This window comes from Xyrauchen texanus, chromosome 25, assembly GCF_025860055.1.
Source record: "Xyrauchen texanus isolate HMW12.3.18 chromosome 25, RBS_HiC_50CHRs, whole genome shotgun sequence".
Lineage (NCBI taxonomy): Eukaryota > Metazoa > Chordata > Actinopteri > Cypriniformes > Catostomidae > Xyrauchen > Xyrauchen texanus.
This window is the reverse complement of record NC_068300.1, coordinates 8,361,803-8,422,750: the sequence shown is the minus strand read 5'-3', so window position 1 is coordinate 8,422,750 and position 60,948 is coordinate 8,361,803. Positions and strand designations below refer to the sequence as shown.

General features: G+C 37.9%; 2 protein-coding genes and 1 pseudogene across 4 annotated transcripts; all 3 read right to left on the bottom strand.

Annotated features, from left to right (window-relative positions):
- Window positions 1–3,913: 3,913 nt before the first annotated feature.
- Window positions 3,914–24,077, bottom strand: LOC127619209 (cytochrome P450 2J4-like). Of its 3 annotated transcripts, none has more exons than XM_052092015.1 (11): window positions 23,962–24,077; window positions 19,527–19,714; window positions 11,624–11,850; window positions 11,368–11,530; window positions 8,515–8,664; window positions 8,093–8,253; window positions 6,093–6,269; window positions 5,662–5,800; window positions 5,366–5,553; window positions 4,498–4,639; window positions 3,914–4,381 (listed from the first exon to the last, which is right to left on the bottom strand). In XM_052092015.1, exons 2-11 carry the CDS (start codon window positions 19,540–19,542, stop codon window positions 4,206–4,208), a joined length of 1,539 nt encoding a protein of 512 aa, XP_051947975.1. In that variant the 5' UTR covers window positions 19,543–19,714; window positions 23,962–24,077; the 3' UTR covers window positions 3,914–4,205. The 3 variants fall into 3 exon arrangements, with proteins under 3 accessions (XP_051947975.1, XP_051947977.1, XP_051947978.1); XM_052092017.1 differs by having other exon boundaries at window positions 11,624–11,838; XM_052092018.1 differs by lacking the exons at window positions 19,527–19,714; window positions 23,962–24,077 and adding an exon at window positions 12,479–12,505 and having other exon boundaries at window positions 11,624–11,838.
- Window positions 24,078–26,103: 2,026 nt separating this feature from the next.
- On the bottom strand, window positions 26,104–32,317 carry LOC127618971 (cytochrome P450 2K4-like; annotated as a pseudogene).
- Window positions 32,318–40,434: 8,117 nt separating this feature from the next.
- LOC127619216 (uncharacterized) lies at window positions 40,435–53,998 on the bottom strand. The gene is made up of 2 exons (XM_052092024.1): window positions 52,499–53,998; window positions 40,435–41,622 (listed from the first exon to the last, which is right to left on the bottom strand). Exons 1-2 carry the CDS (start codon window positions 52,944–52,946, stop codon window positions 41,408–41,410), a joined length of 663 nt encoding a protein of 220 aa, XP_051947984.1. The 5' UTR covers window positions 52,947–53,998; the 3' UTR covers window positions 40,435–41,407.
- Between the last annotated feature and the right edge of the window lie 6,950 nt (window positions 53,999–60,948).

Genomic DNA, 60,948 nt, shown 5'->3' with positions numbered 1-60,948 from the left:
CAGAGCGAAAGAAGACTTCCTCTGAGGACAAGAACAGAGACGAATCATTATTTAAAACCACTTAGGACAAAGGACTGAAAATGTGTAAGTAATATACTTACTTTCACTTCTTATCTTGCTTTATTTGACAATTATCATTGCTTTCAGAAAACATGTCTTTATCCTTTTTGCTTCGAAAATATATGCATTGGGAAAAGTGCTATACAGATAAATGTACGCTTTTGGCAGACATTTTTATCCAAAGTGATTTACATTCAGTTCCTCCAGTTTGTGTGTTCCCTGGGAATCAAACCCATGATCTTGGCATTACAAGCATCATGCGGACCCACTTTATATTAAGTGTCTTTAACTACTATGTAAACATTTGATATGGATATATGTGCTGTTGCATTTTACTTACATTTAAAGTACCTGCATTTAATTACATCTGTAGATGCACTGTTAACCATACCCTAACCCTAAACCTAACTCTTACCCAACTATAACATTAACTCTATAATGCCTAACCCTGACCCTAATCCAAAACCTACCCATACTTCAACCTGAGTAGCAGCAAATGTGAATCTTGTGAGAATTTTGCAGAACAACTTGTAGTTACACAATAAATAAATGGTATTGCATTTTTAATCTTAGTACTTAAATAAAGAGCCAAAACACCAAAAAAAGAGGGACCTGCCATGCTCTACCAGTTGAGCTACAAGAACCCCAAATAAATAAACTATTCTCACTATCTCTCTCTTACGCCTTCTTTCTTTTTGCCAGCTCACAATATGCGTTGTGTAAAGTCAGCAATCGACAACAGTTGCAACGTTGGCCATTTCCCAGCCAATAAACTGCCGTTGAGCGATGGCGGGAAAGTGGCAGGTTGCAATCCTGTTTGCAATAATCCTTGCATTTACTATTGCAACTGTGTCGCAGCATGCTGTGATTGTGGATGCAAGGCTGTTAGTCATCCAGAATGACTTCAAATGCAGAGGAGCATGTGGACACCTGGTGTATGGATGCTTCAAGAAGTCATGCCATGAGTCGGTTTGTCGACACGGCGCTTGCAACTACCTGACTTCATTCCATTAACATGGCGTTAAGGCTGTTAAGAAAGAATGCCAATGCAGACGGCCATGTGGAAACGAAGTGCATGACTGCTTCTCAGTCATTAACCTGGAAGCATCCAATAAGTGGAAAGGGGTGCGCTGCGAGCCAACTTCGAACCACTGCCCTTGCCAGTAACTGACATCATGCCATGATTATGTTTTAATGTGATGCTGAAGTCAACAATGAATCAGAAAGTTAACACTGAGCTTAATTATTTAGTGAAGCTCAAAAAATCAAGATAAACTTACAAATGTCAAATAAAGATTTTACAAAAGTTATACAGGAGTGAATGGATTATTTCTGTAGTAGTAACAGACACTAAAGTGTTACTGAACATTATAGACATCTGTACAAGAACATATCTTGCATAGAGTAATGGTAAATGGTCTGCACTTATACAGGTGAAACTCGAAAAATTAGAATATCATGCAAAAGTTCATTAATTTCAGTAATTCAACTTAAAAGGTGAAACTAATATATTATATAGACTCATTAAAAGCAAAGTAAGATATTTCAAGCCTTTATTTGATATCATTTTGATGATTATGGCTTACAGCTTATGAAAACCCCAAATTCAGAATCTCAGAAAATTAGAATATTGTGAAAAGGTTCAGTATTGTAGGCTCAAAGTGTCACACTCTAATCAGCTAAACACCTGCAAAGGGTTCCTGAGCCTTTAAATGATCTCTCAGTCTGGATCAGTTGAATTCACAATCATGGGGAAGACTGCTGACCTGACAGTTGTGCAGAAAACCATCATTGACACCCTCCACAAGGAGGGAAAGCCTCAAAAGGTAATTGCAAAAGAAGTTGGATGTTCTCAAAGTGCTGTATCAAAGCACATTAATAGAAAGTTAAGTGGAAGGGAAAAGTGTGGAAGAAAAAGGTGCACAAGCAGCAGGGATGACCGTAGCCTGGAGAGGATTGTCAGGAAAAGGCCATTCAAATGTGTGGGGAGCTTCACAAGGAGTGGACTGAGGCTGGAGTTACTGCATCAAGAGCCACCACACACAGACGGGTCCTGGACATGGGCTTCAAATGTCAAACGTCTTACCTGGGCTAAAGAAAAAAGAACTGGTCTGTTGCTCAGTGGTCCAAAGTCCTCTTTTCTGATGAGAGCAAATTTTGCATCTCATTTGGAAACCAAGGTCCCAGAGTCTGGAGGAAGAATGGAGAGGCACACAATCCAAGATGCTTGAAGTCCAGTGTGAAGTTTCCACAGTCTGTGTTGGTTTGGGGAGCCATGTCATCGGGCTGGTGTTGGTCCACTGTGCTTTATTAAGTCCAGAGTCAACGCAGCCGCCTACCGGACATTTTAGAGCACTTCATGCTTCCTTCAGCAGACCAGCTTTATGGAGATGCTGACTTCATTTTCCAGCAGGACTTGGCACCTGCCCACACTGCCAAAAGTACCAAAACCTGGTTCAATGACCATGGTATTACTGTGCTTGATTGGCCAGCAAACTCGCCTGACCTGAACCCCATAGAGAATCTATGGGGCATTGCCAATAGAAAGATGAGAGACATGAGACCAAACAATGCAGAAGAGCTGAAGGCCACTATTGAAGCATCTTGGTCTTCCATAACACCTCAGCAGTGCCACAAGCTGATAGCATCCATGCCACGCCACATTGAGGCAGTAATTAATGCAAAAGGGGCCCAAACTAAGTACTGAGTACATATGCATGATTATACTTTTCAGAGGGCCGGCATTTCTGTATTTAAAATCCTTTTTTTTTATTGATTTCATGTAATATTCTAATTTTCTGAGATTCTGAATTTGGGGTTTTCATAAGCTGTAAGCCATAATCATCAAAATGATATCAAATAAAGGCTTGAAATATCTTACTTTGCTTGTAATGAGTCTATATAATATATTAGTTTCACCTTTTAAGTTGAATTACTGAAATTAATGAACTTTTGCACGATATTCTAATTTTGCGAGTTTCACCTGTATAGCACCTTTTTAACCATATCAGTATTCAAAGCGCTTTACACTGCATCTCAATCGCACATTCATACACCAATGACGGCAGAGCTGCCATGCAATGCACTAGCCTGCCATTAGGAGCAACTTGTGATTCAGTGTCTTGCCCAAGGACACTTCGGCATGTGGAGTCGAACCGCCAACCCTGTGATTAGTGGATAACCCGCTCTACCACCAAAGTGTGTGTGACAATTTGGAATGCCCAATTCCCACTACTTAGAAGGGCCTCATGGTGGCGCGGTTATTCACCTCAATCCAGGTGGTGGAGAACAAGTCTCAGTTGCCTCTGCTTCTGAGACCGTCAATCCATGCATCTTATCACGTGGCCGGTTTAGCATGACACCACGGAGACTCGCAGCATGTGGAGGCTGATGCTACTCTCCCTGATCCATGCGCAACTTACGACGTGCCCCATTGAGAGCGAGAACCACTAATCGAGACCATAAGGAGATTACCCCATGTGACTCTACCCTCCCTAGCAACCGGGCCAATTTGGTTGCTTAGGAGACCTGACTGGAGTCACTCAGCACACCCTGGATTCAATCTCACGACTCAAGGGGTGAGAGTCAGCGTCAATACTCGCTGAGCTACCCAGGCCTGACAATAGAATAGTTCACCCAAAAATTATAATTCTGTCATTATTTTATCACCATCATCAAGCTACTCATGACTTCTCATAAACTCAATCGACAGCATTTGTGGCATGTGGTGTGAAAAATTGTGCCATAACATATTTTTGTTACATACTGAAAAAAATACAATAGAAATAAAAGGTCTTTAAATAGTTTTTTTCATACATTTTATTTACTTAAAGTGTGATGTAAAACATTCCTATTTTCTAAAATTTGTATTACAACAAATTTACTTTAAATAGTACATTTCCTTTCTACTTATTTTCAAAAATGTATGTTCCATACTTTGAGCTGCACTTCCACATTTAATTGATATTTGCATCCTTAACAAGGAAATGCAGATAACTACTTAGTGTGATTTGAAACCTAATATCATTTTCATAGATAGTTTCATAACGTGACTGCTTTATATTATTAAAACAAATGACACACTATGTGTTAATAATCTTATTTGTGCTTCAGCAGTTTGCTGTGATGATCTGATTGATGTCGCTCTATCGAGGCACAGCACGTATCTGGAAAGGTTCGGGAGCAGACGCGATGGCAACTGTTCTTTTCAGACTCAGTGTTTGTCCCTCAGGTGGCAGGAAGGTAAAATGCTGCATCATAGAGATGAAGAGGAGGAAGAGCTCCATACGAGCGAGCTGCTCACCTGGACACATCCTCTTACCTGCAAATCACAGGCTCTGGATCAGTACTGATAACAAAGTAAGCTTTAATAATAGAGATGAATGGATACACTACAGTTAATATATTCTTACAGTGACATTCCTCACCATGACCTACCTAGTGAAAAAGGGATAAAATGTTCTCTCTTCAAAAATTTGCCATTTTCATCCAGAAAGTGTGCAGGATTGAATTCATATGGAGTGCTGTACTCTTTCTTGTCTTCTAAGATTGGCTTGAGCATTGGTAGCACCATAACACCCTGTCAACAAAACAACACATTGGCACATTTTTTTAATGTTACACAATTTAGCTATAAGAATACTACACATTTACATTCTTCATTCATACAAATAATGCTAATGCACTCTCAGTTTTTAAGGAAAATATATATAAATAAATAATAATTCATTATTTGCAATGCAAATCTGGCTCAGATTTTACAATATTAAATGTCTGCATCTCACAAAAACATGTCCAGGCCACATTTCAAAAGGAAAAGGGAAAAAAACAAGACATTGTGTTACGCATTAAAATAATAATAATAATAATAATAATAATAATAATAATAATAATAATAATAATAAAGCCTGTTTCAGGACCATTAAATTTGTATTGTGATATTTACCCCCCGATTCTCATATAAATAATAAAATAAAAATCTAATTATTACTGTCATTTTTAAACAAGAAAGAAATATTGTATTATTTAAATTGTAAAGGATTTATACATAATTCTAGAATTGGTTGTACCTAATTTGCATTTGTGCTTAATAAAATCATTGTCTTTATTTAGTAAAATAAATATTACAATAATGAGAATATTCATTGAGACTAATGGGGCAAAAGGTGTGTGTAAAATTGTCATGAAAATAATGTCACAATGAAAAATACACCTTTTTAAAATGATTAATATCTGAAATCAGACCTGGACAAGTTTTCATGGGATTCCCCCGTATGCTTGTTAACTTGAGAACCACATCTCTCACCTTTGGAATGGGACATCCTGCCACTGTGGTGTCTTTGCTGGCTATTCTGGGTGGAATAAAGGCAAGAACATTCGCAAACCTCTGAATCTCGTGGATCACAGCATAGGTGTACGACAGGTTCGTTCGGTCTTCCATCAAGGGCTGCCGTGTCTGTCCTATCACCTGATCAATTTCAGATTGGACGTTCTCTGTGGTAACAAAGCAAACATGATGATTATGGACACAAACACAGATTTACCTTGCAAGTAGACACATAAACAGAAGATATGCAGCATCTGATTTAAGAACCACTCCACTTTGCACTTCTGGATATTTGGCCATGTAGAGTATCGCCCAGCTGAGAGTTTTAGCAGTGCTTTCTGTGCCTGCTCCGAACAGATCCAATACACAGTGAATGAGGTTTTCCTCTGTGAACTCGGCTGCACTATCCTTACTCTGGGAATAAAGAAAAGATTCATATTTACTCACCCCCATGTCATTACAAAGTCATATGCAATTCTTCTGTCTTTGGAGCACAAAAAGAAAATTTTTGAACAATCGTTATCGTAATCGTTTTTGAACAGCGTAGGGGGAGATTATAATTTTATCAGTCTACAATGGCTTAAATTTCAGTCTGTTCCTCACACAAAGCTAGCATATAGTTTAAGACGACTTGGAATACAGCATAAAATTGTAACGGACTACTCTTATGGTGCTTTGTTGCCTTGGGCATGCCAGAAAAGTTCACCTTCTCGATTTCCTCCAGATAGCAGTCAATGTAGTCTCTGGGATTGGACGGGTTTCTGTCCTCCTTGTGTTTCCTGATTTCCTCCTGAAAAAAGAGCTTCAGCTTAGAGAGGTTGGCAAATGCAGTCTGGTGTTTTCCTGGCAGCAAGGACATCAGAGTGGGAAACTCGTTATACAGCTGTTGAGAGAAAAAATGGTTATCACGATGTTACATTTTTACAAATCTTTGTAGTACGATTTCTAGAGCAAAGTTTGCCCAATTAAATTGCAATGTTAGTACATTTAAGATACACTGAAAAAAAAAAAAATTACTAGTGAGTTTTTGCACACATTTTTCCTAAGTAAACCCTAATGGTATAAAATTAAGTAAAATGTATTTAACTTCATGACATATTGATTATAGTGAGTCAATTTAACTTAAACATGCTTGTAAATACTGTAACTTTTACTTACAAATCTGATGTACATGGTACTTAAAATTATTAACATTTAAATTAACTGTGGCAGGGCGGAGATTCTACACACCGGTCCATTATCAGGCTAATCAAGCCTCCGAGAGGGATAAAGGCTGACTGCGGAGGATGGCGCGGGAGAGAGTGATTGTTTATGGACATGTCCGTCATGTGTGTGTGTTTGTCTTTTGTTTAAGTTTATCATTAAAATATTATTTATATTGTCAAGCTGGTTCTCGCCTCCTCCTTTCCATTGAACTCCTTTACACTGGTGCCAAAATCCCTTTTCACTGGTGCCGAAATCCGGGAAGGAGGAGGGATACACCGTAGTAGAGTTCTCGCCACTAACGTCCACCCCAACGGAGCAGCCGCAGCCATCTGCCGGGGGACGAGGAGCCTGCCGACTGCAAGAGGTGACGGGGCTCCTAACCAACCACCTGGAGCGGTCAGGGCCGCTGCCAGGTGCGGAGGAGTCCCCTATCAGCCGAGCGGGGAGGGGCTCGCTGCCGACCGCCTAGAGCGGGAGAACCGCTGCCAGTGGCGGGGGAGACCCCTACTGTTCCCCGAGAACGCAGCTGGGCGTTCCGTCCGCCAGGGGCTGGAGGACTGCCTCCGATCCACCTGGAGACGCGCGGCTGTCTTCCGTTAGATGGTGGAGGAGTGGCCAAGGAACAAGTTACGGCGTATCGGAGAACTGGCGAGTAAGTGTTTTTTTTTGTCTCTCCTCTCTCTCTCCCACTGCCGCTCCGCGTTGGACTTTTCCCTCTCGTTGAAATTTTACAGTGTTTTTTTTTACTACACTGTTACAGGAAGTACCCCCCATTTTTATTATTTCTGTTTCCCTCCCCTTGTCCCCTCCCTCATCCAGGTAGACGGGGATGACCTGCCAGCAGACGGGGCAAAAGGCACACTCCTCCCCAGGGAAAGAGGGGGGGGGGTGTACGTCATGCCGGGGGCTCCCCAGCCTGAGAGAACGAGGGGGGAATGTGGCAGAGTGGAGGGCGGGTCAAGGTCGTGATTCTACACACCCGGTCCCTTATCAGGCTAATCAAGCCTCCGAGAGGGATAAAGGCTGAATGCGGAGGATGGTGCGGGAGAGAGAGATCGTTTACGGAAATGTCCATCATGTGTGTGTGTGTTTGTCTTTTGTTTAAGTTTCTCATTAAACTATTATTGTCAAGCCGGTTCTCGCCTCCTCCTTGCCCGTCTAAATCCCTTTACATCAACATATTACATTTTGAACTTTTCTTAAAAATACAGGTTTAATCATGCACCACATTACATATGGAAGCCTCACACATGAACAAGTAGTCTACGAGACAACATCACCTTGCATTACTGAGGAATGAAACAAAGTAAAGAGCACGCAGACCTTGACACTTCATGCACAAAACGGTGACAAAATGAACAATAAATACATCGCAAACAGTGAAACAATGCAATCTCTTTAGTTATTCAGCGAGTGCAAAAAACTGGCGCTTTAAGTGGCTCCAATTCATTCTTAGTGAATCTCCCCCTTAGTATTTATTATAGTGAGTTGGTATCATACCCGACCCCAATTATTGACAGGGAGCTTGAAGATGTCATCTGAATACTGCAGCAGCTGATGAAAATGATGGTTGTTGTAATCAAACTTGTAGCCAAAAACCAGACTGCATATTACATTACCCACTGCATAGGCCAGTATATGATGAGGGTTGAAAGGCAAACCTTGGAAAAGAAGGAAAAAAGTCAATAAGTACTGTTGCATACTGTACTTGCTACTCTTTGTAGAGGGCAGTATGTACTTGACATGCGTATGCTACATGGCTGGACGTTTGTGAACACCTGAACACTATGGCATTAATATGAAGTTAGACCTCCCTTACTACTATAAAAGCGACTTTTCTGGGAAAGCTTGGCCAAGAAAGCATGTAACATTTGGCCATGTAGAGTACCTGTAGCTCCTTTAGATGTGATTAGGAAACAGACCTTGTTTAGTCTGCAGAGAATCACAGACAATGTTACATTCTTGCAGGATGGAGTTTTCTAGAGTTTTCTTGCCCACACCAAAATACTTCAGTGTTGACAGAGCAAAACGCCTCTGTTGACGCCACATGTGCCCACCGGAGAAGATCAAACCTACAAAAAAAGGTTAAAAAGAGTGCAATCCATGATTACAAAGATAATGATAATATAACAGATTATTGCCATTTTTTATTTTATTTCAATGAACATTTAATTTCTGACAGAGAGCCTTTGTCATAGTGTATTTCCATCATTAAGCTACCAAAATATAAATTTTTTTTGTGCCATAATAGTTACAACTCAATCTTTCTTGACCATTTTCCACCCTTTATCTCTTTCGTCAGATTCACATATCCACAGTGAGCGAGGCGAGAGCGGCGCTTTTTCGTTTCAGTGCCCATATTACGTAACAGATTACACCATTCCCACTGCAAGCGTAAGTAGTGAGGTGACGTGTCAAGTCTCAAGTCTCATTTATTTATATAGCCCCTTCAACTACAACGTAGACCAAAGGGCTGTACATCCAAAAACAAGAAAAAACATACATACAATATGCAATGACAAAGTCAAGAATTAAAACAAACAGAATACAAATACGTTTTCACACGAATTTTAAAAACATCAACTGACGGTGCAGTTCTAATATCAGGGGGAAGAGCATTCCACAGTCTAGGGCCAGCAACTGAAAAAGCTCGATCTCCTTTAGTTTTAAGTCGAGTTCTTGGAACAAAGAGCAGTAGACAATTAAAAGACCTTTGAGATCTACTAGAGTTCATTAGCACCAAATCATTGATATATTCCGGGGCCAATTCGTGAACAGCTTTATAAACATATAACAAAATCTTATACTGTATCCGATATTTCACAGGGAGCCAATGAAGCCTTTTCAAAACAGGAGTATTATGCTCCCTCTTCTTAATACCAGCAATCAGCCTCGCTGCAGCGTTTTGAACCAACTGCAATCTTGAGATAAGAGATTGACTAATTCCTACATATAAAGAATTGCAGTAGTCCAAACGTGTGGAGATAAATGCGTGAATCACTGTCTCCAAATCAGGAACAGACAAAAAAGATTTCATTTTAGCAATAGTCCTTAACTGATAAAAACAATTTTTTACCACATTTTTAACCTGATAGTCAAACATAAGAGCAGAGTCAAAAATTACACCTAGATTTCTTATTTTAGGCTGCACATATGTTTCCCATATACCTAAAAAATCGGTTAAACCGCTGTCAGCCTTCTTCGTCCCAAACAACATGACTTCAGACTTGCTGGCATTTAACTGTAAGCAGTTTTGCTGTAACCAATTAGTCACCTCCTGTAAACAAGCAACCAAGGATAAATTAGGGCTTGATCCTCCAGCTCCAATCGGTAAATAAATCTGAATATCATCGGCATATAGGTGATAAAATAGGTACAAAAACAGGTACTTGAGGTACTCCACAATCCAGAGAAACTGACCCGGAGGAAAAATCCCCAACCCTAACAGAAATTGAACGCCCCCTTAAATATGAGGAAAACCAATTTAAAACCGTCCCTCTCAGCCCTACAACGTGTTCCAAACGATTAATAAGAATATCATGATCAATTAAATCAAAAGCTGCACTAAGATCCAACATGATTAGCGCCCCAGTATTGCCCGAATCTGCAATAAGTAATAGATCATTAGAAACTCGCAGTAAAGCTGATTCAGTACTGTGTCCTGCCCGAAAACCAGACTGAAAGACATCTAACACCTCGTTTCTAGCCAAAAAAGAACTTAACTGAGATAAAACTACCTTTTCTAAAATTTTAGAAATACAAGGCAGCTTTGAAATGGGCCGATAATTATTAAAATCCAACGGGTCAAGAGTATGCTTTTTAAGAAGGGGCTGAATAACCGCCTGCTTTTCAAGTGTCCCAGAAGTGTCCCAGATGCTGCAGTGTTGTTTCGGCGTTGAGCCTATTTTTTGACACGCGACTCATGCTGAGCCCAGCAGCTCTGGGTGCAGTACAACACTAACATAATCAGGAGGTTATAGAAAAGACACCACGGAAACCACACCCCGCCCAGAGAAAGAGGGGGGTATTTTGAGTAGAAATACGTCACATGGTCTTGCCGAGCCTTGTCGGAAGTATGACATGTGGAGAAGTCCCATGGTAGGTCCTACCCAACGGGGGAGGAGTTTCTACAAACTTGGTGACTGGGGCAGAAGGGCCTCTGCCCAAGTTTACCAACAGGGAAAAAATTTTGTGGAAAATATACATCACATGGGGTCAACTATGGGTAACCAACACATGCAGAGCACCTCAGTACAGAGTACAGAGTAGCCTAGTAAAGGGATTAGTTAGCACATGTAATGAGCCGGGGACGAGTTTCTCCGCAAACTCGTCTGCCACAGGGCTAGGAAGAAGTCATCCAGGGAACACATTTTGTCAACACTACTGGGAGTCAACAGCACACATCTTCAGCTCAGGGTAGGTGAAAGGCGATATGCGCAAGCAATACACCTGGCCAACTGTCCCGGACTAACCTGTTCGTGACTGCCAAGACACGGGACGAAACCGGCTCAACCCGGAGATTGTAGAACCTTGCAAAGGTGTATTATTTCAAATTTCACAGTTTAGTCCTGCTAACCACATATGTGGACATCCATTTTTAAGGAAACTGTTTGCTCTAGAGTTTTTCTTTTTTTTGCATGTTTATGAGGTGCTACTAGTTACAAATCAAAAAGGGAAATGGAAAATGCACACAGCAGTCACGCTCGGGTCTCAGGTTAAAAAGTCAAAGTGGGCAGTGCTGAATGTGTATACTGTGTTCCTGTAACTGAGTGTACCTTTCCCTTTACAGATCCTGTCATTTACATGGAAGTACGGTCTGTCTGTAAAGATGTCCGCCTGTTCCACAAATGCCTCTTTGAAAGTCTCATATCCAGTGAGCAGTATACAGGGTTTTTCTCCTAGGAACAGCGTGCACACATCTCCATACTGCTCAGCAATCTGACAAACAGGATATAAATAAAAATAAAATGTACACAACTGTAGTAGCAAAACATTAGACACGTGTCCAAGAAAAACATACTATACACATACCTTTGGAAATAACTCCATTGGATCATTAAAGCCAATTTTCATAACATTTCCAATTAAAGGTAGAGGGAAAGGGCCAGGGGGCATGCTTCTTGAACAAACATCCCTAAGGTGTTTCACCAAGAGCAGCACGCATAGAAATACCAGGATTCCTTGTACATCCATCCACTGGTCCATCAGATGTGATAACGCTTGCAATGCTGATGCCATTCTTGCTGCTACAAAAGAGACTACACCATTGTTAGTGCATTTGATAACATAATATAATAAAAGTTATCCGTAAAACTCCAGTGGTTTAATCCATGTCTTCAGAAGCGATAGGATAAGTGTGGGTGAGAAACAGATCAATATTTAAGTCCTTTTTTCACTATAAATCTGCACTTCTTCTTCTTTTGTTTTTGGCAATTCCCATTCTTTGTACATATCACCACTAATGGGCAGGGAGGATAATTTATAGTAAAAAAGATCTTCAGTATTGATCTGTTTCTCACACACACCTATCATATCACTTCAGAAGATAAAGCTAACCACTGGAATCTTATGGATTACATTTATGCTGCCTTTATGTGCTTTTTGCTTCAAAACTTAGGTATCCATTCACTTACAGAGCCAAAATATTCTTCTAAAAACTTTTCTATGTGCTCAGCAGTAGAAAGAAAGTCATACACATCTGTGATGGCATGAGGGTGAGTAAATGATGAGAGTTATAATTTTTGGGTGAACACACAAACCTCAACCAAGACACCTCATTAAAATAAAAGATGAGCTCTTAACATTACCACACAACAATATACTAACAGTCATAATAACCCCACAAAAACAAACAACAGAGAGTCAAGTAAAGATCTTTAATCCTACCTTGTGCGTTTTGAGCAGTGACGGCTGGCCAATAATGTTGCATGTGAGAATAAGATCAGTGTGTTTTTCTATGTGGTTGGTGCCAAGATATTTTGTGACGTCAACAAAAAGATTATGTCTTATGACGAGTTGAAAACTGATTTTAGTGAACACTAACACTGGTGGTGATAGCAGAACAATTTAAATTCCAGATTGTAAGATTTGGGTCATAGGCCACAACATTCCCAAACTGTACAGAAATGGTTCAAATTAAAATCACATGTTGTAAATCGGGCCACTTTTTTGGACAAATAATTTAGAGCAGCATTGATATGTCTATGCACATAATGCTCAGTTTACAAAGGTGCATCTTTGGTGTTGAGTCTCGTTTGTGTGAGTGTGTATGTGTGAGTGTGTGTGTATGTGTGTGTGTGTGTTTATATATATGTGTGTGTGTGTGTGTGTGTGTGTGTATATATTTATGTATGTGTGTGTGTATATATATATATGTGTGTGTGTGTGTGTGTGTGAGTGTATGTGTGAGTGTGTGTGTGTTTGTATGTTTATGTGTGAGAGTGTATGTGTGTGTGTGTGTGTGTGTGTATGAGTGTGTGTATATGTGTATCCGAGGCGGACCGCCTGTTGCGAGGTCACCCGTACAACCCGGGGCGCCCGCCCAGGGTCTTCCTTTCCAACCCCTGTGGTGGAGCGTTAGTGTAGCGGTTAGCGCGCTACGAACCTGGCGACCCGAGTTCGATTCCCTTTCATGGTCAACACCAGTGACGATTATCTGAACCGGTCCCGGGCCTCCCCTAGGTCAACTCAGCCTAAAATTAGTACCTGGTGTGGTGTGTAAAAACATCATCACTGGGGAGACAAAGGCGGTCTGGTGTGGTGCTGGCCTTCATAGGTGCTCGCTAACAGCACTTGCTGTTAAGGCTAAATGGGGTATCTTTGTCTTTCTTTGTGTGTGAGCGAGAGAAAGATGTCTAGGCATTCTTAGTCTAGGACACTCTAGGCATTCCCTCGACCAACTTTCCTTAACAAATGTATTAATTACTCAGTACTGGCAATGCCAAGGTCATGGGTTCAGTTCCCAGGGAAAACACATTCTGATAAAATGTACATAAATGCACTCTTTGTTGCTTTGTATAAAAAACAAATATCGTCTTAATGCATAAATACTAATGTTGATATATGAAGAAATTCATATGTAGGAACAATTTTTATTGTTCTTTACCAAGCATTTATTTACAGCACAAACCTTCGGATCAAAAACTTCACTTCCACGCTTTTGGTAGTGTAAATATTCTTAGTCATTTAATCAATTAGGTTATTTTGCAAATGTTTTTGGAGATCATAATATTATTCATGATATGTTACTTCACAGATGTTCTTTTGAGTCTGCTCTGCAGTGATTGGCTGGCACTAGCAACTGAAGCTAGAGGCTGTAGCATCTTGCCTCCTCCTTAGCACACCTGCCTCCCATGCCAGAGTCCCCGGTTCGAATCCCACTTGAGGAGGTCGAGCAGGACCGCTTACATTGAGATAACAAGACGTCTTGGTTTGTCTTCTGAATCCACAGGGGTTTATAAGAGTGCTGTTATGTAACATATTTATACATTGGGGTTATCAAATGCTGGCATAAAATTGCTCTAATGAGTTTATTTGATAACAGCTATAATCGAATGTTAAATAGTGAGTCTATATAGTCTATTATATATAAAAGATATTGCATAAGTGAAGTAGTTCAGAGATCAAGATATTTCAGAAATATTACAATATCCTGCATTCCATTGTACACATCATCACAATAATCTGATGATACATACATTTTATATTCTTGAAATTAGGAATTTATGTATTTATTTATTTATCTGTTTGCCTGCTTGCTTTAAGATAACTTAAAAACATAATAATAACAGAAATAAACTTTTGTAACAGCTTTTCTATAGCCGTTACATGATTGCATTGAAATTTGCACGCCAACTATCTTTTACACTTTGGAAAGAAAGTAGAAAATGAAAGAAACTTGGAAACAGGGGTCGAACGGCATGTAATATTGTCATCGCCACATCCATCTGTCAAGGCCAGAGACAGTGTGAATGTACAGAGAACATTCATTACATTGTGTTACACCTTTTTTTTCTTTTAAAGAGGATGAAGCGACTCAGACCACACAGTCCAGTTTTCCATTCACACAGTTAAAGCCCACTTTAAAGGAATATTCTGGGTTCATTACAAGGTAATCTAAATCAACAGCATTTGTAGCATAATGTTGAATACCACAAAGAAAATGTTTGTCTCATCCATTATTTTCTTTAAAAAAAAAAGAAAAGAAGAAGCTAAAAATAATTGTTACTGAGAGGCATTTACAATGTAATGAATGGGGATCATTTTCAGAGGGCTTAAAGGCAGACATGTGAAGTCTTGTGGCTATACTTTTGAAACAGTGAGTATTTGAATGTTTTTGGATTGTACCCATTCAGTTCCATAGTTAGCGCCTCATTGTAGAATTGGTCCCACTTTATACTAGGTGTTTTTAACTACTATGTACTAACATTAAAAAACATGCAATAGAATGTATTTATTGTGTATCTACATGTCTACATTCTGCAAAATGCTCACACGATTCACATTTGCTGCTAATGAGTTTGAGGTACGGGTAGGGATAGGGTTAAGGTAAGGGTAAGGGGTTAGAGTTAGGGTTTAGGGTTAGTGCTGGGTTAGTTTAAGGTTAGAGGTAAGGTTAACAGTGTAACTACAGATGTAATTAAATGCAGGTACTTTAAATGTAAGTACAAACTGGTGGTGGTGTAGTGGTCTAATGCACATAACTGGTAAACTGTTACTCAGAAGGTCACTGGTTCGATCCCCACAGCCACCACCATTGTGTCCTTGAGCAAGACACTTAACTCCAGGTTGCTCCGGGGGGGATTGTCCCTGTAATAAGTGCACTGTAAGTCGCTTTGGATAAAAGCATCTGCCAAATGCGTAAATGTAAATGTAAATATATAATTCAGTTTATCGGCTGCTTTCCCCGGGTGGTAATACCACAATGTTACATGTTAAAAGCAAAGAGTTGTGTGACTGAAACACAATCTGTAATTAACCTAATTTACATAAAAAGTGGAATAAGCAATCAAAATGACTTCGTTTAAATATTTATTTAAATGAAGGTGCTAAGTGCATCTTCTAAAGCTATATTGTAGATACAGCTTTTTTACAATGAAGCAGTACATGCAAACGTAGCGTGTCGTATTTGTAGTAGTAAAGTATATATCATTAGCTCAGTATTAAACAATAGAAGTCAATGGAAAGCCACCATCATGACAAAAAAATATGTGTTTGTGTGTGTGTGTGTGTGTGTGTGTGTGTGTGATGACCTTCTTTTTGTGGTCCTGCTGTAAACACGATCACTCTCCACACAATATTAAAAATGAAAAAAAACAGGACATGTGATATTCTATTGCACGCATGGCAATAAACACAAAGTTCTCTCATTCTTAACCCTAACACACATAAACTTGCCATGTGTGCCTGCTCATTTTATATGATATGGTTGCTGCTGAACTTTGTAGATATCATATTTTCCCCCCTCATCATAGGACCACTAAAGGAGGACATGTTACTCCCAATGTTCACTTTAGTGGTCAACAAATATGGGTTTTTCAAAGGTAAATTCTTAAGCTGCTTTTTCACTGCATCCGACAAACGACAGACAATAGACCAGAAGTCAGTAATTTCCAATACATTATTGTTCTCATACTGTACATTGCTGTAGAACTGTTTTCACTCTCTGTCTGGAACGCTCTGTTTTAGCTCCTGTCTCTTTAAAGCCCCCTTTTCCGAAAAGCCCATTCTGCTGTGATTGGTCAACCGCTTAGAGCGTATTGTAACAGCACTTACCATAGCCGAGTTTCACCTCATGAGGCTTCCTCAGCAGCACATTCCTGAGGCGGGCATTGAACCGTAAACGGTTCAAGCTGGAGGTGTTATATCATGGGAAATATTTTGTTGTCACACATTTGCTTTCTTAATATAAACTGAACAATGTCACAGCCTTGTTGCTGACCACGTGCATCACTTTATGGCTACAGTTCATCTTCTAATGGCTTCACTCACCAGGATAATGCACCATGTTTCAAAGCAAATGTCATCTTAAGCTGGTTTCACACACAGGACAATGAGTTCTGTGTACTCCAGTGTCTTCCAAATCACAAGATCACAGTCCAGTAAATAACCTTTGGGATGCTGTAGAACTTCATACAGTATTTGCAACGTAAATGTGCTGCCGAACAAATGTAGAGCAACTGTGTGACACTATTATGTCAATGTGGACAAGAATTTCAAGGGAATAATTCTAGCACCTTTATGAATACAGGCCACAAAAACTCTTGAGGGTCATGCCGCCCTGGGCCCAACAGCCCATGTAATCCATGACTAAATCCGCCACTGGCCCTCGTAATGCATTTTTCATGCCCACACAATAATTTTGTGTACCCTCACAATAAATTTAACATGGTTTTACTATAGTTACCATATTTTTACCATTATATTCGAAGTGAAAACATAGTGATAATACAGAAAAGTAAATCTATGGTAACAAAAAATAAATGGCAACTTCAACATATACTAAAACATTTTTTTAAATCCAAAGTTGTATACGTTAACATTAGTTAATGCACTATGAACTAACATAAACTAACGATGGAAATGGCATTTTTATGAACTAACATAAAGAAAAAAAAAATTTTCATCGTTGGTTAATGAAACCTAATACATACATTTATATTAACAAAAGTAACCTTATAATACAGTGCTATCAATATTGTAGACTGAAGTTACTACATTTTTTTGTAGAAAACATGTTTTTTGTATAGTAATATTGTAGTAACTATGAAAAGTTAAGTAGGCTAAGCATGTTTTTTCTTTTTGGCCAGAAACAATGGTTTTAATACAGTATTGTGTTTCCATATAGTAACCATGGTTCTACTATATATTAAACATGATTAATCTAGTGGTTACTATAGTCTCACTACAAACACCAAAGTATTTGTAGTAAAATCTAAATAATTACAAAAATAAGATTTTTATTACCATAGTTTTTGTTTTCCTGTATTATTAAGAAGGCTTTGCTCTGAATATCAAGGCTAAAATATGGTTATTTTAGTAAAACAAAGGTACATTTATTGCAAGGGCACGCAAAACGTATTGCAGGGTAATGCAAAACTTATTGCGAGGGAACACAAAACTTATTGTGAGGGAACACAAAACTTATTGTGAGGGAACACAAAAATATTGCGAGGGCACGCAAAACGTATTGTGAGGGAACACAACCATATTGCGAGGGCACGCAAAACTTATTGTGAGGGATCGCAACACTATTGCGAGGGAATGCAACAATATTGCAGGGGAACGCAAAACTTATTGTGAGGGATCGCAACACTATTGCGAGGGAAATCCACTATATTGCGAGTGCACGAAAAACGTATTGCTGGGGAACGTAAAACTTATTGCGAGGGAACGCAAAACTTATTGTGAGGAATCGCAACACTATTGCAAGGGCACGCAACAATATTGAGAGGGCACGCAAAACTTACTGCAGGGGAACGCAACAATATTGCAGGGGACCACAAAACTTATTGCAGGGGAATGCAACAATATTGTGAGGGCAAGCAAAACTTATTGCAGGGGAACGCAACAATATTGCAGGGGACCGCAAAACTTATTGCAGGGGAATGCAAAACTTATTACGAGGGAACACAAACAATTGCCAGGGAAGGCAAAACTATTTCAGAAAAATAAATCCTTCCCTGTCCTCTTAGGGGCCCCGCAGCTATCTGATATACATTGTTCTGTCTTCCCTCTTGTTGTACTTACATTTTTTACATGACTTTCTTACAACAGATTTGCAAGTGCGAGGGGGAAGGTGGGTCTACCTGCTCCTTGTAACAAATCAAAGTTCCAAAATCTTCCAGTAAATAAACACATATGGCAATGTGAAAATTAATAACCCATTTATAATGATTATAATGGTTGTTTTAAGCTATTTCTCCACCGACACGCATAAATGCATCTCTTGCGTAGCGGGCTCATGGATGCATGCACAAAAGAACCACAGCTGCAAAAAAAATATTTGTGGAAACATTGAGATGTGTTGCATTTTAATGATAAAATGGATAAGGGCAGCTTTAAACAGGGCACTTTAAAAAAGTACTTAAAAATATGCAAACGTAGAAACAGTCGAAATTGAGCTGTAGCGCACACGTGCACGCACAATCCTTCATCTACGAGTTTGGAAGTCGTAATTATGCTGTCGTGAGTATTCAAGTGATTGTGGTCAGATAAAATAAGTACATTTGGGTAATTTCATTTATCTTTTTCTCTTTCTCATTTCCAGACAATGACAAAAAAATATATAAAAAAATTAAGAAAAAATAGCAGCAAAAGGATGCACTGTAGCCTGCTAACAGAAGTGTGTTTGATTAAGGAAACTAAGAAAAATAGATGTTTAATTTACTTCTTTCAACCACTCCAACAGACACTATTTTCATTCTTTCCACTGACCACCAAACCACACAGTATTAGGGGTACCATAGGCCAGACTGATTGCATGATAAAATCGCTGACAGGAGTTTACAAGTTGTCTGCTAAAATCTACAGCTGTGTGCATGTGCAACAGTTCTTTGAATTGAAGTGTTGTGAAAGGCACAGTGTGTCCGAATTTAGGCAACATTTCAGTAGAAATTGTGTATAGTCGTAACCCAAACCCTAAGTCTAACCAAAACAGTGCTAAGCCCAAAAGAAGTGGTACAGTTTTGGGGGTATGTCTGGATTTCGTAACATTTGGTAGAACTTTAAGTGGAAAAATATTCAGAACTAACACACTGATTTCCCGTGTGATCATGTTGCATTGGCAAAGATGGGTACATCTGCTGCCTTCAAAAACTGACCATATTTGGACGTGCCTTAATGCTTCCCTGTGTCTGCATGCTGAATACAATTAAACACAAACTAATTAGTTGACCATGCTTAGTAATACAAATGTAAGTAAAATATAAATTACCTTTGCAATGGGACATCCTGCCACTGTGGTGTCCATGTTGGCCACTCTTCGAGGCATAAAGGGAACAATGTTTGCAAACCTCTGAATCTCATGGATCACAGCGTAGGTGTACAGCATGTGCATCCTGTCCTCCAAGGATGGTTGTGGTGTTTGTCCAATCACCTAATCAATCTCAGACTGGACTCTCCCTGTGGTAAATGGGAAAAGGAACATTCTGTCATAATTTATTCACCCTCATGTTGTTTCTAAGCCAAGACTTAATTTCTTTAGTAAATACTGCATCTTTTTTCCCATACAATCAAAATATAATGGTTACTTGATGGAACATTCTGCCTAACACCTCATTTTGTGGAACAACATGAAGGAGAGTAAATAATGGCAGAATATTCATTTTAGAGTGAACTATTTCTTTGAACAAGACATCACAATCAATCTAGAGATACAGTGCCGACTGATATATCGGTTATGCCAGTAATCGGTGCAGATAGATTTGATTATTATTCCTCTGCTCCTCTGTGGCCAGCGCTGGGGGGATTCTGCAGTTATAATGGCTTGGTGTAACAGTGGCCTCAAGAGGTGAAATAAAAACAATCATGTGGGGATTTGCTGTATCTGAATCTTTCATCATTGACCATGTACAGTATTCATCCAAATTTGTATCTGCAATTCATTGCAGGTTTTGTTGTTTTGATTTGATAATCAAGTGTTCTAAATTTAAGTTAGAGGGTATACAAAGAAAAATATGACTATATGGAAATGTGCCCCATCAGACATACATCATATACAGTAGGGTATAAAATATATAGGCTATATAATGCTTTATTTGGTAAATAGTTAATTATAAAGCTTTATAATGGAGCAAAGTTTCTGTGATTTCAAAATAAGAGTCCTTGTGTGTATCTGGTTTGTTTGTAGTTAAAAGTTCTACGTTATGGACCAGAGTTTCATTTTTTTTTCTGGTTCTTATTGGGATATTTGTTCGAACAATAAACTGCATCTGGGAATTTATTCATTTTTGACTCTTGTAGCATCTTTGTTTGTGCTTGTCCTAGTAAGGAAAGACGAAGGCAATTTTTTTTTTACATTCTATGAGTCAATTTTAAAAACTATTTTCCAAATAATCAGCTATACATTACCTATCGGCTCTATCGTCAACTTATAAATCAAACCTTCTTTTACCAAGGACAAATAATGGGAAATGAGCCCTGACATCACAACTTGTAGTTCTGAATACATGGCCATGTAGAGTAATGCCCATATGAGTGTATTAGAGGTGGTTTCTGTGCCTGCTGCAAACAGATATATCAGCACAGTATATCAGGTTTTCCTCTGTGAACTCAGCTGAACTGTCCTAACACTAGGAATGGAAAAAATAAGAAGAGAATTCAAATGCATGTAGAGACAGTGATTGTAACTCTTGGACACATTAATAGGATAGGACAGGATAGGATAGGACAGGACAGGACATGACAGGATAGGACAGGACAGGACAGGACACGACAGGACAGGACAGGATAGGATAGGACAGGACAGGTCAGGACAGGACAGGACAGGACAGGACAGGACAGGACAGGACAGGACAGGACAGGATAGGATAGGACTTTCCTTGGGGGAAATTGAGGCATTACATTAGTATATATAAACAAGACTGATCTTCAAAAAGACACCTGCACTTACAGATTGTGGCCTAAAGAGGGCAGCATGTACTTGCAGCTCTTCAAGACATGACTGATTGTTTTTAAGTATTTATGTATACACTCTATTTTTAAGATTTATGCATTTCAATTTAACTTAAAATAATTCGTTTTTTTATTTAGTTAATTTTATTTTACTCAAAACTCAAGTAAATTTGATAAAATTGTGTTATAAAAATTGAAATGCTTAAATCGTAATGGTTTATTTTGTGTACGGTATTTGTAGCGTTTATTGTATTATATGAAATATTGACCAAAATTCAGCTTGTTAAGAAGTTGAGTCTTCTACACTACAATTGTGGTCACTGACTGAATTCAGTCTGAACAGAATCACAGAGAAAGCGAGTTTTCTTCCCCAAACCGATGTACTTGAGTGTATGTGCCCATTGGACATAAATAAACCTATACAGATAAGTCGTAGAGAGCAAATCATGTTTAATTTTATCATTCTGCAATCTAAACACAAAAACCCTTTTCTATTTTACCAAAGCTGCCTCATTGGAACCATAAAACTTAAAATCGAGATTTGACTACAAAAACAAAGCCCTTCAAAAGCAACTAGGGGTTAAGTTATGAAACTACAAAACTTTGATAAACGTAATTTTTTTTATTTGTAAGTAACATCTTGAAGATTATCCCCAATGTTGTAGCATGTATGGACTATATAAATAAGCGATTCAAAATATTATTACTAATCGTAGTGGTGGTGGGGTAGTGGACTACCCACGTAACTTGTAATCAGAAGGTTGCTGGTTCGATCCCCACAGCCACCACCATTGTGTCCTTGAGCAAAACACTTAATCCAAGTTGCTCCGGGGGGATTGTCCCTGTAATAAGGGCACTGTAAGTCGCTTTGGATAAAAGCGTCTGCCAAATGCATAAATGTAAATCTTAAAAGACAACCAAGTAATCTTAAATTTCCAAACTCAAGACTGTTTGTGTTTGCTAGACAACATAGGACATATCAATGCAGAATGTGCCATGCGAGGTCTTCGTAAAAGGATTGTTTGTTTGTAAAAAATTTACAGCTCTAATATATTACCTAAGAATAATTAATGTAACTGTTTTTATAAAATTATAAGCTTCAAATTTTCCCCTCAAATTTTGATCCTCCAAAAATTGTCCCCATTCACTTCCATGACTATTGGAGCGCAAATAGACACTTAGATATCCAATCTCTTAATCCACTAAACGTCAAACTTGTTAACAAGTTTTATGTATCTGCCCCATCGCGAAAAAATCAAATATGCCCGTCTTCATTTGAACAGCAGTTGACCCCAATGTCATGGCTTCCCTGAGTTTGGTCTGAGCAGTGGTGGGCAGAGTTAGTGTAAATAGCCTCTCTGTTCAATAATATAATCCGATTGTTATATATCAAAAATATATACTTCTGTAGATAGCTTTAATGTAGTTAGCAACTTTTTGTTAGTAACTTGTAATTTAGCTATCTATTTTTTTGAAAGAGTAACTTTTGACAGTACTTTACCAACTAACCGTTTCAAAGTAGCCTCCCAAATACTGGTCAGCTTACTAAGCATAATCGGTCTAAGATCGTTCATGTAAAAGGGCTCAATGTCTAGGATTCAAATTATTAGCATGGTGGGAAAAGTCCAGTTTTGAAAAACATTTGAAAGACAACAGATAAAAGTGTATTGGAAGTTCTGGATGGTTGTGTTATAATGTGTTTGTACCATTCCCTATATAGATCCTGCCATTTACAGGGAAATACGGTCGGTCAGTGAAGCCTGCTCCATAAATACCTCTTAGAAACTCTTGTATCCAGAGAGCAGTATACAGGGTTTGCTTCCAAGGTAAATTGTGCATACATCTCCATTCTTCTCAGCAATGTTAAGAATTCAAAAATATTAATTTTACAAATTTGTATTAAGGCAACGGGTGTCCAAATGCAAAAACATACATTTTGAAAGGAGCCCATTAGATCTCTAAAGCCTAAATGTATAAAATTGCCAATGACAGGCAGAGGGAAAGGGCCAGGTGGCAATTTTGGCATCTTTGAACAAACATCACACAGGTGTTTCACCAACAGCAGCACAAACAAAAATATCACAATTACTTGTACATCCACCTACTGGCCCATCAGGTGTGATAGCAACTGCAACATTGAAGCCATTCTTGCTGATACAAAAGAAGCCATAACAAAAATGAAAGAGAATGGTGACTGAGGCTGTCATTCCCTAACATTTAACATCTACCTTTGTTTTCCACTGAATAAAGAAACTCATATGGGTTTAGAACAACAATAGGGCAAGTAAATGATGACCAAATCTTCGTTTCTGGGTAAACGATCCCTTTAAGTTTCTGATACTTTATGTAAAACTAGGACATGGAAGATACAGCTAATTGATATTCAGGTCTCACTCTCGAGTCAATATCTGAAAAAGCCATTAGCATCAAGAAATGAAATTACACCCTTGACCTTGTATGCAGTCTTGCTTCCGGTTATGAATTTTCATTGCCGAGTTTATGTTCATCACATTCGAGATATGCAGAGGTAATGGCCTAAATATCTGCCAATGTTTACATTATTTTAAGTGTTTATTGTTTTTGCAATAAGGCAGGGATGGATTACCGACCGGGCCAATGGGGCCAGTTCCCAGGGGCCCTTGACTGCCCGGGGGGGGTCCCTGGGCTTCAATGTTGTGTGATCCAGTTTGGCTATCCCCCAGCTCAAAAACCCATCAACAATGAAAACGAGGAAATGAAATAGAGAGAATACTTACTCTGTTACAGCTGAGATCCAGACATCTGATTTGGCTTCTCAATGCACTGAGCTTGAAAACTCTTTTCTTTTTTCTAATAATAAGGGTAGTGAACCCGCTCCTTGTGAGCCAATGAATGAGCTCCATTGGAATGCTGTTATGTAATGTGTTTACACAATAAGTGTTTGCTGAAGGAGTGGCACTAAATTGCTCCAGTCAGTTTTTGGTTGGTAACAGCTCTTCTTTAAGGCCCTCCAATCAAATTCTGAAAGGTCTTGAGATACTAGTTCAGAGATCATAAACTTGTTATGGTTTTATGCAGCTTTCTGTTACAAATGTTAAATGCATTTCACTTCATCCAATACATTAATATTTCTTTCCTTACAACTTGTAATAGGGCTGCAGGGAATGCTCATTCCATTTTCATTAATATTGTATTACAGATGTCCTTTTTCATTAATTACAAGTTGTGAGGAACTTGTCGTTTACTAAGGTGGCCTTTTGTGGAGTTTGTGTAAGATTAAGGACATCTCAGAACATGTCTTATTCTACAACATTTATAAAAATGTATTGTTATTGTAACATGATGGTGCATGACCAACACATTTCTCTCAGCAGAGCTACTGCATAACTACTACACTTTGGAAGTATAGAAAGCAAGATAAGAAAATAGGAAAATACCAATAACACACGCGCAAGAGTGCGATATGGCCCTTCATCAGCACTGCTGTGATTCGGCCGCAGGTTGAGTGTTGTAGGTAATCACAGCAGTGCTGATTTAGGGATATATAGCACGACTGCGAGTGTGATATTGCTTATACATAACAGTTCAATGAACAAGTATATTTAAAAAAATTAGTAAAAACTGAGTACAGTCATAAAAACGCATTTGTGCATGGAACTACTTTATTATGCGACCGATCAGAATCTGCCGTTGCTGGTTCAAATCGTCCAAGCCACCATTAGTAATTCAAAAATATCACTTCAGAAATAGTATGACTGCTTGTGCTGTTTCTACCAAGTCATTGGATAAACAAGGATGGATGTGAGTGTGGTTGTGTGTGTGTGTGAGTGAGAGTGAGAGAGAGTGAGAGAGAGAGTCATCCAAGCATTCCTATTTCACGGTAGCCGGAGTCTTTCACTATAGAAAACACAATCTCCTCCACCATTTTAAAAAGTGTGTCCACTCCAATGTGGAAAATCCCGTAAGAGGTAAGCGCCTTGAGTTGTGTAATTAATCAGTCTGTTGTGTCTCTCAGCTGTGATGAGTCGTAATGCTGAAGTTGTTCATTCAAAGCCGTTTAAAGCGGTTTCCTAGCTTTAGTAGTGTAGTAGTAATACGAGCGATCACAAAGAGCTGTTGTATGTAAACAGTGGCTGACGGATTCACTTCACGTCAACTAACTGATTCATATTACACAAAAATGATCTTTTGCCGCCACCAAATGTAATGTCAAATAATTAAATAAAAAATACATGTTAGAGACACTTATACAGTAACTCTTAACACATATGCACTGCTCTTACACTTTAGTTTAGAACGGCACGAACACAAGCGGAGTGATACACACACAGTAAATTGTCCGAGTGCTGATGCTGTCAGACATCAGTGCTCATGGAACGTATCTCGTCCAATCAGATTCGAAGACCAGAACTAACTGTTGTATATGTGTATATATATATATATATACAGTACACTACCATTCAAAAGTTTAGTGTCACTTACTCATTCTTTATATATTTATTTATTCACATATTAAAATAATAGTAAAATCATCACAACTGTGAAATAATATAAATGGAATGGGAATTATGTTGTGACTAACAAAATCCAAAATCTATCAAAACTATGTTATATTTTAGCATCTTCAAAGTGGCCACATTTTGCCTAGAATTTGCAGACATGTACTCTTGATATTTTATCACCCTAGGTATCACCATGGGATGATTTTTAAACAGTATTGAAGGAGTTCCCATCAATACTGGGCACTTATTAGCTGCTTTTCTTAATTATTCGGTCCAAATTATCAATTTAAAAAACTTTTTTCAGAAACATTTCAGACAAGTGACCCCAAACTTTTGAATAGTAGTATACACACACACACACACACACACACACACACACACACACACACACACACACACACACACACACACACACACTTATAACCACCTGGCTAATATGCTGTTGGTCCTCCACCAAGCTGAGCTCAATGGCACATGCCCAGTGCCTTTCTCTTGTGTACCTGAAGAGAAAACCACAGATTAATTTAAAAGCACACAAACATCACAGACAGGCAAAGAATAAACTTCAAAGTGGCCTGAGGCAAGAAATTGTAATGTTAGTTAAAAATTAAAAAGAAAGTCTGTCTGAAATTGAATGTTTTGGAGCGATTGATTGAAATGCAGTCGGCTGGTGCTTTACAGCTTGATGTTCCTGTTGGTATTAGATCGTACCAACCTGGTCTCATGGAAGCATGTTACTATACCTAAATGGTTGCCAAATTATTTTTACATGGTTTGTTGTAGTATCAGTTTCATGGTGAAATGAACACTAGAGGTGCTACAACAACAATGACTTTAATTCCCTTTCAAACAAATCACTTACTTTTCAACCTGTTCCTCACACAACATTATCTCATGACATCTAAACACTCATATAGTGCATGACTTGTAAGGCGATACATTCTAATTATATATTTATAATTATAATTATAAGATCTTTGTCCAAAGTGGCTCCCCATATTAACTCCTCTAAGGTATTTGATGGTGATGAGCAGTTATAATCTAAACATTTTTGCTGCCTATTAATAATAAAATAGATGAAGTCATCTTAAAATATGGTGCATATTTTTGTCTCGCTGTTGAAATGAAAAGGATAGATGACTACAAGTGCAAACGTAAAATATCTTGTATTTATTGGATATAAATTGAGTATACATTTATATTTCATTTACTGTTACATAAGGTAAATTGTCTTCAAGTCTAAATTTGAAATGGAAAATGTGTGAACCATAAGTAGAATCACAGCAAGTTTCTTTTCTTCACATTTTCAACAGTGATTTTATGTAGCAATCCCTGGAACTGTGCAGAATGGAAATATATATTGTAAAATGTGTTAAGCAGAGCTAAAAGAACACTCTTACTTGCAACAGAGCATTATAAAATGAACCAAAACATATTTCACTTTCATCTTTGAGTAGGAAAAAAAAATCACACAGTGTTGCACTTTTTTTAATTTTTGAGTAACAGCAACAGAAATGGATGAAATCTGGCACATGTCTTCAAATTGTCCTGATGCCCATGTGTACCAAGTTTTGTGAACTTGTGATATTGCATTTACAAGATACAGGCAAATTAGTCACTGTAGGCAAAGACCGAAAAAGGTTATATAACAGTTCTATAAATTATTTGACAACTTTTTGGTAGAAGTGTCTCTAGATGATTTTCATAATTTCCTGTGAATCAGACAAACTACCAAATATGACTAAAAAAGTAGGTCAAAGAACTTCTAAATTTGTTCTACAGCCCATTCGGTAATGGAGTTATGGAGCCTGAATCATCTGTGGGATCCTATCTAGTTTGGGGTTTCTGTGCTTTACAGTCTTGAACTGCCGGTTTTAGGGCAGAAATATTATACTGTATTCGAAAATCTGAACACAATAGTGTTTCAGTATCTTAAAGGGGTCATGTGATGTGGTATCAAATGTTCCTTGATATTTTGACATATAAGAGATCATTCTACTATAAAAACATACAGTAAATTTCAGAACTTAAAACTTAATCCCCAATGCAATAAAAGCATTTATTGAAACCAAACTGCAAAAATGCCCCCTTCTCTACTATGCTACTTCCCTAGGGGGCCCATTAATTCATGACCACTTCTACAGCTAAAAAGAAAAAAGAAAATCAATGCCTACTTAAGTCCTTGGCCTGCCCACTGGTGCTTCAGTTAACTGAGAGAGAGAGAGCAGGACAAACAGGTCTAATGTGGCCTCACTATTCCTACACCAAAGATATAATACACCAAAGAGGACCCATCAGGGCTATTTAATTATTTTTGTATATAAACATGGACTAGATAGACATCTTTGACCATTGTCATGTATCTCGCACCACTTTTAAAAAAACGCGGTGTCAAGTTACAACTTAAAAAGGAGAGTTAAGCATACGCTGGGTCTGAGTCTTGCTGTTTTGAGCACAAATGCGTCCTAGACACTTTCTCGAGCTCATCTGCACTACTTTAAATAGTTGGTGTATGTAAACACGCACTAGATGGACATCTTTGACCATTTTGATGCATTTCCAGTGATGTGAACTGTATGTGTGTGTGTCTATTCACCATGCTTTGGACTATGTATGTGCCATTTTTTCGGCTCATATCAGTGTGGGTTGCTTGAGAACCAGCCACAATACGATTTAAGCTTTGCAATGGAACTATTGTTGAAGGATGGGGCAAATAACAACACTTGGACCCAATCACAAAACCGTAAGTAAACAGTTTAATTCATTAATATTTCAAATGTCATGACTGTTTGATAGTTTATGGTGCTGAGTGTTAACAGTTGTTCTTGAGATGAACAGCTCAATATATCTTAATGCAATATGCAGGATATGCATTATGTGAAACCCTGAAATGTGTTTTTATACTGTTGTGGAGCTGGTTAATTCTCTTCCAAATTGGTTTTGAATATGGCTGTATTTGACAGGCAGCATGATGTTAGCCAATCAGACAATTTCAGACAAATTCCCAGAGATAGGGTGGAAAATAATAAATATGACAGTTTGGTTTGGTTTAGCATTATCAGTGGACCTCAAGGAAGATAATTATATATATATATATATATATAAAGAGTACGCCATAACCCCTTTAATTGCTTGCAGATTAGATTAATTACTTATCAAAAACACATTCAGTAAAGAGTCTGTAATTAACATGTGAGATGTAGCTCAGGGTACATTTGGGAAATTAATAAACAGATTATACACACTGGCACTGAAACAGGATTCAAGAGAGTTGCAATCACAAGAGTTCCTGCTTAATTGGTGAAGTGTAGTGCACATAACACCAAGGTTGTTTGTTCAATTCCCAGGAACAGTGTTGGGAAGTAATGTAATACATGTAATCAGGATTAAGTAATATGATTACAAAAATCAGTACTTGTAATTCAATTGTGTCATCAGATTACAGTTACTTTATGGAATGCATATGGATTACATTACAGTATCTGTCAGTCTTGATTTTAAAAGAGGCACACAATTGGCTAATGTTCATTGAAAAGAGGGTGAATTGATAGTTAATACACTTAAAATTAGATATTAATCAAAACATGCAATAAGTCATCAAACAGTAAACAGATTAGATTTATTACAAATAGTAGAAGTGTAATTTGTAATCAGTGCCAGATTACATTTTTTAAGGTAATCTAACCAACACTTATTATGTATATACCATGAATGCACTGGATGTTGTTTTGGATAAATGTGTCTACCAAATACATAAATGTTAATATGCATAGAAGCTGACTTTGCTGATTAAAATTGTACTCTATTGAGGTATAGCACATATCTGAAAAGGGTTTAGGTCCAGAAGTGACACTAATGGTTCCTTTTATACTTAGCGTATGTCCATCAAATGGCAGGAAGTTAAAATTCTGCATGAGAGAGTTGAAGAAGAGGAAGAGGTCCATACGAGTGGATACATCCTCTTACCTGCAAATCAGGGGCTAGATCAGTATACTCTATATACGCTTATAATAATAGATACAATAGATCTGCAAGGGTCTACTGTACATAGTACTCATCATGACTTACCTACTGAAAATGGTATCAAATTTCTCTCTACAAACATTTGCCATTTTCATCCAGAAAGTGAGCAGGGTTAAATTCATATGGAGTCCTGTATTCATTCTTGTCCTGCTTGGATTGACTTTAACATTGGTGTCACAATCACTCCCTGTCCAAGGATAAAGAAGGAAGTTTTGTTAATAAACACTGAGTAAGTTGTAGTCCCATTCATTTGTAAGGTTAAGCTGTTTTGTTTAAAACTTTCTGTACATAATGCATGCATGCAGCAATGTACTGACATTTGGAATGGGACATCCTGTCACTGTGGTGCCCTTTTTGGCCATACTTGGAGGCGTAAAGTTAGCAATGTTTGCAAACCTCTGAATCTCATGGATCACAGGGTAGGTGAACAGCAGGTTTGTTCAGTCATCCATCAAGGGTTGACATGTCTGTCCAATCACCTGATCAATCTCAGACAGGACTTTCTCTAAATGTAAGAAAATAATATAGAAAGAAGAACATGCATTGCCATCAGGTTAAAGCAGTTTGTCTGTATATTTTGCATTAAAGCAATGAATCATAAAAAAAAAAAATAATAATAATATAAAAACTTGATATATGCTGTAGGGCATGTAATATTTGTGTATATAGGGAATATTCAGTTAAGAACTTGTATGTCCATGCTTGTCTACACCAGGAGGTGGGGCTAATTGCTCAATGGATTCTATTGAGAAGTCCACGCAAAGGACCTTCATGAATTGCAATTGTTTTCAAGTTGTTTGCGTTTGGGTCTCACATGTGCAAACATGATTACATTTATAAAGGAAAAGTCGTGTCCCGACTGCCAATTGAACCCTCAAAAAGTCCCTTTAAAGAAATAAAAAATGCATGAGAATTTTCTAAGACTACCTTCTCAAATTCATCCAGGTAGCAGTCAATGTAGTCCCTGGGATTGGATGGGTCCCTCTCCTATTTGTGTTTGTTGATTTCCTCATGCATGAAGGGATGAAGTTTAGAGATGCTGGCAAATGCAGTCTGGTGTTGTCCTGGGAGCAAGGACGGAGGTGGTGGGGGGTGCTGGATGGTAGAGGCAGGCTAAATACATAAACATTTTGCTGTTGTGATTTAATGTGCGTTGTAACGTCAATTTTCCCAGCGTGTCCGATATTATAATCATTGCGACACACTTTGCAAAAGGCGTTTGCATTGTCGATATTAAATTACATTCTTCCGTCCAGCTGTTGTTAAATTTACACACACACATATATATGATTAAAATAAATATATATATATATATATTATTATTATTATTATTTTATTTTAAAAAAAAATCCCCGCGGAGCACTACCTAAGTCTTCTTCTCCCCATCTACCAGTGCTTGATTCAACTTCCCGTGTCTACTGCCTGCGCAGATATCAACAGCGCAACTGGGCTGTAGGTTGCCAGGTTGAGGTCACAAATGGGTTGAAATTTGGATGATGTGTTGATTGTGTGAGTAGGATTCATTTCATAAAAGATCTGGCAACTGGAGACAACCTTGGAATAACATACTGTTGTGTTATTCATATAACGAGGTTTGGGCCATACAAATTAGTGGGAGAGTTTCCCGGGAGAAATAGCAAAACGGGAGGGGGGGCGGGAGATGGGTGTGAAATACGGGAGAATCCCGGGAAAAACGGGAGTGTTGACAGGTAGGCCTATGCCGATACCGATTTTTAAGTTTTAAGTGTCTGATAACCGATGTGCAGATTTATTTATTATTATTATTATTTCATATCAGCTTTTTCACATATTAAAAACAAAAGAACCAATCAGTATAAAAGTGAGATTATCTGTCATTGTTAATCCGCAGAGTTTGGGTCAATTCCAGTTCAGTTAGACTAATTTACATTAATTCAGCAACTGTATATTCATTTTAATTTATTTGATTTTTCATAGTGTTTTCATTTTTTGTTTACTGTTTTTTTTTTTTTTACTGGTTTTGTGTGTGATGTTCCAATGCAATTTTTGGCCTGTAGAGGACAGCATGTATTGCAAACAAGTCTGATAAAATGATGCATTTCAAACAATTTGCAGATTTATAGTCAAATGTTGCAAATCCTACTTGTAAAGAGAAATGTAGTGTTCGTCGATAACATTGCTCTCACTAACCTCGTTCAGACTGTACAGAGTCGCAGGGAAAGTTTTTTTTTCTCCACACACCAAAATACTTCAGTGTCAACAGAGCAAACTGCCTCTGTTGATGCCTCATGTGCCCATTAGACATAATCAGACCCTTCACATGTTATAAGTTCTCACAGAATAATTTTACAAATTTTTATATGGGTATCTCACAAGCTAGATAAAAAAATACCTCAGAGAAATAATATAGATGGTATAATGTCTTAAATGTACTAAATGGCTAAAGGTATGTGTATCGAGTCCAAACATAAACACTTACCCTATGAAAGAAGCCCAGTGGATCTTTAAAGCCTATAGTAATAACGTGTCCAATGACAGGCAGAGGGAAAGGTCCAGGCGGCATGTTTGGCATCTTTGAACAAACATCACACAGGTGTTTCACCAACAGCAGCGCGCACAGAAATATCATGATTCCTTGTACATCCATCCGCTGGCCCATCATGGGTGATAACGATTGCAATACTGATGTCATTCTTGCAGATACAAAAGAAACCATTAAATACATTACAACCTTTGTAGCATTACTCCTTAAAATCTAATGTTGTGGTGAGAAGGTCAGACGATCAATAAAGACATATTTCCCACAAAATGCTTTTTCAAAGTCTTCAATGTCAGCCTCAGTTTGATGAAATAAGAATATTTTGCATTTGAGGGAAATTGTCTAAAAATCCTATAAAAAATTGGACAATAAATTTGGACAAATCATTGTTGGGATGCAGAAAAATAAAATGGATTCCCTATATATATACCACAGTTAGTTCCGGTCCTCAAATCTGATTGGACGAGAGACGTTCCATGAGCACTGATGGTCTGACACCATCAGCACTCGGACGCTTCACTGTGTGTGTATCACTCCGCGTTCATGCTGTTCTAAACTAAAGTGTATCTGTTGGGAGTTACTGGCTTTATTTTTGAAATTACATATGTTAGCCAGCAGGTGGTGGCAAAAGATCATTTTTGTTTGTAATATGAGCCAGTTGGTGACGTGAAGCGAATCCGTTGGTCATTGTTTACATAGAACTGCGCTCCTTGATCGCTCGTATTACTAATACATTACCAAGGCTAGGAAATAGATTTAAACGGCTTTAAACGGATAACTTCAGGATTAAGGCTCATGCTGAGAGACACAACAGACTGATTTATTACAGAACTCAAGTGCTTACCTTTTATCGGAGATTCCACAATGGATATATACTGTTTAAAATGGTGGAGGACATCGCTGTTTGTAGTGAATGACTCTTGTGCACCGTCTACCATGAAATAGAGAGGAATACCCCTGCTTGGACATCTATTTTCCACTGAGAAAGCTGACCTTCAGAAAGCTGACAGCATCTCAGCTTGGGTGTGGCAACAGGTGATCGCACACGCTCAATCTCTCTCTCTCTCTCTCTCTCTCTCTCTCACACACACACACACACACACACACACACACACACACACACACACAATAACTTGTTAGAAACAGCACAAGCCATGATACTATTCCTGAAGTTAACTTTTTTAATTGCTAACGGAGGTTTGGACGCATCATTTGTTTTGAACCAGCAACGGCAGATTCTGATCTGGAGCGTAATAAAGTAGTTCCATGCGCAAATGCGTTTTCATGACCGTACTCAGTTTTACCCTATTTTCTTTTTATTTACTTGTTCATTGAACTGTTGTATATAAGTAACATATATGGCTCTACATCAGCACTGCTGTAATTACCTACGGCACTCGAATCACAGCAGTGTTGATGTAGAGCCATATCGCACTCTTGCTCGTGTGATATTGCTTAAATATTTATATATATTAAAAAAATTAAACCATTCAAAAGATCCTGCGTGACCTTGTTGACCTCATAGGAGGTGCAATAAGGAAAGAGGAGTTCTAGGACAAATAATGATTTTGATATTGCATGATGTTTCAAATGTATTCAAACATTTCTGACAAAAAGTAGTCCCTATACCCTAAAGATGTTTTTGGGTATAGTTCAACCAAAAAAGAAAATTCTTTAATTTTCTCACACTCGTGCCATCCCAAACTCGTTTTACTTTTTTTTCCCCAAGATAATTTTAAGAATATATGAGGCGATTTTGTCCATACAATTTAAGTCTATGGGGTCTTAAACTTTCAAGCTCCAAAAAATACATAAAGGCACCCTAAAAGTAATTCATACGACTCGAGTGGTTTAATCCATGTCTTCGGAAATGGTACAATCCCTTTGGGTAAAACAGAGAGCAAAATTGAAGTCCTAATTTACAAAAAATATTGATGGCTTGAGTGTTTGGGATACTTTAGGAATGTACCACAGCTGCCCTAAAGGTTGGTGATAAACACTAGAAAATGAAAATTTGACGTCCTATTGATGTATGATGATACCAGGATTGAGTACCTGGCAGCGTTTAAGAATCACTGTCTCGAATTCTGCACTGCATCCAATCGGGCTGGTTCAGTAGTTCGTATGTTAATGTAATCATGTATTGACGCAGTAAACATATTTGGCTTGCTGTCCGTATACTGGAGATCGAGACTGGAGTCCTGATTAGCCCACAGGACTTTATTTAGATATGTGGAGATGGGGTGGAGGTGGGATGTCAGGAGAGTTGTCACAAGAAGCAGGTAAGCAGCGGCATATATACTCCTGCTTGTGGGCTGTGATTTGTTCAATTAAAATGAACATGTTCCTCCCGAACCTCTGTTAATTAACTCCATATGTCAAGATTTATAGTGAACAAGGACTTAAATGTTGGTTTGTTTCTCACATGAAATTGATTGTATTGCTTCAGAAGACATGGATTAAACCATGAGTTGAGTCATATCGATTCTTTTTTGGAGCTTGAAAATTCTGGACCCCATTGACTTGCATTGTATGGACAAAAACAAATTCATACATCCTTACAAATATCTTTGTTTGCATTCCATGGAAGAGAGAAAGTTATACGAGTTTGAGATGGCGTAAATGATGGGAGAATTATAATTATTGGGTGAATTATTCTTTTAAAAGTAACCTCTTTTACATAGCAGTAATACAGTATTTCTATTAAAGAAACATATTTATATTTCTGTTTATCTTCAGTTTAATATACAGTACATTTACATTGATATGCAGCACTGAATTGTGGTCATAATATATATTTAAAAAAGAGACAAAATGGCTAGTATGCTAAGAAATTTCTAGTGAGCATCTCTGATTAATTCCAATATGGAAATGTTGCTATTTTCAAAACTAATAGCAGGTAAAATTCATCCCATATCTCAAGAATGAGGAAGTGAATAACAGACTAGTCATGCATAATAGTCCTGCATTTTCAAACACTGCATTTAAAACTAGGACATGGGGTATGGTACTGGTCAGAGGAAAAATATTTTAAATTATCATACAGTTCTCACAGAGGAACCCAAACCTGAAAAATCAATTTGTTCGAGAAATTATATTACACCCTTGACCTTAAATGCATAATGTTGCCTGTAATGACACAGCATCTATTGCACCTGATATGGATGAGGTGGCAGTGGCCTAGATTCGTAGATTCAATGATTACATTATTGTCAGCAGGCAACTGTTGTTGTCAGTTGTTTTTAAAGTGGTTTTACAAAATTGTAGACGTTTCTAAAGGGATAGTTAACCCATAAATGAAACTTCTGCCATCATATTGTTCCAAACCCAATTTCTTCCATTCAGTGGAACACAAAAGGAGAGGTGGGGCAGAATGAGCCTCAGTCACCATTTGCTTTCATTAAATGGAAGATACAGTACACGTGAATGGTGTCTGAGACTAACATACTGCCTCGCATCTCCTTTAGATTATACTGTTTGTTCAACAGTAAAAATAACATTCTGCAGGTTTGGAACAACATGAGAGTGAGTAGCCTAAATGATGACAGAATTTTCATTTCTGGGTGAACTTTCCCTTTAAGTGTCCTTCACTTAAGCTCTACGTGTGAAACAAATCTGGCACTACTTTCTAGTGTAACTAAACATAATTATCAAGCACAAGCAGAATTGTTATTAGGTCCGAAAAACGCCCATTTTAACTGTTAATCTGGGCTAATTACAATCTCTCTAACTTTGCCATCATGCTTGATCACATTCAAGGCTTACAGAACAGTGTACATCTCCTTTAACAAAAACACACTTCATTCATTTTAATAAGTGAGGGGAGGTAATTGGCTGCTCTCACTGTCACAACAAACTGCAGCAGATCGGATTGGACTCTAAACACAACATTCACACATGCATTAAATAACATACTAACTTAATATTCTGCTCCTTGCTTGGAGTGCACAACTGCATACAATCATGCCATCCCAACCCTAAACTAATACTTAATAATGCAGTATACTTCATTTATTTACACAGTGCAACAGATAGCTTCAAATTCAGCAATGATTGTCAAACTAAACTGAAAGTGAATTTCACAAAATTTAGGGAGAATTCATGTAATTTGGGCTACTTGTCCACAGTCATCTCAATGTCAAAAACTGGCCCAATTTACTTGAATTCACCCAACTTACGTAATGGTTTATGTATTCAAAAACAAACAAAAAGGTTTATCCTTTGGTAGGTGAACAAAACTTTTGCCAACTAATTGTTAGTTTGATATGTACAGTCTAGCTGGCTAGTTTAGTCAGAGTATTTCTTTATGGGCTCTAAAAGTAACCTTATACATCGCTCCCATTATAATCAATGGAACCGCACATGAGCTTGCAGTTTTATCAGATTTATGATTTATCATGGGAACAACCTTTCCAACCTTTCTGTTAAGGAAATAAATGTAAACATCTAAACTACAATACGCTTTCATCGCCTTTTTCGTTATTCTATATAAGTTATAATGTCCTTTGAGAAAAGTTGTTGCCTCAAAGTCATATTTAAAGATCCTGTAATGACACCTCATTGTTTATTTTCAGTTTTTGCATATATCTTATTTGTTCTGTTTTAGCTAGACTTGAAAAGTACTGGCTAGATATTTTGCTTTGACAGTTCTGGGTTATAAAAATGCTGCTACAGGAGTCATGCTGAAATCTGACCCCCCGCCAAATACCTACGCTGTGCTTCCTGATTAGTCCCTATCCCTAAACCCCACCTCTACACCCAACCCTAACCATCCCTAAAGCCCATCCATATCAAAAGATCAATACATTGTACAGTGAGGAAAATAAGTATTTGAACACCCTGCTATTTTGCAAGTTCTCCCACTTAGAAATCATGGAGGGGTCTGAAATTGTCATCGTAGGTGCATGTCCACTGTGAGAGACATAATCTAAAAAAAAAAAATCCAGAAATCACAATGTATGATTTTTTAACTATTTATTTGTATGATACAGCTGCAAATAAGTATTTGAACACCTGTCTATCAGCTAGAATTCTGACCCTCAAAGACCTGTTAGTCTGCCTTTAAAATGTCCACCTCTACTCCATTTATTATCCTAAATTAGATGCACCCGTTTGAGTTCGTTAGCTGCATAAAGACACCTGTCCACCCCATACAATCAGTAAGAATCCAACTACTAACATGGCCAAGACCAAAGAGCTGTCCAAAGACACTAGAGACAAAATTGCACACCTCCACAAGGCTGGAAAGGGCTACGGGAAATTGCCAAGCAGCTTGGTGAAAAAAGGTCCACTGTTGGAGCAATCATTAGAAAATGGAAGAAGCTAAACATGACTGTCAATCTCCCTCGGACTGGGGCTCCATGCAAGATCTCACCTCGTGGGGTCTCAATGATCCTAAGAAAGGTGAGAAATCAGCCCAGAACTACACGGGAGGAGCTGGTCAATGACCTGAAAAGAGCTGGGACCACCGTTTCCAAGGTTACTGTTGGTAATACACTAAGACGTCATGGTTTGAAATCATGCATGGCACGGAAGGTTCCCCTGCTTAAACCAGCACATGTCAAGGCCCGTCTTAAGTTTGCCAATGACCATTTGGATGATCCAGAGGAGTCATGGGAGAAAGTCATGTGGTCAGATGAGACCAAAATAGAACTTTTTGGGCATAATTCCACTAACTGTGTTTGGAGGTAGAAGAATGATGAGTACCATCCCAAGAACACCATCCCTACTGTGAAGCATGGGGGTGGTAGCATCATGGTTTGGGGGTGTTTTTCTGCTCATGGGACAGGGCGACTGCACTGTATTAAGTAGAGGATGACCGGGGCCATGTATTGCGAGATTTTGGGGAACAACCTCCTTCCCTCAGTTAGAGCATTGAAGATGGGTCAAGGCTGGGTCTTCCATCATGACAATGACCCGAAGCACACAGCCAGGATAACCAAGGAGTGGCTCTGTAAGAAGCATATCAAGGTTCTGGTGTGGCCTAGCCAGTCTCCAGACCTAAACCCAATAGAGAATCTTTGGAGGGAGCTCAAACTCCGTGTTTCTCAGCGACAGCCCGGAAACCTGACTGATCTAGAGAAGATCTGTGTGGAGGAGTGGGCCAAAATCCCTCCTGCAGTGTGTGCAAACCTGGTGAAAAACTACAGGAAACGTTTGACCTCTGTAATTGCAAACAAAGGCTACTGTACCAAATATTAACATTGATTTTCTCAGGTGTTCAAATACTTATTTGCAGCTGTATCATACAAATAAATAGTTAAAAAATCATACATTGTGATTTCTGGATTTTGTTTTTTAGATTATGTCTCTCACAGTGGACATGCACCTACGATGACAATTTCAGACCCCTCCATGATTTCTAAGTGGGAGAACTTGCAAAATAGCAGGGTGTTCAAATACTTATTTTCCTCACTGTATATGTTTTGGGGGAAAGGGTAAGGATATTTGTACTAACGTAGAATGCTATTATTGTATCAAAGAAGTAAAATGTACAAATAGGTAAAAGAAAAACTGGACCACTAAAAATGGCAAGCATTTCTCTCTTAATGGAACAGAGGAATGTTTTGGTCATAATGTCACACCCAGCCCAACTTTGTCCCTGCCCACCAAGAAGGTCCATCAAATCAGATGTTGTTTTGTATTAAAACCTAGTTGGCTGCCTATGTAGACAGTATTTTTGGGCAAAACATTTTAACGTTCCAAATGTGCCCAAAAGTGTTATCTAGGTAGGTATCTCACTTGGCTTTGAAACAGACTGTGAACTAGTAAATGTTAGCATGAGTGAAGTAGTTCAGAGACCATCAAGATAGTATGTATGTATTGTAAAAAAAAAAATTTTTTTTAAAAAACACTTTTTTGAAGCTTTTAAATTTGATTACAAAAAAAAAGTAGACATTTATAACAAAGATATTTTATAAACTATTTCTAAAAAAATCTCTTTGCATTTTCCTCTGATTTACAATAGAATGCAATCAAGTATTTTATATATATATATATATATGGAAGAGCAGTGTAGTTCTAGCGTGAAGACTAGCAGCTGTACATCATCGCACCATTAGCTGGGTAATTCCCAGCCAATCACATGTAAGCCGTTGCTTTATAAGTCTGCTCACAATCTATCACATTGCTGTTTCAATGAGCTAACATGGCAACCTCCACCACCCCACCACCACCTGTTGAGTCCCGTCCTGTATGGGGGTAGGCTCCTCGCCCCTGCCTCCTATCTCTGGCAGGATATGATGGTTCTGAGTACAACTTCTTCGGACCGCCAGACGGGGCTTATGCCAAAGAGAGACATTACATTTCTGTTTTATATTCATCAAATAAATGTAATCTTAAATCTCACTCAAGTCTGCGAGTTTTCCTGATATATATATATATATATATATATATATATATATATATATATATATATACATACCATGGTCTGTTTTAATACTCAATTCTAATTGGCTGGAATGTGTGCTGTTCAAACCGTTGAATGCACATGTAATTTTAATCACAGTTTAATATTAATATTAATGTGCTGTTTGTAACCCTAGCAACATAACATTACAGAGCCAGCCCAGTGAGCTACAGCAATTGAAACATTTCCTAACCACTTTCATCAGCATAGCTAATATAATGAAATTCAGCTTGTTTTGCACAGAGGGTGAGAGAAGGTAATCAGGTCCTATTAAATGCATCTTTCGTTGCATGCAAGATGATTCAAACTGTAATGTGTTGTGTATGTTATTTACTGAAGTGCCGCCTATAGCCACTAGTCAGACATTTATTAAGGTGACCTTTTGAGGAGTTTGTGTATGCAGGACATGGCAGGAATAGCAGGAAAAACAGTCTATGCTTTGTATATTTAAGTGTTCTGTTAACTTAACTTGTCTAACACATATATTACAAAAGAACAATTTTTGATGTTTAATGATTTGTAAGTGACTTCTGACATGACAACATTTTTGGGGTATAAAAGAAAGGTTGTGCCTAATTCTATTAATCTTTTTATCTTTATTTAAAAAAAATAAAGATAGAGAGCAGGGGATGTTAACAGAGGTACAGTGTACAGCAAGGTCCTGTCAATGCCAAGATTATGAGTTCAACTCCAAGGAAACACACATATTGATAAAATGTATGTCTTTAATGAACTTTGCAGTAAGATGCTTACTTTTATGTTTACATTAACATTAATGCAACTGTTATTTTTTGTCAGTTTGAAACAGCTAAGAAGAATATTCGGGAAATTTTCAAAACTGTCCCTTATTGTACATTTTAAATTTGAAACTCTCCATTCCGATTTTCAGTTTTTTAAAAATGCGATATTCTGAAATCTCTGTTTTGACAACAACGGAGGAAAAACTACTTAACAACAAGACCTGAACTTATAGCCCTTAGATGAAAAGTAAACAGGACATTTTTTTTGTCAACACACATTATACACTTATATTATCAAATATCATTTATAAGCGCATACAACTGGTGTTTTTCACATATTTGTTTTATCAGTGAGCTGTGTTTGTGTAGTGTCTCTCTCCATTATAAAGTTTTCGGTCACACCTCAGATGAAAAGTAAATAAAAGTTCATGGCTCAGATGACAAGTAAATAAAACACTGCTGTTGTTTGTTTGTTTGCAATTCAGTGAGGATTAACTATTTTCATAATTGTTTTAAGTAGCATAGTTGATTGCAGTAAACCTAAAGGGGAGTTGTGAATAACTGCAAATACTGTGCAAAAATGGAAAACCCTGAAATACTTATAAATAAAAACATAGCAGGGGAAATAGGAAAAAACTAAACAAAAGCTGAACACTATTCTAGATTCACAGTGCATGTCTCTACAAAACAAGAAAAATATTGTGTGATAAGACTGATAAAGAAATGATTGATAAAAGAAATGTCTCGTCTTTCTGTGGTTCACATCCATTTTCCATATACATCGTCTGTATCAGCACTTTGATAAAGAGTTTTAAGAATGTCATGTATTTTATTTGTAAATGATTCCACTCTTTCTAAAGTCTCCCAAATACGTCTCCTTTTCCTCATCCCTGGCTAAGTCTTCCACCAAAGGTCATGTGTCTTCATTGTGACGGCTCTCTCAGCGTTACAGATGCTGATCAAACTGAAGCAAACTTGCTTTTCTCCTTATTATAAAGGGCTGAATCAATTTAGTGGCTGTTTTTCTTAAATCTAGGTCCCACTGTAATCCTCACGAGGTATCTGCAAGGTTTCATCGATGGTCACCACCAGTTCTTCTGCCTTGATGGTGCTCGTGGAGTCGGAGTGATTGTAAGTGATACAGTCTGTGTCCACTGGACGAGGCAGTTCGTTCATTTCATTCATGCTGATGCAGTTTACTTCACACTTGTTCGTCCGGTTGTCAGAACGTGGCATGAACGCCCACTCTGGTGAAAGACAAAGGTTAATTGTTAATATGTGAATATGTTATTATGTCTTATTGCTTTAGTGTTATTAATTATGCACTAAAGAAATCCAAAGCACCTCATGTTCAGCTAATATTTCGGCTTTAGTCGGCTAAAGTCGGCTAAATATGTAGCTCTAAACTCAGGCCAATGCAAATTTCCAAAGAGGTCGCAAGATGGTGAAAAAAAAAAATGTCATCAAGGAAGTTTCAACACAAGCACATTTGCCGACATTGCCAAGGTCAAATTCTTTGCTAGAGGCTGATAAATTTGAATTGAGTTCACAGTCAATTATTTACATTTACACTTATGCATTTGGCATATACTTTTATCCAAAGCGACTTACAGAGCCCTTATTACAAGGACAATCCCCCTGGAGCAACCTGGAGTTAAGTGCCTTGCTCAAGGACACAATGGTGGTGGCTGTGGGGCTCGAACCAGCAACCTTCTGATTACCAGATTACCAGTTATGTGCTTAGACCACTACACCACCACCACTCCATTGTATTTGTGTTTTGACAAAAAAACAAAACACACACTGTGAAACCGGTGAAAAGTTAAACCATAGTGCTCTGGACCGACAAAGGTATGAAGATGTCACAAGTTTGCAAATAACTTTTAATGTGATGTTCAACCTGGTCTTAGAATCACAATATTATACCTACTTTTTTGCTAAATAATTTTTACGTGGCGCGTTGTACGTAGAGGCGCTACAAAAACAATTGCAGCGCAATTTTATCACAAGTAAAACGGCAGATAATCAGTTATGTTTTACCCCGTTCCACACAAAATGTGCTATCTTATGACATCAAAACACTTTTACTAGTTCATGACTTCTATGGCAATACATTTTATCATTTGCATTCCATAAACAATTTGCAAGCTTGTTTAGGCACAATCAAATTGTGCAGTAGCTCAACTGATAAAGCGTTGTACTTGAGATGCAAAGGACCAGGGTATGAGTCCTAAAGAGCATGCAGTCAACATGTGAGATGAACCACAAAATGATGGGTTGCTTTAGCAATTGTGTTTTTCATCTCACATTACCTTTTTATGATACTATCGGCTAGGTTTAGGCTTAAGGTTTAGGGTAGTATGGTCGGTTTTGTTGATTTTAAACTTGCAGCATAAACCTTAAAAACCTCATCACTTTGGGAGGGAATTTGACTCGCTTTTAGCTCCACACAGTGGTCATTTCACCTCGGATCTGCCGCAATATGTGTAATGAACCACGTAGTATAATTTAGCAAAAATATTACCAGTCACATCATTTTATGATAACATATGACAAGACATTTTGACTTGCACAGCCATATTTTGCAATATAATTATTCACACATTCTACATATTATTATTCAAACAAAGACAAAAATCAAGATATGATTAGCCACAACTTGATTAATAGGTTTGATTTCAAGAAGTTGAGAAGATTTTGATGTCAAGATAATGAAAAAGTGATATTTTGAAACATTCTTGTATGAATCTCACAAAACCTTCAGGTCAAATTTCAGTCCAAAAACAAAATAAAAGTATAGGAAATAATGTTTTTCTTAGAGAAAATTAAGCATATTTTAGGACCATTATGATTTGTATCATTTTTTTTTTGCATTGTGTCATTATTTTCCCCATTCTCATTCCTATAATGCAAAAATATAATGTTATATTATTTAATTGCATAGTATGCATGGTAGTATGTAGGTAGGCTACGCTATGTGAGGTCACATGTGGCAAGAGTGCTAAATGGGTGATGAAAAAACAACAAATTTGCTTCTTTTCTCATTTGTAGATTAGTTCTTGCAATGCCACAACAAATTACAGAGATGCAAACTCACGAGGGGCGAAAAAGGTCAATCACTGGTCTACGAAAAATGTTTCTGGGGATATTTTTTTATTAAGAATTAGCTATAAATACCAATTCCAGCTATTTTAGTGATTATTCAAGTTTGCAAATGTGCAGAATTAGCTGCAAAATTAAGAGTATTTTGGTGAGGCTTGCTTCTGTCTCACAAATTTGGTCAATTTAATTAACTGATTAGTTCAGTCCCCTTCTGGAAATGTCACTAAATCAGCGTCTTATGTGCTATGAGAGAGTCAGTGAATCATTTTGAGTCATTCATGACCAAAATCTGCCAAGAGGCTTTATAGTGTTTAAGCAGATCTATAGTCTTCCTTCAGTCTGAGCATTAATTTTCATCCAAAAGGACAACAATAATAGTCTAATAATAGTGAGTTTCCATAACGTCCTTCTCCTTTATTAAAACTTGCATGGCTACAAATCTACTGACTTCAGTATAAGAATTATAAACACAAAGCAGATCTACAGTATCATTCAAACTGCTGAGCATGACTTTTATCAGAAAAGACCACAATAATAGACAAATAATAATCATTTTGAGTTTCAATAATGTTCTTTCGTCATTGTAAAGCACATTTCACATGAGTTGAGTCGAGGCGTCAACAGTCAAGCGTCAAGCACTGCATCACTCCACGTGACAAGAGTTGCAGAAAGCGTCACAGAGGGGCGATTTTACCAGTTTGCCATGTAAAAAGTGGGAGATGTGCACAATCAACGAGAACATGTATTTGGAAGAGAAAAAAAAGCTTGCAGTTGCTTTGATAGCAGAAAGTAATAAAATGATGTTCAGGTCGAAGCATTTTCTTGGTGAATTTAAATTATTTTAATAACTGGGGTCTCTGATATTTGTAAATGATAAGGTAATATTTCATTAAAAGAAATTATGAGACATTCTTCTTAAATTTTGACAGTTTTTAAATATTTCTTGTTGCTTAGTATCTCAAAGACATTATTGGTGAAGCAAAAACGTGTGTGAAAAACACTTTGTTGTGACGTCACTTCATAGAACTTCAATGTATTCTGCAGTACTGACCTGAGTCACGTGATGATCCATAACACATATAAATAGCACTCACTTTTGCACAGTAATCATTGTTCTTCACAATTACAAAAGTGAACGATTATGGTTTCAAAACTGCGAATTGTTCCGAAAGGGGAAGGGTTTGGATCCCTGAAATTATTCACATTTTTTTCATGCATTTATATATTTTGTGGAATTTGATCATTTTCCATGGCACAACCTGACTAGTGTGCCACGGCACTGATGCAGAGGTCACTAATTAATGCACATCCTCGCCACACAACTTCATAAATAAATAAATGTATATTTCAATTAGGAACCAATTACAGCTTTTTTTCTAGTGTTTTGCAACACACATATATATTATGTGTGACCTCCAGCTTCAGGGCTCCTCCAAGCAAGACTAAAGGGTTTGAGTAAACAAAAGTGGCTGATAAGCAGAGCTGTGTGATGGCACGAAAGCTTCCCGCATATAAATGTATGCCAATTAGATTGAGCACAAAACTGCTTCATTGATTGGCGAGGAGAGGAAGAGACAGCATGACAAAGTTATCAGAATTTGAAGAGGGCTTTATATCATTGTAGAGGAAGATCATCACATGCTGTAAGAGACCTATACTCTTGTATATATTCTGCATGTTTAAATTTGAATAAATTATCTTAAAGGAGACCAATTATGCCCCTTTTTACAAGATGTAATATAAGTCTCAGGTGTCCCCAAAATGTGTCTGTGAAGTTTCTGCTCAAAATACCCCACGGATCATTTATTATACCATGTTGTAAATGCCTCTTTTTGGGTGGAATCAAAAACATGCTGATCCTTTTCTGCATATTGCGGTACCGTTTTGTGGTCCTTTCTGCATAACACGGCGGCCCATTTTTGCACATTTACACATCCCAGGACTTTTCCAAATACACACAACACCGTCTATAGTACAAGCAGGGAGCACGAGGGTTATTGGTGTGTGTGTGTGTGTGTGTGTGACCTGCCTGCTTCATCGCTTCAGGTAAACGTCAAGGTCTTTGAAAAACAGAAATGAGGGGCTGTGGAAAAATTAAATGTACTTCTTTGTTCTCAACCCTTTCCGGATGCTCAGCCCTGATGTTTGCGAGAGGCAGAAATAGATGAAATTACTTTTACTTTGGTACATTGGTTCGCCTGACATTTTCCATATTGCATTATAAATAAAGAAGACACACTGTAAAAAGAAAAAAATCTGCTGTTACTGCGAAGTAGATTCTTGATCTGACCTTTTAAAATCACTTTTGATGATGTAACTTAAAAGGATAGTTCACCCAAAAAAATGTATTCAGTCATTGTTTACCCTGTGATGTTATAACCCCATATGACTTTCTTTTTCTTAACACAAAGGGAGATATTGTGAAAAGATTTTGGGATCACTGATGTCATACAATGGTTGCAGTGCAGCACATATAATGGAAGTGAATGGGGCCACTTGGAGGGTTTAAAGGCAAAAATGTGAAGCTTACAATTTTATAAATGTCCTTACATTAATTGTTCAGTTAAAACTTGTGTATTATTTGAGCTATAAAGGTGTTTAATCATTGTTTTTGCAGGATTACAGGTTTTACAGAATTTTGGCGTCATGGCAATGCAGTGGTAAAATTGTATTTAATTTACACAGAAAACATTATTGTGCTATTTTATCACACTAAATTCATGATAAAACACTGTGGAGATGGGGGCATGGCCGAGCGACGTCTGTGGAGATCAAGGCTGGGAGAGGAAGAGCGGTAAGGATTGACACCTGTGGGACATTATCTCTAACAGCTGTTTTGTGTTTGCAGTGAGAGCTGGAGAGGGATAAAAGGGCAGTCCAGACTGTCGAGAGAGGAAAAGAGCCGAGCTTGAAGCTGTGTGTGTCTTTCACCCTCTGTTGCACTTGTGTATATGGTTGATTGACAATAAAGGGATTTCATTTGATTGAATTATAGTAAAATCAATGTGGTGTCTAAGTTTGATGCGTGCCCGATGCCCCAGATTGATGAACTGCTCGATCGTTAGGTGTGGCTCACTTTTATTCGACACTGGGTTTGACGAAGGGATATTGTAGAACCCCTTAACTCCCATGTCCCATGAAAAGATTGCATTTTCCACACTGTTCGGATTACACCAATTTTTGATGCTTCCATTTGGTCTGTTTGGGGCCCTGGCTATGTTTAAGCTGCTCATGGACAGAATCCTCAGACCGCATGCTTATCTAGACGACATCATTATTTTCAGTAATGATTACCAGTGGCACCTGGGGCATCAGAGGGCTGTCCTGAGGTCGTTGAGATGGGCGGGACTCATGGCAAACCCAAATAAGTGCGCAATTGGGTGGTGGGAATATGATATGTGGGCTTCCACTTGGGTCATTGGCAGGTGCGGAGATTGCAGCTTACCCGACACCAAAGACCAAAAAGGAGTTAAGTTCCTGGGGCTGGCTGGCTAGTAAAGTTGGTTTGTGTCTAACTATTTGACCATCACCAGTCCACCGCTGACTGATCTAACTAAAAAGAGGGCACCAGATTTGGTCCAGTGGACAGAGCTGTCTCAGCAGGCTTTCATGCGGGTGAAGGCTGCACTTTGCTGCAGGCCGTCATTACACTTTCTTGACTTCCCTCTCCTTTTAATCATACAGACGGATGCATCGGACAGGGGGTGTGAGCAGTACTGTCCCGGATGGTGGAGGGGGAGGATCGCCCTGTGCTGTATGTTAATAGTAAGTAGAGACTAAATAGAGCACAATTGAGAAGAAGTGTTTGGCCACTGTCTGTTGGGGCATGCTTTCACCCAATGTTAGGACCACGCCCCACTCCAGAGGCTCCATCACATGAAGGATGCAACAAATGGATCACTCATTGGTATCTAGCTCTCCAGCCTTTTAAGTTCTACGTGGTCCACAGGCCGGGGGCACGAATGGCTGTTGCGGATTTCCTCGACAGTAATGAGGGGGAAGTGATAGGCAGGATGGCTTCCCAGCCCGAGTCAGGCGATGGTGTTGTGTGGAGATGGGGCCGAGCGACGTCTGTGGAGAGCGAGGCCGGGAAAGGAAGAGCGGTAAGGATTGATATGAGTGGGAAATGATCTCTAACAGCTCTTTTTTGTTACAGTGAGAGCTGGAGAGTGATAAAAGGGTTGGCCAGACTGCCAGGAGAGGAAGAGAGCCGAGCTTGAAGCTGTGTGTGTGTTGTGCTGAAAAGAAAACCGTGTGTGAATGCTGAAATGTTTTGTTAATAAAGAATTACGTGGACTGTTCACCGGGTAAAAAAAAAAAATAATGTTTTTTTTTTTTTTTGGTAATCAACATTATGCTAAAATTCTTTCGATTGATCAACACTTGTATTGAACTTGTTATATTCCTTTAATATGACAGAATCAGCCTGACTGCATTTAAGGATTAGTTTGCCCAAAAATGAAAATTCAGCCATTGTTTACTCACCCCTGTGTTGTTAGTATCCTATATGACTTTCTTTATGTTTCTAAACACAAAGGGAGAAATAGAGAAAACATTTTGTACTCAGTGATGTCATACAATGACAGTTTATGGTGACCACCTCTTCAACTTCAAAAGAACGCATAAGTATAATTCAGAAGTCTAATAAATTATTCCATGAGACACAATTGTTTTGAAAGAATATTATAAGATTTGATGAGAAACAAAATGAAATTGAAAATGTTCACTGACCGTTGATCTCCTGTGCTCATTCATGACAGGGCACATGAGCAACAGTTCATGAAGCCCCCTCGCGACATTGTGGCGCTCAAGCAAAAACATTTTTTTTTTTTTTTCCGAAGAATTGATACATTTCTATGCCCAGCCTACATTCTCACTAAATAATACATTCAATTTCGGTTTGTTTCTCACCAAACCTTATCGTTTGCTTCCATAACAAGAGTCTAATGGAATAATTTACAAGACTTCTGAATTATACTTTTGCGTTCTTTTGAAGCTTGAAGAGGTGGTCACCATAAACTGCCATTGTATGACATCACTGAGCACAAAAATGTTTTCACAATTTCTTCCTTTGTGTTTAGAAAAATAAAGAAAGTCATATAGGATACTAACAACACAGGGGTGAGTAAACAATGACTGAAATAACATATTTGGGTGAACTAATCATTTAATGCAGCCTGGCTGATTCTTTAATATTAAGGAAAATAACAAGTTCAATACAAGTTAAGATCACTTGAAAGCATTTGCGGCATAATGTTGATTACCACAAAAAAATATTTTGTCTTGTTCAAAAAAGAAAAAAAAGAAGCAAAAATAGGCACTTACAATGGAAGTGAATGCGGCCAGTCTGAAAACTTTATAAAACTCACGGTTTTAAAAGTAAATCAATATGTGTTTTAACATGAATTAAGTGTGATAAAATCGCTTATTAAGTTTTCTGTGTAAAGATATTTCCAATTTTGCAACTCTGTTCCCATGACGACATAACGCCATATACCCTGTAACCATGCAATAACAATGATTTTAACAACTTTACAGCTCAAATAATACTCCAGTTTTAAAAGAAGAATTAATGTAATTTTTAAAAAATCATAAGCTTCAAATTTCTGCCTTTAACCCCTCCAACTGACACAAATGCTGTCAGTTGAGTTGAACTTTATTGAACCCATAATATTCCTTTAAAGGGGTCATGACATGAGAAACCAAATTTGCCTTGATCTTTTGGTATATAAGAGGTCTTTGTATCATTAAAACGTCCTGCAAGTTTAATATTTTAAGACGTCCTCCCCATTCTAAACGAATCATTTATTTAATCAAGCTCAAAATACAGCTCGTTCTGGATTCATGGTTAGAAGTGACGTGACGGTTAGAAGTGACGTAACAGCGTTTGCATATGACCGCCTCCAGCACAACATAACTACGCTTATAAGCGCAAGACAACTACGCTCATTTCAGTATCGCCGTGCGCCTCACAAGTGTTCAGTCGATGGACAGCGAGCTCTGACAGAGACTACTTGTGCACAGGAAAATTACGATGCCACACAGATGTGCTGTTCCTGGCTGTGGTCAAACAAAACCTCTGAATAAGCTGCCGAAAGATCCAGACGTCAGGGAAAAATGGATGCAGTTTATTTTTTGCGGATCGACCCAGTCACGGCAGTGTTAACTTAAGCGTTTGTTCTGTACATTTTAAGGATGACTGTTTTGAGAACAAATCTCAATATGATGCTGGCTTTGCCAGAAAACTGTTGCTCAAAGATAAGTCCGTGCCGACTATTCTGGGAACAACGACGACGCAAACTGTAAGTAATCTATTTTAAACTTTAAACTACTTTTTAAAGCGCAATTTCATTCATTATGAATAATCACAGTGTTTTTACTTAGTTTACTTGCATATTGTTCTGGCTGGGGGCGTCAATAATTGATACATAGGCACTGACGTTAGCCAATCATAACAGTGGGCGTTAACACTGAAGTCTTAAATGGAAAACGCCCCCAAAACAGACTGTTTGAATCAGAGGATGAGAAACAGGGTGGGAAAAGGTCATAAATCACTAGATTTGAAAAGTTTTTCTAAAAAAAATATATATTAATACTATAATTGCACCTAAGGGAACATAATAATACAATAAAAAAAACCATGTCATGACCCCTTTAAATATTTTTTTGGCCTCAATTAAATCATTTCAATGTTAGATGTTACCACATCAGGGATATATATCTGTTCCCTGAAAATTATAGTGTACAATTAAAGGCAGATTATAATCCATTTCTAATTAGTAAACACAGTTGAAGCTGCATCGTACGTTCACAAATTATTTTGTTGTGGTGTTGATCAAACATTCATACTTCTAGATGTGTGAGCACCGCCTGATGGAGTTTAATAAGGACAATATACGGATAGCTGTTCCATCTTTAATAAAGGCTTGGGAGGATGATTTAAAGAAGTGGCCTTAGGATATATGTAGAGCTACAAACTGCACGTTATCCCTGAGCTCTGTAATGACATTGTCACAACGACTTATATATAACAACATAATACAATACTCACTAAGACCTTGTTTATAGTTGGTATTTGTTTTGTTCAATGATTCAAATTAAAATGACTCACTTTTTTGACACATCTCAACATGTCTCGGTTTACTGACTTAATTTACATTACATGTTGGTCTTGAACGTCTGTTTCTCAAACCATTACTTACATTTGCTGTAACAGTGCCATAATGGATTCTTGAAGAACAACAGGTATTGTAATTAATGCATATCACAGTCTTAAGATGTATCTCGGGTGATCCGATCACATGTGGTCAGGCGAGACGCATCACTATTGGTCGCACAAATGCATCTCCTGTGAGCACTTGTGATCAGTTTTTGAGGGGAGGGTTTCATGATGGCATATATAATAATTTCATTATAAATGAATAAACCAGAGAAATGTCACAAAATACAAAGAAGCATGGAAACATGGTGCACCAGGTATGGCTCAAATTTCATCTACTGTAAGTGCGCCCAAGGACACTGAAGAAGATCCGTAAAGATCTCGTACATGTATGTGTAAGCTATTTTTCCAATCTGACTGTTATTTTACCCTTTAAAGCCAAGTGTCACCAGAGCCATGAACAATTTAAACTCTTGATTTAGCACAGCGGTTGACTGACAGATGAGTGGCACTTCGCTGCATCCTGGACGGTGTTTACAGCGTTTCAAATGCGTTTTTGATTACCTCCATATGTGTTTTTTGTTATTCGATCACAAATGTTTTTGCACTCCATTTACACCTGTATATAGTGCTGAACACGTCATCCTAAAACCTAATATCCTAATACCAGCTGAAAATGGGGTCTAAATTACCGCTGCCTACATTAGCGAATGCTACAGGACGACTTCCGGCAGAAGTTCATCCCATATTCGTTTCCCCGGTAAGACTCATTATCTTGCTAGTCAGGTAGAAATAGCTACTTAAACAGCACATTTTCACTTTTTAAAGTGTAGTAACCTCTAAATACACCTTATTTTTTTCAAATAAAATAAATGAAGGAAAGAAGGAATGAATTCCCAACACAGAGAGACACATACACTTTAATTTCACATTAAAGGAATGTTCCGGGTTCAATACAAGTTTAGCTAAATCAACAGCATTTGTGGCATAATGTTGATTACCACAAAAATTAATTTCGACTCGCCCCTCCTTTCCTATAAAAACACAGCATAGAGGTTACAGTGAAGCACATACAATGGAAGTGAGTGGGGCCAATTTTTAGAGGGTTTAAACAGAAATGTGAAGCTTATGATTTTATAAAAGCACTTGCATTAATTACTTTGTTAAAACTTGTGTATTGTATGAGCTGTAAATTTGTTTAAATTGTAATTATTAGTCGTTTAAGGTCGTTTGTTGACATTCATTAAGATTAAGATTCAACTTTATTGTCATTAGAGTACAGAGCCAATGAAATGCAGTTGTTTTCGCAGTGTTGATCCCAACTAAGCTGGGGTCACCCATGAAACAGCACACCTGGAACAGATAGGGTCAAGGGCCTTGAGGTATCTTGATGGTGCTGGGGCTTTTCGGCTGATTTTTTCGGTCAGTAACCCAGAGATTTAACCGCTGAACCACCACTGGCACAGTAATGAAGTTGTAAAATTGGCTATAACTTTACATAGAAGAGGTTTATAAGCGATTTTATCACACTCAAATAATAACACACAAATCCTATATATCTTGTGGTTATACTTTTGAAAAAGTTAGTATTTTAAATTAAATAAAAATTGCCCCCCACTCACTTCCATTCCTTTAAAATGACCCTAGTCTTCGTGTGCTGTTATAATTTTGAATAATGGCTGAAAGACATTTAGAAAAGATAAACAGATGGCATTTAAATCTCTAATAACCTCTAAACAGGCTACAACACCACTTGCGTTTTAATTAAATGAATGAATGAACGAATGAACGAATGAATGAATGTGTAAGAGAAAGAGGTACACTTCATTAAGGGACTATAACATGAGTCTATTTGCACTCACCAATACATTCGTGAACGAGATCTTTCACCAGATGCCCAACGATCGCGTACGCCACGACGACCACCACCAGCGCGGCCATGACCAGGTAAAGCACCGACTTGGGCAGCAGTATTGAGTCCCTCGGAGGAGTTTTGTAGTCCGTGTACTGCAGGTCATTCTCCGAGTACGAGTACTGGAAGACATGCTCCATCCCGGACGTGTGATTTGAGTTGAGCGGCGGGTGACTGGCGCTCATCCCGCTCAGGTCGGTCTCCAGAGCCGTCACCATGGCGCTCGTTACCGCATCCACCTGATCCATACTCTGATGAACAAATCCCGCTGATTTATTCACAAGAGGCAATATCTGAGAAAGAAAATAGCTCCAGTCCTTGATCGCCGTTGTGTTGCATAAAATCATAATGCCTTTGGACGCTAGTTTATCACTTCTGGTTGAAGTGACCTCCGGCATCACCAATGGATGTAGTTTGAGACGAACACTTGAAGTCAAGTTCAGCTGATCCAAATTTTGACATAACTTTCTTCAGACTTTAGTATAACAGTAGGCTACTAATAAAATCAGTTTCCTGTGGAATGAATTTACATTTCCTTGTTTAATAAGTAAAATGTTCAACCAAATGCTTAAATGACAGGTAAACATACCTGCGTTTTGTTACATTCTATTTAAAGCATTCACAAATTCAATTACGTTTTTCATGTAAGTAATTCCACATAAAGATGATATTGTCCTTAAGTGTAATAAATATCCCTCAGCAGATTGTTGTCAAATGATGACCCAATGAGACTCACCAAGCAAATATTAACATTAACTAATACAAATTTTAAATAAACAACCAAACGTTCTTAGAACGTTCCATGACGCTCTCCGAGAACGTATTTCCACCCAAACGTTCTTTTGAGTCCATATGAGTGATACATATAATTCAGAAGAGTGACCAGGTCGTTTAAATTCATACGTCTTCTTCTATTCAGAACATTCTCAAATGCATTGATGCTCTCTGATATTTTAGACGGTCATTTGAGTCCATAAAAAGTAATTACGAGTGATAAATATCCGTTAGAAGAGTGTACAGGTCGTTTAAATTAATATGTCTTCTTCTATTCAGAACATTCTCAAATGCATTGATGCTCTCTGATATTTTAGACGGTCATTTGAGTCCATAAATAGTAATTACGAGTGATAAATATCCGTTAGAAGAGTGTACAGGTCGTTTAAATTAATACGTCTTCTTCTATTCAGAACATTCACAAATTCAATGACGCTCTCCGATACGTTCGACGGTCATTTGAGTCCATAAAAAGTCCATTCGAGTGATAAATATCCTTCAGAAGAGTGTGCAGGTCGTTTAAATTAATTTCTATTTCTATCCAATTCTATTCAGAACATTCACATACAATGACTCTCCGATGAAATATTTCCACACAAACAGGATATTTTCGACGGACATTTGAGTCCATAAAAAGACGTTAAGAGTAGAGTATACCTCAGGTTACTACTATCGTTGCCTACAAGTCAAACAAATTGGCAGACCGATCAAACGATGTACCTTGAACGCGTCAGCATTTTCCTCACGAGCTCCAAAAACGCGCGTTTTTTTTTTTTGTTGTTTTTTTTTGTATGCGAGAGGAATCCAAAGCGAGCGCGCCAACGTTCAAGATCGTAACGACGGTCGCCTGAGCGACTCTGCCTTGTGTTGACTTGGAAACGGGATATTTAGTGTGGTTTTTGTATCTTTTCCTCGCGAGATGTGTGACAGTTCAAGGTAGTGTAAGGACGCCGCGCCAAACCAGTTTAATACAGTGCAATTTCTCGCTCGCGCTTGCCGCCTCTCCTGAAAGCGCGCGCTTTCCAGTGCTGAAGGGAGCGCGGCGGGATATCCGTATGTAGCCTACTCGAAAGACTAACTTTCCCACAGCAGTTCAAACATGAGCTTCTGGGTAATTTGTTTTAGTGCAATTTTCTTTAGGAAATGTCTATTTAATTGTTGACTAATTGATTGAACCGTAGTTATTTTTTAAGTGTAACAGTTCATTCTTGTGAAGGGCATGGTTGAAGGAGACAAGGCAAAGAAAGAAGACGTCACTTCATGTTTTATCTGCGCTGCTCATGTATAAATAACCATGCTGGCTGATTGTATACAGGGATTTAACCTAATGATTGTAAGTGGGTTGGTTGATAGTTGTCACACGTTTTGCTCAATATTTCTCAGAGCAGGTTTTTTGTGTTCTTTTTGTCAAAGTCTTGGCAACAAAAAAGCCTTTTATTTTTTCACCATTATTGCCCAAGGGGAAATGATAAATGTTGACATATGCAGTTTTCATAATGGGAAACTGCCATAAAGGCCCATTAAAGATTTTTCAGATCAATTTAAACAGTAACAAATACAAAACAAAATTCATGAAAAAGTAAAAATGGAGAAAGTAACTAAAAATAAATATATGTTTGGCCAACAGAAATTATATTTTACCTAATAATTTGTATATAAAACAATACAGGTGACAACTAGGGACAATACTTTTCCATTGAGGGCTATATTTGCCTCCTGGATTGGATTTGAAAGGGTATTTTGTACCCTAATAGGGCATTTTTATAACCAAATACAAAATAATATAATTTGTCATAATTTATTCAATACCATGTATAATTAGGTGTAAATAAAGGAATTTGTTTAAGGGGTCCCTGTATTTTGAATTTCAGGACATTTTTGGTCACTTTCATTGGCATTTTCGCCCTTAGCCCCTCTTAGGTTTTGACTCTGGTGACAACTTGCCCCACCTGACATTTAGACATTTATGAAAAATACCATTGATTTGAGAAAAAGTTTAACCCTTGGGCTTAAATCTACTGTAAATGTATTGTAGTTTATGCTTGCCTGAATGTATGCCAGTGTAGTTAAATTGTGTTCACTTGTTTACCCAACTGCTATTACACAAATTGACTGATACTGAGATTTTAGTTTGGAAGGTAGAATTAATAAAAATATCCCAATTTAAGAATTTTATTTTTAATATTTTATTAAGAACAAAGTGTTTGAAACCAGCATTGACTTTTGACAACTTATGACTCAAACCTTATTGTTACAAGGACATTGTGACAACTTCCCATTGTGCCAAAAAGCCCCAGTCTCTCCTATATATAATCCCCTATATAAAATCAGCATCACTAGAAAGGTAATAACGGTGGTCCATGACCTCAAACCCCACCAAGATAAACCACCGTGTCGCTATCTCACCCACATTCCATCAATTACTGTGCAAACAACAAAAGCCACGTGTTCCCTTTTCTGATCATGTCTCGAGATATCATCCAGCCCGTGCTGATAAGAGGGGAGGAGACGGAGCAGAAACATCCTCCGTGTCCTGACCTGTGCTGTATGACTCCTACAGCTGGAGACAGAGAGAGAGAGAGAGAGAGAGAGAGAGAGAGATTAGTGCTCTGTGACCATCTTTCTTTACAAGACACAGCAACAAAAAAGTGTAACCCCTTTACCCTAAACCTAACCATGAAGGAAAGAAAACATCAGTTTTTGGAACACAATGAGGAAAGCATTTTATAGGACACTGATATAGTAATTTCTATTTCATAAATAAATATGAAATGAGTAACCAAATTTGTTCACAGAGGATTTCTTTCTTAAAATAAAGTGCTCAATAGGAGGCTAGCTAAAATTTGATGCCTCTATTGTGTTGACTCAAAATTTTGATTGTTGATTGGTTGGTCTCAGTGGGAATAAATGCTGTACCTTTTCATACAAGTCAAGTCAAATGCTAATGATTTCGCCATCTCGTACAAATTAATACAAGTTGTCATTAAACTATGTTGGAATTTGTATTCAGGAAAAGTCACTGGGATTGCTACAGTAAAATATTGGTCAATGCACTCCTAAGAAAAAGGATTTTTGCTACTTGTCTCAAGCAACACAATTCTAGAACATTTTGACAACTTGATTACACTGCATTATATACATTAAAATTAGTAAAATGGAAGTTTGCTTCATCCATTTAAGTTGGACTGCATGAGTTAGTGTGTTATGTTTGGTTATGTTGAGATTTAGAAGAGTTTCTGTTATGGGATGGAATTTGGGGGGTTACCATTATGGTGAAGAGAGTAGCTTGATCTAACCCTGAGGATGTGTAGATTGCTCACATGAATTATATTGCTCGCTTTGTTGAGCAATTGCTGTGCTAACCATAGTAGAGTTATTAAACTACTCTTTGTAGTGCTCGCAACCAGCATGCATTTAGCATGCTAACATTCACTCTCACTAGTTAACATATAAAGAATGAAAAGAGATTTGAGTTACATTGACATGTCAATGTTTTTTGGGTTTACGTAGAACCAATGTCCAAGAATATATAAAGTTCAGCCAAATATCTATGTTTTTTGTGTTCAAAACTGTACATTTGATGTATTCTTTCAAAGTTTTGCCTATGGGTGCTGTAAAGTAATGTAGCTACTGTCACATGGGTATTTCGTGTCACAGCTGTTCTATATTGTGTGTACTGGCTAAATGCCCTCCATTGGCCCTTCTCAATCACGGCCTCCTAATAATCCCCATCTACTAATTGGCTCTATAACTCTATTCTCTCCTCTCCACCGATAGCTGGTGTGTGGTGCGCATACTGGCACACTATGGCTGCCATCGCATCATCCAGGTGAATGCTGCACACTGGTGGTTGAGGAGAGTACCCTGTTCACTGTGTAAAGCGCTTTGAGTGTAGTGTCAGAAAAGTGATATATAAATATAACATCCTTTCATTCATTTCAGCATGGCTGTATTGACCAATAAGCCATCTGGACTATATTTTATAATTATATAATTTTTAATTTAACTATCTACACATTTACATTCCAAACATGTGACTGACATTGGACACAATCCACCAAGAGTCCTGCTTTTCAAATACATCACACAGCCTTTTCACTTCTCAGAGAAGGAGGTCAAGCTGTCTGTGCTTGTCAATTACCTCCTGTGATATTTTGCACACCTTTGTGTCAGTTTGCCTCTGTCTGTCCCCTTCTCTGATGGACTGGATTCATTTAAGTGCATATCAGAGCTTTCAACAAGAATGTCTAGAGGAAAAGATGGAAGTCAGTGACCTCAGAGTGTGCAGGGCTGAATAAAGGGAGCAGGTTTTTGCTGGAGTGTTCTGTAAACACAGGATTTCAGAGACAAACCAAGAAATACCATGAAACGAAATTCTAAATATTTATTGACTCTTTTAACAGACCTGTTATAATGCATTTCACAATGTAAATGTAGCACACTTTTTATATTTCCAATAGTGTAAATGTATAACATTGTAGTGTACATTTATAACATTGTACTTTGTATTATATTACCATTGAAAAAGTAAAAAATATCAGTTACCATAGCTGCGATGAAGCTTCTGACACATCTGCTGATAGACTGACGGAAAATGTGGCCTGTTTCTCTTTCCTTAATGCTGTTATCCTGCGCTGTATATTTTTATCATCTTTTGCAAAGCTGTGAAAGAGTAATCAATAATTTTTTCTTTTGCTGTTGGAGCAAACGGGTAAGCAAAAATTTTAATTTGCTGTGGTCCCCCATTCATGCAGACATGTCAAAAGGGTCCATTGCGAATAATTACTGATGTTTGTGCTGTTGTTTTCCCACCAAAAATTATGTCACTTCCTAGAGAAATAAATCATTAAAGGAATGTTCCAGGTTCAATACAAGTTTAGCTCAACTGACACCATTTGTGGCATAATGATGATTACCACAAAACTTATTTCAACTCGTCCCTCGTTTATTTAAAAATATTGGGATTACAGTAAAACATTTACAATGGAAGTGAATGGGGTCAGTTCATAAACATTAAAATACACATAGTTTCAAAAGTACAGCCACAAGACGTGACCTGTTAACATGATTTTAGTGTGATAAATTCTCTTTATCACCTTATCTGTATAAAGTTATCCAATATAACAACATTGTCGGTAAACACTGTAATCTGGTATCTGGTAATTCCTGTGCTTTATGCAAATGAGGAACAAAAAATGCCGGGTGGGAGCCAATCACCATGAGCTGAAAGCAGAGACGTCTGTCGTAAGCGCTTTAACATATGAAGAAAAAGCTGCAATTTCGGCTGAATTCAGTGCTTTAATCACAAATGAGCTTCAAATGATGATTGCACGCATTCGTTGTGACAATATTGTGGCTGGGTGAGCAAAAGTGAGACTTTAAACAGACTTAAATGTAGACTGTTTGCATTCATTGTTACTATATTGTGGCTGAATGAAAAAGCTAAATAAATAATCACAGTTTTTATACACTGGCATTTGTAAATAAAGTTAGCATCTTTTTGACTGTAATCACACATTTTATAAGGATTATACTGACCGTGAACTGAAAATAGTTCGAAATGGCATATTACATACTGCTCTTACTATTTCTGCCATAGACTGACTTGGCAGAAGCAGTAAAAGTAGAATGGAAGTATGCAATGGCAAAGAAAGCTCAAATTCGCTGTAACACACTCCAAAGCGGCAACTCACTGGCATTGAGAGCAGCTTTGAGCTGAGTTTTTCTGTGCCAGTGGAAACATACGGTGAGTGCAATTTTCAAGCCAGAACAAAGTGCAACTGGTCATGGGTGGGAGTATTTGCGCCACTGTTGGTGTAGACTTGCAAACTAAGGGTGTATTGTATGTAAATGAAGTTGAGCAAAGCACAATTTGCTATTTTCTGGCAATTTTATGTATTTTAACATGTTATGGTCATTTCAGTACCACTTAGTGGCAGGGCGGAGGGCAGGGCCGGGTCGTCATCCTACACACCAGGTCTCGTATTAGGCTAATTATGCCTCCGTGAGGTTTAAAGGCTGACTGCAGAGGGCCGTGCGGGAGAGAGAGATCGTTAGCGGACATGTCCGTCATGTGTGTTTATGTCTTCTTTTAAGTTTATCATTAAAACTATTATTTATATTGAAAAGCCGGTTCTCGCCTCCTCCTTGCCCATCATTAACTGTGTTACACACTTCTTCACTCAAAGTCCAAATGCAGTTCTTGCACAAACGCTTACATCCAAATTCTGACGAGATTCGCATTTTCCATGTGCACAAAAGGAGCGTGTCACTGTCATAGAAATATTAAATTCTTCTAATTCATTGCATACAGTCCATTTACACTGCCAACTTCTTAATAATGTGCTGTCTTTGTTTAAATCATTGGTGCTTGAGAGAATGGATTATATAATAGGATGCAGATATGGAATAACTGGAGAAGAACCTCAGAATTAAATGGCTCTTGGTCACGCCATTTGCGATTTACAAACCCACTAGACTTAGCGCTTGCTTGTACAAATATACCAAAACTTCACGGCCATGCCCATTGACTTTGCGCTAATGAATTAAGGCATTGTGTTGCGCATAATGCTTGCACTCTTAAAATAGGGTCTTAGATTTTGTGAGCATTCCTTTAAGGAATTTGGCTAAAGACCAATAGGATGGAAAGCGATATTGAGGACATAGGAAAAACCTATAAATTGATTTCCAATTAAAACAATATTCCCAAGAAAGCATGCTTTGTTTGAAATATTTTGATTAGAGAAAAGAAAAAATTAGAAATGCATGTTAATAATAATCTTATCATCAGCTCAAACCAAATTTATTGAAAAATCATCCATTGAGAGTATAATATTTTATCCAAAATATGGGATGAAGGCATGAACATTTTTGTCTAATTTTTAAAATGTTGTTACCACATTATTTGCTAAAACATTACATTTATGACTTCCAACAACTTGATATCAATTCAGGAAGCAATGGTGATTACATGCCATAACAAGATTACAACCAACACTACCTCATCACCAAGCCAACCAGCTTTCACCAAGGGAATATGGTGTTGAAAAGTGATAATGCATTTTTTCTCACAAGTTCTCCTTCAATCTTGCCTTTGTTTGATTGTATTACCTAAAATAAAAGACAGACATAAAAGACGTATACTGTGAGACAAAGTTTTTCTTAAAATTGTAATTACTATAATTGCATGTTGAGCTTGAACATTAAACTCATACACAGTTATACAGTGGTCTTGTAATACAGAAATAGGGATGGCACATTATTCTAGCAGTAATCTGGTTGCTGGAAACCTCTGCATTTTAAAACCCCTTTCTATCATACAGTGAGCCACCTAAGGGTAGATTAAAGGTTTCTCATCTTGTCAGGGCAATCATTTGAATAGCATGCACAGAGGAAATGGAGAGATATTTTAGGCGGATAATCTGAGTGGAAGGGTTTATTAAAAGAAAAACATTCTAATCCTTTCAAAAGTGTGCTAATTTCAAGTGCTGCTACATCATTTGATGTGCAGTTCTCCAGATGTGCACATACTCAGGCAAAAAAACAAAACAGATTAAGTGAGTTCGTTTTTTAAAAAAACGTATCTGGATTAATGTAGATGCAGACTCAGATGAGCACATATAAATG

Coding starts and splice junctions, on each gene's coding strand:
- LOC127619209 (XM_052092015.1), bottom strand. Junction 11,531..11,623: donor CAATGGAGTTATTTCCAAAG/GTATGTGTATAG, acceptor CCTGTTTGTCAG/ATTGCTGAGCAGTATGGAGA. Junction 4,382..4,497: donor TTTTATCCCTTTTTCACTAG/GTAGGTCATGGT, acceptor TGTGATTTGCAG/GTAAGAGGATGTGTCCAGGT.
- LOC127619216 (XM_052092024.1), bottom strand. CDS start 52,946: ATGCCGGAGGTCACTTCAACCAGAAGTGATAAACTAGCGTCCAAAGGC. Junction 41,623..52,498: donor TCTCGTTCACGAATGTATTG/GTGAGTGCAAAT, acceptor GTCTTTCACCAG/AGTGGGCGTTCATGCCACGT.